This window comes from Beta vulgaris, chromosome 7, assembly GCF_026745355.1.
Source record: "Beta vulgaris subsp. vulgaris cultivar EL10 chromosome 7, EL10.2, whole genome shotgun sequence".
In the NCBI taxonomy this organism is placed as follows: Eukaryota; Viridiplantae; Streptophyta; class Magnoliopsida; order Caryophyllales; family Amaranthaceae; genus Beta; species Beta vulgaris.
In genome coordinates this window covers 10,092,127-10,164,215 of record NC_079208.1, presented here as the reverse complement: position 1 = coordinate 10,164,215, position 72,089 = coordinate 10,092,127, and the positions used below count along the sequence as shown (strand labels likewise).

The 72,089-nt window shown below is 35.7% G+C and overlaps 4 protein-coding genes and 1 non-coding gene across 6 annotated transcripts in view; 2 read left to right on the top strand and 3 right to left on the bottom strand.

Annotated features, from left to right (window-relative positions):
- Positions 1-3,962, top strand: part of LOC104898652 (thylakoid lumenal 15.0 kDa protein 2, chloroplastic) — a 4,181-nt gene extending 219 nt beyond the window's left edge. The window contains exons 1-6 of one of the 2 annotated variants that reach the window (XM_048648544.2): positions 1-98; positions 1,765-1,892; positions 3,062-3,152; positions 3,252-3,320; positions 3,403-3,512; positions 3,626-3,962. The exon at positions 1-98 is cut by the window's left edge and continues 219 nt beyond it. In XM_048648544.2, coding sequence (XP_048504501.1) covers positions 1-98; positions 1,765-1,892; positions 3,062-3,152; positions 3,252-3,320; positions 3,403-3,512; positions 3,626-3,718 — 589 coding nt within the window. In that variant the 3' untranslated portion in view covers positions 3,719-3,962. The remainder of the gene's footprint in view (positions 99-1,764; positions 1,893-3,061; positions 3,153-3,251; positions 3,321-3,402; positions 3,513-3,625) is intronic. The other variant, XM_010685750.4, reaches the window with a different exon arrangement.
- Positions 3,963-23,334: 19,372 nt separating this feature from the next.
- LOC104898650 (auxin-responsive protein SAUR32) lies at positions 23,335-24,058 on the bottom strand. The gene has a single exon (XM_010685748.3). It carries the CDS (start codon positions 23,961-23,963, stop codon positions 23,601-23,603), a length of 363 nt encoding a protein of 120 aa, XP_010684050.1. The 5' UTR covers positions 23,964-24,058; the 3' UTR covers positions 23,335-23,600.
- A 20,369-nt stretch (positions 24,059-44,427) lies between these two features.
- LOC125499559 (uncharacterized) lies at positions 44,428-47,643 on the top strand. The gene is made up of 4 exons (XM_057396350.1): positions 44,428-44,753; positions 45,092-45,487; positions 45,688-46,105; positions 46,859-47,643. Exons 1-4 carry the CDS (start codon positions 44,501-44,503, stop codon positions 47,052-47,054), a joined length of 1,263 nt encoding a protein of 420 aa, XP_057252333.1. The 5' UTR covers positions 44,428-44,500; the 3' UTR covers positions 47,055-47,643.
- A 962-nt stretch (positions 47,644-48,605) lies between these two features.
- On the bottom strand, positions 48,606-48,686 carry TRNAL-CAG (transfer RNA leucine (anticodon CAG)). The gene has a single exon. It is a non-coding gene; the product is annotated as a tRNA-Leu (tRNA).
- Positions 48,687-57,128: 8,442 nt separating this feature from the next.
- Positions 57,129-59,103, bottom strand: LOC104898648 (uncharacterized). Its single transcript, XM_010685746.4, has 2 exons — positions 58,528-59,103; positions 57,129-57,604 (listed from the first exon to the last, which is right to left on the bottom strand). The coding sequence occupies exons 1-2, from the start codon at positions 58,903-58,905 to the stop codon at positions 57,338-57,340; spliced, it is 645 nt and encodes a 214-aa protein (XP_010684048.2). The 5' UTR covers positions 58,906-59,103; the 3' UTR covers positions 57,129-57,337.
- Between the last annotated feature and the right edge of the window lie 12,986 nt (positions 59,104-72,089).

Genomic DNA, 72,089 nt, shown 5'->3' with positions numbered 1-72,089 from the left:
TCCTGCAATCCACTTTAGGAATTGGGTGTCTCAAGTTGGCTCCAATTCTGTGAAACTTGCTCTCTCTACTTCTCTTGCTCTTGCACTCTCTTTCACTGGTAAATTCTGTTTCTTCTCTAATTTCCAAACTAGTATTCTTTTAACTGTTCATTTCTTCTGTTCTCCTATTGATTATAGTGCATATTTAGTGGTTGTAAATCTTTTTGGTTGATTAACTTTTGGATAAGAATGCCAGCTTAAAACTTTAGATAATAGTGATGTTGAGAATAAGGAAATTTGTGATTTTCATTTTTGTTCTGCATTAAGGAATTCTGGGTATGGATTGGATTTTTGTTGTTGGGCTAAAATATATTGTGTAAAGGAAGTACATTGTGGAATTGTTTAGGATTCTATGATCAGTAGTTGCTACCTTGGTACGCTTGGTTAGAAAGTACTCTTTCTGTCCCCTTTTGTTTGCCCGATTCGAGCTAAGTTACTTTCTTAGCTTTCGGCAGATGTGAGTTAATGACAGACCAAATTTGTCGTATCAAATGTAGTGAATGTGAAAGTAAAGTGGCAGACAGTCTTTTTAGGGACGTCCCAAAAAAGAATATGGGGTTAACAAAAAGGGACAGAGGGAGTATAAATCATCCATATAGTATAAATCACGCACGTGCTAGAAGATTTATAGGATAAGTGTTGTAACGATTCATATATTAAGCATGTATGTGGATGTCAACTAGCTTAGTTGGTCAAAGTGTTGGAGAGCTCCTACTCAAGACCTAGGATCAAATTCTGTCTATATCATTTGTCCTTGTGACTCTTTCTAAAAGTTGAGCAATAATAGTAGAACGAATATACTGACATAGGAGGTCATGAATTTAAGTTCCCCTTTCCCTTTCTTGATTCACCCTAACCAATTGGCCCCTTAGAGGTTTCACAAAGTAAAACATGGGTTTTAAGGCGTCCACTCTGAGCTTGCATACTACAAAAAGAAATATATTTTGGAAGGTGAAAAGCTTAATTAACAAGGACCTGAACTACCTGTGGCCCTAACAATTCCTAATAATTGGTTGACCAATCTCTAGATAGAGACATGGTTTTCATGTAAAGGGATCCTATCGGAATCTAGTTCATTATAAGCCACTCTTACAGCTTTATATATCATACATAGTTCTAAGCATAACATAAGGAAGTGTGTATGAGCATATCATTATTTGTAAATACTGTTATTCTGAAGTGAAGCAAGATTGGCTGAGGTCGAATTTACAGTTATGGAAATGAGGGCGTGAAAGGTTTATATCTGTAGGGAGGCTTTCATTAAGTAGGTATCTCTTCATGTAATTCTTTGGTGAAGCTCCCTTGCATAGATTCTGGTCAATTTTTTGTTCCAAAAACTTCCTGCATCTGAGTTCACCCAGTGGGTTAGTGCTCTGCTGTTACGCGTTGGCTGAATCATTCTATTGCTTCTTGGTGGCTATAAAGTTACTTTCAACAGGATTTGGCTTCTCTTCTGTATGCATTCATTGTTTGACATCCCTTTATATGATATGAAGTATATCTGCAAGTAAAATTGGATATAAAAAATAGTTTTCAACTTTTCATATCAGGATGAAGAACGGACTTAATTTTTTATTAGTTTGTACAGAATCATAAGGGGTATTCCATTGGTGCTATAATTAGTAAGCAACATACATATTATTGATGCATGTACATATTACCAAAATTTGTAATCAATTAAGACATCTTTCAGAAACCTCTCTTTGTCTAAGTAGCTGAATTTAGGGAATGTATTGCACCTCGTAGGAGTTGAACATGCTGAAGCAGCCAAAATGGGCGTTAACAAGCCTGAACTGCTGCCAAAGGAATACACTACAGTAATCGATGTTGCTGGCTTCCTGTCTTCTGGTCAGGTCCGACTGCTCTTATCCTGTCCTCGTTAAGCTATACAATGAAGTTGAACAGTATTTGCCTACCAACATATTGAGCTGCTCTTCTGTAGAATGTTTATTTGCATAAGTTCTATTGGCATCATATAAATCACCTTTAGTTAATCTGAGCTCTTTGTGGTCAAAGGTGATGACATTGTGTTGCTAATGGATATAGATGATATCCATGACCATATTTATGTAGTGGAGATTTGGCCCAATAGGACATTTTCTTGTAGAGCTTCAAATTTATGCCTTTCTGGATATAGTTCTTATGGTAGGCAGTAATAAAGGCTGTAACCCCCAATAGGATTTGTATACCGTTATGCTTGTTTATCCCGAAGTGCCACTCAATGTTTATCCCAAAGTGCCACTCAATATAATCTCACTTTTAAAGTGGTATTGGAAATTTATGAAGAAAAAGAGGTACTTGGGGGTGGACAAACATTTCCATGGAGAATGGCATAAGACTTTTCTCTCAAAATTACCTATTAAATCATTACCATTGCTGCCATACATTACCCGCATGCATAATGTTCTGTTAGAAGTAGATGACATCATTTATCAAAAATAGAAGTCGATGACATTAGGATAGTTTTGGCCCAAAGAATTGCTTCAAAGAAATATGCTGATTTCTGCTTGAGAACTTCATATGCTTAGACACTTACGGCCCATTTGGTAGTCGTTAATAAATTGCGGTAATGGGAATGAATTTTAAGTATAATTTTATTAGGGAAGCATCCTTAAAATCTCCATGGGGAGGCATTTTTTCTCCATGGGCAAGCAATCTCACTTCTAAACTTGTGTTTTTGTCTCCAAGGGGAAGCAATTTTCATTACCACTCATTACCTACAAGGTGGTATTGGATGGGAATGAAAATTCAAGAAGGAAAGTGAACACTTTAGGATAAATTAGCATTACCATGGGAATGGACAATGATATTTTTCACAAGTTTACACACAAATTCATTCCCATTACCACCATTTATAACCAACTACCAAACGGGCCGTTAGTGCTGATAAGTGAGGCTATCTCTCCCTTGCAATTATAAATGAGATGCTATTTTGATAGATTGTGATAAGGTGTATTATTAATTAGCAACTAGATGTTCTTCCTGGAAGAGATATATTCATGCTGCAATGACAATTTCCCAGGAAAAGAGACTCGCAGAGGAGATTGCTGAACTTGAGAGAGATACAGGATTCAAATTGAGAATCTTAGCACAGAATTACCCTGATACACCCGGTAGCTAAGAGCTTTCTTTTCTCATTCTTTCTTTAAACTACCTCTTTAGAATCTTTTGGTATATCTTTTTACAAGATAAAATGCATGATCTCCTCATAGGGCTGGCAATTAAGGATTTTTGGCAAGTGGATGATAGAACAATTGTCTTTGTTGCTGATCCCACTTTTGGTAAAGAAATCCTCATTCTTGAACCCACCTTATATATATCTTGTTTCGGTAAATTTATCTGATTGATTCATCTGATTGATAGGGAATATATTGAATTTCAACGTGGGAGATCAAGTTGATCTGGATATACCACGTAGTTTCTGGAGCCGTTTGGCGGGGAAATATGGAAATATATTTTACTGGAAAGAGAAGGTGAATTAACCTTCAATTTCGAACTGATACCTTGTGTAGTATTTGTTTGCTAGGATGCAAGTTTTACTGTTTTGTGTAATGGAGATTTTCACTTGGTTTTATCTTTGTTGCAGGGGGAAGATGCATCTATTGAAGCTGCTGTTAATGCTATAACTTATTGCTTAAAAGAACCTGTTGGTCCAAGTAACTGCTCAGAGGTAAAATAAATAGAACATTGTTGAGGAGCAAGGAAGAAATGCCATGTATTGATATCTTGAGAAAGTAAAATTATTTATTGTTACAGCATTTCTATAGGAAGTAGCAAGTATACTCATAGAAGTTACTTTTTTTCATGTATCTTTATTATCAACTTAACCCTCTAAGAGAAACTTTGAAGTAGTAAACTGCAACATGGTTGTACATTTGTAATGAAGCACAATGTTTGAGTAACAACAGCCTTCTCTTATCTTACTGAAAGCTTCATTGTTTAACTTATGCCAAGAACTAGATGAAACGGAATCAAGTAGATCAAATCATTTGCCTTTGGGCTTTGTTCTGTTGCAACATTTTCCATTTATGAAACTCCACTAATTATAGTGACATTACAAAAAAAAAAAAAAGTTCAATAATGTACTGTCACATAATATTTGTCTTGTATTACAAACCAGAATTACATGTTTAACTCAGATAAAGTATTCGTATACGATGAGTTATCTTATAGCAATGGAGTTAAAACATTAACCATGACTTCACATGTGCACAAAAGAGCTAACCCAAACATTTCCTTCAATCCTGCAAAACAAATGGATCTACCCCACCAGAAAAGGTTCTAAGAACAAAACGGCCAGCTTACGTTGGTACACAAGTCCCACCAATTCCAAAATATTAAGGTGGCTGAAAATAGGATTTACTTAAACATAACATCATAACTGGTTTGTCAAATACTTTCACTTTATACAACCACAAAGATACTTTTCTTTCTTAAGCACTGCGAAAACAAAAATCATGTCATGAGTATATCGACTAATTTTCAATGAGAACTATCAACGAAATTTCGTGATATTACTCTCCACAATCATTTAAACACTTTTCATACTCATACCTAAGATAACTCAATTCTAGGAAGGAACACGAATGGAGGGATGAGCCACAACTATAGACCTTTGAGGGACGTCTCCCCACCTTTCTTATTTCTTGCTTGCAGGACTTTTTGGTCATCACCCTACATAACGTAGCAATACTCGCTTTAAACACATAATGTGCAACCCCGCTCTATACATGTTGTTCACTTCCCCTTATAAAACAAAACTTGTAATCATACAAAAATATTTATACTCAACACTTGTACTTAAATACTTGTTCTCAACACTTATACTCAAATACTTATACTGAAATACTTATACTTTTATAACTATACTCAAATAACTTAAATACTTATTCGTACTCACTCTTTCAAGTATCATAACAAACATTAACTTATCAAAACAAGTTTCGTAAATAAGCTTGTTATATATGTCAAGTTCCACTATTTTGGGAGGGTGACTTATTAGCAAGGTTTCGGAAAATAAACATTGTGGTTAACTAGAGTGGTTGATAAGGTGACCAACAAGATATGACAACATGAATAGGTCATCATAAAGAGGTTCCTAAATACTACCTCTGTTTTTTTTAGTTGCAACATTTGCTTTTTCACATTTGCCGAGACGATTCTTTGAACGCTAATATCTCTTATTGGGTGTAAGTAAAAATTATAAAATTTGATATTTGGAGTTGTCGCATTGAGACGAATCTAACAAGACCCCACTTGACTATGTTTTTTCTTATATAATAATGCGAGATAGTTCATCAAAGTTGGTTGATGAATAGTGCCACAAACCAAATGTTGCAACTAAAGAAATACGGAGGTAGTATATATGAAAAGACTACGCCACGCAAGTATACAAGACATGAATTCCACGATCTCTGTATTACATAAAAACAAGATGGTTTAGGTGCGAGATTACGTCATAACTTCTATACTTAGCTAAGGGTACGTAATGAACCAACGAAACAAGGGTTAATCAAGATGGAGAGCAACTGAATGAAGATCGAGTTTTAGGTATCACTAGTGAAAAAAAGTCTATCCGATGTGGTCAAAATCGGACTTTCTGATGCGATTTTGATCCACATCAGATAGGCTCGCAGAAGCCAACTAATTTTTTCTGATGCGGTCCAAAACCGCATCAGAAAACGATAATCTGATGCGGTTTTAAGGAAAAATCGCATCAGATTACCTTTTTCTGATGTGGTTTTACCATATAGCCGCATCAGTATGTAGTATTTGATGTCAAAAAAAGTTGCAGACCTGTAGCTGCAGGTCTGCACATTTAACGATGCTCAATTTTTCGTGCTAGGTATCATCTCAATTTTTTGGCACAATACTTTCCCACTATATTAGTTTAAAAATATACCAAACCAAACATATATATACAACAATATATAATAAATTATACGGAAACAAAATTATAAAAAATACATATAAATAAGAATTTATACATAGAAACTAAATAAATTCATAGAAATAACATTTTGATATAAATAAAGAAAATTACAGAAACATGCAAAAATAAAAATTTAACATATATACAGAATATTACAAACCTAAAAATTGAGACTATACGAAAATTAAGAACTAAATCCTAAAATAATCGACAATGATGAGAATTTATATATAAAACCGAAACGAAAATTAGATCTAAAAATTCATTATACGAAAATTGTAATATACTAATTATACGAAAAATTCAGTTTGTTTACGAAATAATTGCAACTATCCAGTCTTTATAAGAAATAATTGAAACGAAATCGAAAATTAGATCTAAAAACTAATATTAGTAAACGAAGGAACTAAAAACGTAAATTAGGAAAAAAATTAAGATACGAAAAAATAATGAAAATTAGAAAACGAAGAACTAAAAAATACTACCCAGATAAAACGAAAATTAAGAATCGAACAAAAAAATCAAATGAAAATGAAGCCTAAAAAAAACGAAACGAAAATGGATTATAAAACGTAATAAAAACCTAAACCAAAACCAGATCTAAAAACAAAATCCAAAATAAATGAAAAAAACACCTAAAACCAGATCCAAAAACTAAATCCCATAAAAACTCAAACGAACCAATTTCTTGTGTATCTTCGATTCTTCGTTTCGCTTGTCATTTTGTTCTTCATTTTCGATCTTCAATATTCGCTCTCTGACTTGTTCTTCATTTTCACCCTTCTTTTTCGATCTTCTTAATTGCAATTCATCCGTTCTTCGCTCTTAATTCGTTCTAATTTCTTCGCGATTCATTCGTTTTGTGAGGGAAGAGTAGAGAGGAGAGAGAGAGGTGAGTGAGAATTTGGTCTGGGACAAAAAGAGAGACAGGGAAGATAATGAGGGTTGCGTGTGAGGGAGGTGTAGAGAGGATGGAGTTAGGGTTTGAGGAGTAACGAAATGAATAGAGAAGAGAGAAGAGAATGAGGCATCCTTTTAGGACGAAATGAAATGAGGCGGAATTTGGGCCACGCTTTAGGTTTAAGTGAATGCTTCATTTGGGCCGCGCATGTTGTTTCATGGGTTATTTTATGGAGCAATTTTCGGATGCGGTCCCATGAACCGCATCAGGCTCATGAAAAACTGCATCAGATTTTGTTTGCCAAAATTTCTTCATTTTTTTTGATTTATTTTCGGATGCGGTTTTACAAAAATCGCATCTGTTACTAAGTGACATATAAGGTTTTTTCCACTAGTATATTCTTTTACTCAACGAATTGTGGTTGCGTATGGCATTTGATGAGGAAAATGAAGCAAAGTTTTATTTTACAATCAATTTATGAATGTTCCAGAAGTGTATCATGATAGTTTAGCAACAACCAAGTTCATTAATCAAGGTAAAATCGGGGTAATAGCAAGGTTTGATGGATTTTGTTTAGTAAAACTTGTTATGCATGACATAACTTTCTAGACAGCATAACGTTTAGTATATAATTCCAAATCGAGTGATTTTTGGGTCTAAATTCATCAAATTTTCAAGATCTACAACTTCCTATAGAAGGCACAAAGACCAAAATCTCGATGGAATAGGACGATATTGGGACTAGAAAAATACGGAAGCAGGATTAAGGAAGGTAACTCATTATTTTCTTACTTGGTTATCAAGAGGGTTTATCCATCTTAAGAAACTTGACATGCAAAAGGTTTTGACAAGATAGCACTCATAAGATCCACATGCAAATCAATCTTTTTAACATGAAGAACATAAAATTTTCATACAAATAATTCCATAACTAAACCCAGGAACCAAAGCTGAAAAATAGAGTTTTAAGGGGGAATCTTGTATACCAGCCTAAGCTGATCGTTTTGTTCTTTGTACCTGTCCTGGTGGGGAAGATCCATCTGTTTTGTAGGATTAGAGAAAATGTTCGGGTTAACTCTTGTGCGCAACTGTAAAGTCATAGTTAATGTGTTAACTCCGCTACTTAGGGATGGAAATGGATCGGATTCGGGGCGGGTAAACATGTAATTATGGTTTGTGATACAGGACAAACATTTTGTCACAATACATTGTAACAATTATCTACTATAATTTATTATTTTTGTGTTATGCTTGGATACTATGGGGTTTCCTAACCTTCTATAGTAGGGAAGGTGCGGAAGTCCTTTCTAAGAGTCCTTCTAATTAGCAGTTTGACTCTGTAGTTATTGGTATCTTAATTAAGCTATTGTTTGGAGTGGGCTGTTATAGGTGAATCTCTCATGTTACGTGAGTTCGTCTTTTCATCTCCTTTTCTAACTCTCTCCACTTTACGTGACTCATTACAAAATGTGTCCACCTTCAACGTTGAAGTAGAAAATATACAAATGAAGTGCAAAAAGGAAATGTTTTTCTTGTTAGATGCTCAAGTACGTTCTAAATCTGCGCTAAGCCTTAAATTCATCGTCACTAATAAGAGATATGCCTTGTGAGTTGGGATAAATATTGTATAACTATCACAATTTAGACAATAAGCTACAATTCTGAGAATAAAGATGAATTTCAGGAATAGTTTTTATCTTCTATTCCTTTTGGGTTCTATTTTCTCACAGAGATTTTCTCTATTATTTTGATTTCTACATTCTTGAGTTTTGTTACAGAGAATTTATCTATATTTGCTTACATTCACTTACCATCTCTCTAGACTCTATGAAGTATATATTGATAGAATATGAAATATTCTAGATATTCTATGAATATATATCTTTCTGTATTTATGTAAAGTAAGGATTCTCACAGCTTTAGGTTGTATACCTATTTATATTGATTAATGAGAATATCCCAAGATAGGGAGAATTACACAATTCTACATGGTATCAAGAGCTTCCTCTCTCTTCTAACCCTAATTTTTCCAGCCCTCCACCCCTTCATCCCTACCTTCTGCTTTTCTTCCCTACTCACCATGGGCGACACCTCTGAAAGCCCAAAAGCCGAACCCACCCCACCTTCTTCCACTTTTCATCCTGCTTTTGCGGTTACAAACATCAAGAACTCTATTCCTATGATTCTTGGTCAAGAAGAAAGCCATTATGCGGCTTGGGTCGAATACTTCAAGATCCACATTTGCGCCTACAACGTACATGATCATATTATTGATTCCACTGTCACTCACCTCTCCAACGTGGATGTTGTTACTTGGTCTCGGTTGGACGCCAATGTTAAACAATCGATAGATGGAACTATCTCCAAAGATCTTGCCCACACGATCATGAAATCGGGAGCCACCGCAAACGAATTATGGACCAGGTTAGAAGAACTTTTTTATGATAACAAACATACCTATGCTGTATATTGGGAGGAACAGTTCTCCGACACTCATCTTGAGAATTTTAACAATGCTTCTGATTACTGTAAACAACTCAAATTACTTGTTGATCAACTTGCCAATATTGATAACACTATTTATGAGAAAAAGATGGTGATGCAGATGATTTCTGTAAGGGCGAGTATGACACTCTTGCTACGCTCATCCAGCAATCTAATCATTTGCCTAACTTTAATCACGGCCGGTCTCAATTACAGTTAGAAGAGACTCGTCGTGCTAAGCAATATGAGCACACCGAAACAGCTTTGGTGGCTCAAGCTTCGGCATCAGTGGGTGGCTAACAGTTGGCGCCTCCGCCGTGTGGTGGTCAGAATCAGTGTGGTGGCCAGTCTGCTGGCCAAGGCCTCAATAACTGGCGCGGTAGTAAGGGGTGAGGTCGGGACAGTAGGACAACCAATTCCCATGCCAGGCATAATTCCACGTCCTCACATAACAACACCCAACAGTCCACTTCTTAAACCGGGCTCGAATGCCTCTTACTCCATGGCCCAACTCCTCCTAGTGGGCTCGCCCACCTACCTGGTACCCTGCACCTATGTGGTCCACACCCCCTGCCCCTACCATCTCAAGCTTCCTCTACTCGCCCACCCAACAACATACTTGGGCCTCCTCCACGTGGGCCTCCTCCTCCTCAACATGCTTATTCTATGCAGCAATATGACCATGGGCTTACTATGGCTCTCACTGATCTCGGGTCTGCCTTCAACACCATGACACTTCAACAACCCAATGATCAATGGTACATGGACACAGGAGCATCTTCTCACCTCACTAGTAATCCAGGTAATTTCGAGTAATTGTTCTTTTATATTCGTTTGTAATGGCACATACATTCCGATTAAGGGTACTGGCACAACTTCCATACCCCCACCCCATACTCCCTTCACACTACAAAATGTCTTATAAGCCCCTCACATCATCACCAATCTGATTTATGTTCGTAAGTTTGCTACTGTTAATGATGTCTCCATTGAGTTTGACCCTTTTGGTTTTTCTGTTAAGAATCTCAACACGGGGACACTTCTTACGGGATGCAATAGCGAGGGAGACCTCTATTCATTCTCTCGCACTCCTCCAGCCATCCCTTCGGTCTCTTTTTCCGCTGCCTCTCCGTCCACTTGGCACAACAAGCTTGGTCATCCGGGTGCTCCATTTTTTAGCTCTGTTAGGAATAATAATTACATTTCTTGTACTAAACAGTTTGATCTTACTTTACGTCCATCTTTTCTTTTAGGCAAACATGTTAGCGTACCTTTTAAACAATCATTGAATAATACTATTACTGATTTTGATATTATTCATGCTGATATATGGACATCTCCTGTTTTGAGCACATCTGGTCACAAATATCATCTCCTCTTGCTTGATGATTACACTCACTTTACTTGGGTCTTTCCACTTAAATACAAATCTCAAGCGTTCTCCACTTTTATTCACTTTCGCAACTATGTTAAAACTCAATTCGAAAGAGAAATCAAAGTTTTTCAGTGTGATAATGGGCGTGAATTTGATAATGCTCCTTTCCATCAGTTTAGTTACAATCATGGACTCATTTTTCGTTTCTCATGTCCATATACTTCCTCTCAAAATGGCAAAACAGAGCGGATGATTCGTACTACCAATAACATAGTTTGTACCCTTCTCATCCATGCGCATCTCCCCCTCTTCTTTTGGGACCATGTCCTCACTATGGTCGCCTACCTCCTCAATGTCCTTTCCACCTGCACTCTTCACAATCAAACACACCCATGGAAGCCCTCTTTTGCGAAGAACCCTCATATGATCACATACGTAATTTTGGGTGCCTTTGCTATATATCCTAACCTCTCCTCCCACTACAAGAAAATAGGTTTTGGGCGACAAAAATATTCGTCGCCCAATGGGACAATTTCGTTGAACAAAGGTTTGGGCAACGAGATTTTTGCGCGCCAATTTCGTCGTCTTAGGTTCGACGCCCATTGTATTTTGTGCGTCGAAAATTGTGATCGTCGCACAAACCACGTCTTGGGCGTCGAGTTACATTCGTTGCCCATAATAGTCTTTTGTGCTACGAGCCTCGTATCCGTTGCACATTTATGGAGACAGTTGGGCAACGAATTTCTTAAATCGTTGCCCATACTTGATTGACTTTTGGCAACTACTTAACTTTCGTCGCCAATATTACTGAACTTTGTGCAACATATACTGTTTTTTGTCGCCCATTATATCTTGTAGTCTTACATGACATGATGTCTTGGGCAACACTAGCTTCGTCGCCCAAAATACTTTAGGCTACGAATTGTTGTACGTACATATTTTCCAATCACGCGCTAAATTGAAATGACAATGTGGGAGCCCTATTTTGTTGCCCAAATTGGTATGGACTGCGAATTATTATTATCGTGTAATCTATAAGCTTTTTTCATGTTCATATATATTAGATGAACCTATTAAAAACAAAAGTATGAGATACTAGAAGAAGTATTTGTGGAATAACAAATTGTATATAATCGAAGTACAACAAAATAATCTTCAAATTTGACATTCGATGTAACTTGAATAATTCAAAGTAAATCTAAAAAAAAACTAATTAACAGTACCCATAATCTACGAAGAAGTTCACATAATCCAAGCCTTATCATAGCTTTCCTCTGCTAATTTCGGAAAATAGTCACGACCCATTGTTCCTGATAAAATAAAAAAATGTTATAATTAGATACCCATGTGATTAAAAAATGGGGGGATTAATGATCTTTTTACTCTTTCTCCCGAAAAAAATATATAGGTGCACCAATATAACAAGTATTAACTACAATAGCAACGATCTGGACGTACAATCATCCAAAAGAAATGCAGGTCCAAAAGCATTCATAACCACCATATTTTAAAGGTCAAAACAACATGATAACCAAAAGAATCATCCAAAAGAAATAAAAGCAGATAGTTCACATATATTACCAAATCAAACACAAAATATGAGCCGCATATCTAATTAATAAAGATGAAAGATTTGCTTTTAGTAAACATACTCAGGCCCTTTCAGAGGTTCATAGAAAAAAAAACATACTCAGGCCCTTTCAGAGGTTCATAGAAGACGAAGAGGATGTGAGATGAGCAGTTGAAGCCTTGGAGAAGTGAAATACAAAGAACGTGATTTCGTGGGAATATTAGAGCGGTTCTTTTCGCGATTTTCTTTCGGGTTTGTGCAACGAAATATAATTTGAATTGGCCAATTTACTAAACAAGGGCAACGAAATGTAAATTTCCATCGCCTAATTTTGGTAATGGGCAACCCAAAACTTATCTCGTTGCCCAAATATAAATTTGGGCAACAACAACGAATTTAGTCACCCATAATTTACACTAAGGGCTACAAATTCAGCTCGTCACCCTTGTTTTCAACTATGGGCCACAACATTTTGTTTTGTCGCCTTTAAGTTTCAATTTCGTCGCCCAAAACCAATTTTCTTGTAGTGTCCACCACAAAACATAAACTCTCCCCCCGCTCCACTCCCTGTATTTTTTTTGGGTTTTCCCGATAACCATCGCGGGTATAAATGCTTCGATCTTTCAACTCACAAGATTTTCATCTCTAGACATGTTAATTTTGTGGAGACCCATTTTCCCTTTGCCGATCTCACAAAATTCATCCCACATGCTTACACTTTCCTTGATTATGATCCACCTACCCCTTATATCATGGCCCAGCCCCACACTCCTCCGGTCCTTACCCCAGCCAACCTTCCTCCTTCTCCCCCGGGTCCCAAGCCCACTCCACTTCCACGGACACTCAGCCCATCTCCACGACTCTCCCACTCTCTGCTCCTCATCGCGTGCCACACCCCATCCCAGCTCTTTCTCCTAGCCCAGCTCATTCTCTTAGCCCAGCTACTGCCTCCCCCCCTTCTTCCCCTATGATTTGTTTTGGCACACTCCCGCCAAGCCCAGTTGCCTCCCTTGCCCCACAGCCCAACACGCATCACATAGCCACTCGCGCCAGCCATGGGATCTTTATGCCTAAACAAATCTTCACTCTCACAGCTCAAGCTCCCTCTTTGTCCGCTTCCCTACTTCCAAAAAATCTCCAATTAGCTTTGCTAGACCCTAATTAGAATGCGGCTATGACTGATGAATATAATGCTTTAATTACTCAAAATACTCGGGAGCTTGTTCCGCGCCCTCCTGCGGGGTGAATATTATTCGATGCATGTGGTTGTTTAAACATAAGTACATGGCCAATGGGTCTCTTGAACGTCATAAGGCACGACTTGTGGTTAATGGCAAGTCACAATAGGTGGGTGTTGACTGTGATGAAACCTTCATTCTGGTTGTTAAACCTGCCAATCCGCACTGTCCTTAGCATTGCCATGGGTAAGAACTGGCCTATTCACCAGTTGGATGTTAAAATGCTTTTCTTCATGGGGATCTCAAAGAAACTGTATATATGCACCAACCTCCTGGGTTTGTAAATCATTCCACTCCTGATTATGTTTGTCTCTTGCGCAAATCCCTCTATGGTCTCAAACAGGCTCCTCGTGCATGCTACAAGCGGTTTGCAGCCTATCTTCGGCATATTGGTTTTATGTGCTCCCAGAGTGACACTTCTTTATTCATCTATCATCATGGTCCTTATACTGCTTACTTGTTTCTCTATGTTGATGACATTGTTCTCACTACCTCCTCCGAGTATTTGAAATCTACTCTCATTGCTTTACTCAAATTCGAGTTCTCTATAACAGATCTGGGTCCTCTTAGCTATTTTTTGGGCATCTCCGTCACTCGTACTCCACCGAGTATGTTCTTATGTCAGAAAAAGTTTGCCGAAGAAATCATTTACAGGGCAAAAATGACAATTGCAAACCCGTTGCCATTCTTGTTTCACTAAGTCTAAGCTTAGTGCTACTGATGGGGCTCTTGTTCAAGACCCATCCTTATACCATAGCCTTGTTGGTGCTCTACAGTACCTTACCTTCACTAGACTAGAGATCGCTTATGTCATTAAGCAATGTTACCTATGCATGCATGCTCCACGAGTCGGCTACACCTCTATCCTTCCCCTCCGAGTCGGCTGATTACTTATACGGATGCTGATAAGTGTGGTTGTCCTGATACCCACCGTTCTACCTCTGGTTATTGTGTCTTTCTGGGTGATAATCTCATCTCTTGGTCCTCTAAACGGCAAGCTACGCTCTCCCGCTCTAGTGCTGAAGCAGAATACTGCGGTGTTGCTAACATTGTCGTTGAGACTTGCTGGCTACGTAACCTATTATCCGAGCTTCATTTTCCTTTACAAAAGGCCACTCTTGTCTACTGTGATAATGTCTCTGCTATCTACCTTTCTAGAAACCCCATCCAATATCAACGCACCAAACATGTTGAGTTCGACATTCACTTTGTTCGCGAGAAGGTAGCTCTCAGCCATGTCCGTGTCATTCATGTGCCTTCTGCCTACCAGTATGCCGACATTTTCACTAAAGGTCTTCCTCGACAACTCTTCTTAGATTTCAGATCTAGTCTGAGCATCCGCCCTCCTCCCGCTCTAACTGCAGGGGTGTGATAGATTATGAAATATTCTAGATATTATGTGAATATATATCTTTGTGTATTTATGTAAAGTAAGGATTCTTATAGCTTTAGGTTGTATACCTATTTATATTGGTTAGTGAGAATATCCCAATAGGGAGAATTACACAATTCTACATATGTATATGGTTGCTTTACAAAAAGGTCATTTCCTGTACACATAAAAAAATCACACACTTCCTAGTAGAGAATCTAGAAATTGACTTAGTGGGTTCAGAATTGTTCAAAGTGGGAAAATCTTAGACAAAATTGATAGAAATACAATATATTAGTCTGAGTTTCATATTGCAACCATTAACTTGTAAGTTATCCCATTATTACATTCAAAAAAATATCAAAATAAAAAAAGTTATCATTTATTTTGTATGAGCACAAATTATTATAATAGACGGTCTAATTTTAATATAAAATTAGACAACTCAAGCCTACATTCTCCTAACAAGCCCATTTCAATTCTCTCTAACCTAACACTATTTCTAGGTATCTTGCAGCCTTGCACCATCCTAGTCGTCCATTATCTTCTCCTTCCTTTGTTTCCCATTGAATCTCGAATTACAACAAATAATTTTTTTAAAATAGTCTGACAGTCATACGGAATGGATTAAACTAGTCACTAAATGGATTAAATCAGTCACTAAATGAATTAAATAATGTTAACACCGAATAGATTAAGCTGGTCACTAAATATATTAAAATGATTACTAAATAGATCTAAGTAGTCACTATATTAATAAAAATGGTTCATTCTCTTCTAAATATTGGGCTTGAGCCACGCCTACTTTTAAATTAATAATAGATCTCTTACAATACCAACTGTGCAATCTATGTCATGAATCCATCGATGATTTAAATTTTCGGTGTCCTTATGTTGCCTCCTTTTTAGCAAGTACTCGAATTGTTTATCTTGTCTTTAACAAATTAAGCGTACCCTTGTGACCTTAACCATAGCATTGACATACATATTGTTAGAGGACCTTACCGAAATTCTCCTTCCCCTAATGGAGCCTCTAGCCCTCTCTAAGGACCGAAATACATAAGATTTTCATGACGAAACCTTCAAAACCTTCAAGGTCATTGCTAGAGAAATTTGATACTTTATGGAATGGCTTCAATCCTTTATATTTTACTACTTACTCTTGTAATAAGAGAAATCATATTATCAGGGTCCATTGGTAACCTTTCCCTGTGTATAAACTCGAAATTAACTTCAATGGTTTTGACACCAAATTGTTGATGATCACGATTTCATAGTTTTTCAAGATCGTTTAATTAGGTATGTCGCTTGAGATCAAAACCTAAAAAATGAGCTTGTTTTCTGTGGTAATTGCTGAAGCAGTTTCCCTCCATATATTAAACTAACGTATCATGCTAATTGCTCAGGAGATTAATTAGGCGGGGATCTCCAAACTTGTTATTGAAGAATATAGATAATCTTGTGTTTTTTTTTACATCGATGGAAAATACAGAAAAAGATACAGAGAAGAAAACACGAAAAGGTAATAACGTAAATACTCGAACCCTTAACCAAAGTTCATCTGATGTTTTCGACACCATTGTGCTAGTAGATGCGCCTGCAGTACCTGTGTACGGGAGACCTTTAGAACCTGGCTTGTGGTGAAAGAGCAAGCTAGATACTGAATTTGCTCAATAGTCCATTTGACGGTTATATCCTTATGATTTTCCGAGCGCGTAGAATTTGGACTAGGTTATAGGAGTCCGTTAGGATTGTAATGTGCATGTGGCCTGCGTTACGAGCCCAGGTGATTGCTTTTACAGTTTGTTTGGTAGAAAGAATTTGGAAGGAAAAGAAAGGAAGTGGAAGAAAATTTGTTACTTTCCAATGTTTGGTTCATTAAAAAAAATTAAATGAAAGGAAATGGGAGGAATAGGAAGGAAAGACTCTGTAATAAAATTTCACTTTCCTTTCCTCCCAAAAGCGGGGGAATTTGGGGGGAAAGAGAAAATTTATAGCAAACATGGGAAGTTAAGGTTTTTTTCCTTTCTCTTCCATTCTTTTCTTTTCTCTTCCCTTCCTTTCTCTTGTCTTCCTTTCCTTTACTAAAAATGAACCAAACACACTGTTAGGCACGCCATACACTCTGCAAAAAGTGTCGATTAAGCATAGCAAAAACAGCCTTGTTGCCTATGGGTAGTATTTGTTGCAGAGAGGGTCACCCAGGCTAAACCACTTGAAGTTCTAACCTTATCCTACGAAGCATCAATCTGCACCAAAAGAGGGCTCTCTCCCTTAGTTTTTGACCTAAATGTGCACTATGGAAACCAAGCGGTATATTTGGGTCCCGTGGATTCCTAGATGGATCAAACATATATAGGATTGATAAAAATGTCATGCTGGTTGTCACTATCTTGAGTGTTATAACGGACGTGAGAGAGAAACAAATAACGAATGCAAAAACAATAAAATCAGACAACAGATTTACGTGGTTCACCAATTTGGCTACATCCACGGCAGAGAGAGGGAGAATATTTTATTATATGAGAAGAACATATTACAGAGAGAAAAGAATGTATTTTTGTAGTATAAAACCCTAGAATATAAACAGAGTATTTATATCCCGTCAGAAAAACGCGAAAACGCGTTAACCGGGCAACCGCCCGATCGGGTCGGGCGAACCCGCCCGATCGGGCGGTATTTTACTTCCCCAGAATTTAGTTGCGCGCCCGGTCGGGCGAAGTCGCCCGAGTCGTTGTTCGGTACTTCGCCCGATCGGGCGAACACGCCCAATGCCATCGGGCGAAGCTTCTTCACTTCAGTTTCTTCTCTCGTTGCAGGCCCGATCGGGCGGCCTCGCCCGACCCGATCGGGCGGTAGTCCAGATTGTCTTCGATGCATTTGACGCATTTCAACAAACACATTCAAGGCACAAACTTCTACAAATCTCCACCTTGACTTGAATCCTCTCATAATAACCCAAAAACAGATGCATTGATCACAACGCCCAGAATCTCCCAAACACCAGATTTGTCCCAAAAGACAACCAGACCAGATTAGTCCCTAAGGACCCCAGAATTGCCCAAGGAGGGCAATTAACAATCACGAACATTGAGTAAGTCCAAACAATGTTGAAACTTACTCTGCGGAACCGGCTTGGTGAACATATCAGCAGGATTATCAGCAGTTCCTACCTTTTTCACCTTAATCCTAGTCTCACTCCTTAGGAAATGGTATCTCACATCAATATGTTTAGTCCTCTCATGATGGACTTGATCCTTAGCTAAACATATTGCACTCAGACTATCACAGTAAACAGTAGCCTGATCATGATGCAACCCAAGATCACTAACTAGTCCCTTTAGCCATATTCCCTCTTTAGCAGCTGCTGTCAATGCCATGTACTCTGCTTCAGTAGTAGACAAAGTAACTGTAGCCTGCAAAGTTGCCTTCCAACTAACAACAGAACCACCAAGAGTAAATACATAACCAGTCATTGACCTCCTACTGTCAACATCTCCAGCATAATCAGAATCCGAATAACCAGTGACTAAACACTGGGTATCATTCCCATAAATGAGACCAACATCAGAAGTACCTCTTAGGTACCTAAAAATCCTCTTGACTGCCTGCCAATGCTCCTTACCAGGATCACCCATGAACCTACTAACTACACTGACTGCATGTGCAAGATCCGGCCTAGTGCAAACCATAGCGTACATCAAACTCCCTACTGCACTAGCATAAGGAACCCGACTCATGTACTCCTTCTCTCAGCAGTTTTGGGTGCAAAAGCCACAGACAAATGATTATTTGAAGCACTTGGAGTGTCTATAGGCTTTGCAGTTGTCATGCCAAACCTTGATAGAATCTTCTGAATATAACCTTTCTGAGATAGAAAAGTTTCTTCTGACTTCTTTCCCTATAGATCTCCATCCCCAAAATCTTCTTTGCAGCACCCAAATCTTTCATCTCAAACTCAGCACTGAGAAGACCCTTCAACCTCTGAATATCAGACTTAGCCTTAGCAGCTATAAGCATATCATCTACATACAGAACCAGATATATGAAAGAACCATCACTCAACTTGTTATGGTACACACAGCAATCATACTCACTCTGTTGTAGCCCAACTCAATCATGTAGCTGTCAAACCGCTTATACCACTGCCTAGGAGACTGCTTTAGCCCATACAAGGACTTCTTCAATCTGCAAACATAGTCTTCTTTTCCCGGAACTTGGAACCCATCTGGTTGTGTCATATAAATCTCTTCTTCCAACTCCCCATGTAGGAAAGCTGTTTTCACATCTAGTTGCTCAAGTTCAAGATCCTGATGTGCAACCATTGCTAGTAGCACCCTGATGGAAGTATGTCTGACTACTGGTGAGAAAATCTCTTATAATCTACCCCTTCCCTTTGTGTGAACCCTCTTGCAACAACCCGAGCTTTATACTTAACCCCCTCAGTAGGTGAAGACCCCTCTTTCTTCTTGAAGACCCATTTGCATGTCACAATCTTCCTTTCCTTAGGACGTTTGACTAACTCCCAAGTCTGATTTTTATCGAGAGACTCCATCTCATCTCCCATTGCAGCAAGCCATAAAGTAGACTCACTTCCAGAAACAGCTTCCTTATAGGTGGATGGCTCATGATTTTCAACCTCCACCTCCTCAGCAACCTGAAGTGCATAGGCCACCATATCTTCAAAACCATACCTCTTTGGAGGCCCCACACCAACTCTTCTAGCTCTATCAAGTGCTATGCTTGGTTGATGAATTTCAGATGGCTCTTCTTCATGTTGATCTTCTCCACCTTGGTGCTGTGATTCACTCTCAGCCTGAGTGACTTGCAGCTCCACCTGTTTATCAACATCTCCACTGACGGACTCCACAGTAGACTTTACAAAGGGTTAAGCATGGAATTTTCATCAAATATTACATTCCTACTAAGTATGACACGATTTTCAGAAGGTGACCATACTCTATAGCCCTTAACCCCAATCCCAAAACCAACAAATCTACCCTTCTTAGCTCTAGGTTCTAATTTTCCCTCATTTACATGATAATAGACAGTAGAACCAAAAATTCTCAACAAAGAGTAATCTGCAGGCTTACCAGACCACACCTCATAAGGTGTCTTGCAGTCAATACCTGTGTTGGGTCCCCGATTGATCAGATAGCAAGCTGTGCTTACAGCTTCTGCCCAAAACCTCCTAGCCATCCCAGCATTTGAGAGCATGCACCTTGCCCTCTCCAGAAGTGTCTGATTCATGCGTTCTGCAACTCCATTCTGTTGTGGCGTGTTTCTAACAGTATGATGGCGAGCAATCCCTTCATTTTTGCAGAACTCATCGAACTCAGACCAACAGAACTCCAGACCATTATCAGTTCGCAGCCTTTTGATCTTCCTTTCAACTTGATTTTCCACTAAAACCTTCCACTGTTTGAAATTCTTGAAAGCATCACTTTTATGCTTCATCATAATCACCCAAGTCATTCTTGAATAATCATCAATCATAGACACAAAATACCTGTGACCTCCAATAGATGCAACTCGGGAAGGTCCCCAACAATCAGAGTGAATATAATCAAGTGTACCTTTAGTTGTATGAACCGCCTTTGGAAACTTGCTGCGATGAAGCTTCCCAAACACACAGTGTTCACAAAACTCTAGGCTCTGCACCTTGTGCCCACATAGAAGATCCCTTTTTGACAGAATTTGCATCCCTCTTTCACCCATGTGCCCAAGTCTCATATGCCACAACTTGGTCAACTCCTCCTTGTGAATCTCAGATGATGCAACAGCAGCAGAATCTGTCATAGTAGACCCCTGAAGAATATATAAGGTACCAACTTTAATACCTTTCAGAACCACCTTTGAACCCTTGTAGACACTCATAGCTCCACCTTCACCTTGAAAACTGAACCCCTTACTATCTAGAAGACTCAGAGATATCAGATTCTTTGTCATTAATGGAACATGCCTAACTTCGTTCAAGGTACAGAGTGTACCATCATGAGTCCTCACCCTTATAGAGCCTATCCCAACTACTTTGCAGGCAGCACTGTTAGCCATAGAAACATTGCCTCCATCTATCTGCTTGTAAGTTGAAAACCACTCCCTGCATGGACTAATATGATACGATGCCCCAGAATCAAGAACCCACACATCCCTACAATGTGACTGGCTATTAACTACTAGGGCCAGATCTTCCTCAGAATCACCTCCAGTTTCTGCCAAAGCAGCAGAACCTTCACTTTTATCCTGCTGTTTCTTTTTCTTAGGACACTCATTCTTCCAATGCCCCTTTTCCTTATAGGACCCTTAGAATTCGAATTTTGAAAGTTCGTTTTCTTTTTACCAGATTTCTTTTGTCCCTTCCCTCCAGTAACTACTAATCCAGATGCCTTTTTCTGTACTAGACCCAGAAGCCTGGTGACGGACTTCTCTAGTATGCAAGCAGATCTTACTTCTTCTAACGACAGACTATCTTTACCAACAATAAATGAATCCAAAAATTCTCATATGACATAGGCAAAGATACCAACAGAATTAAAGCAGCATCCTCATCATCTACTTTAACATCAATATTTCGCAGATCTAGTAAGATGGTATTTAATTTATCTAAATGATCTCTTAAAGACGTACCTTCCTGCATACGCAGGCTGAACAGACGTTGCTTCAAAAGCAACTTGTTGGTTAGAGATTTCGTCATGTACAAGCTCTCTAACTGCAACCACAGACCAGCAGCAGTGTCCTGCTCCGCAACTTCAGTAATTATGTCGTCAGACAGACACAACATAATTGTTGAATGTGCTTTCTCCTCCAGAATTTCATCTCAGCGGTAACCGAATCCGTTGCCTTCTTGGCCAACGGTGCCCACAACCCCCGTTGCTTCAGTAAAGCCCGCATCTTGATTTGCCACAGACTAAAACTATTCCTCCCAGTAAATTTATCAATTTTGACATTCATCCCAGACATCTTTCTCACACAGATCGATCACCAAAGCTCTTGATACCAATTTGTTATAACGGACGTGAGAGAGAAACAAATAACGAATGCAAAAACAATAAAATCAGACAACAGATTTACGTGGTTCACCAATTTGGCTACATCCACGGTAGAGAGAGGGAGAATATTTTATTATATGAGAAGAACAGATTACAGAGAGAAAAGAATGTATTTTTGTAGTATAAAACCCTAGAATATAAACAGAGTATTTATATCCCGTCAGAAAAACGCGAAAACGCGTTAACCGGGCAGCCGCCCGATCGGATCGGGCGAACCCGCCCGATCGGGCGGTATTTTACTTCCCCAGAATTTAGTTGCGCGCCCGGTCGGGCGAAGTCGCCCGAGTCGTTGTTCGGTACTTCGCCCGATCGGGCTAACACGCCCAATGCCATCGGGCGAAGGCTTCTTTCACTTCAGTTTCTTCTCTCGTTGCGGGCCCGATCGGGCGGCCTCGCCCGACCCGATCGAGCGGTAGTCCAGATTTGTCTTCGATGCAATTTGACGCATTTCAACAAACACATTCAAGGCACAAACTTCTACATTGAGGTTGGAGACGAATCGACTGTATTGTTGGATGTCGATGTCTAAAGACTTGCTCATTCCGTGATCGCCAAATGGCCCAAAGGGTACCGACAAAGGTAGGTATACGCCACCCATGATAACCATCTTCTTGGTGAAAATAAATCATCCAATAGCTAAGCCATTCTCTAAATAAGGAGTGGTACACCTGTCAATGGAACCATGCCTATCTGTCGATGAGCCCAAGCCTCAATTGCTAATGGACACCAGCGGAACAAGTGTTGTGTGTCTTCAATGTCTTCCAAGCAAATTGGGCATTTGCTAGAGGTACCAATCCCACACTTGTAGAGATTAATCTTGGTAGCCAGACCGTTGTGTCACAATTTCCATAGAAAGAGCTTCCATTTAGGCTTGATGAGCAATCTCCATAGAATACGAAAGAATTTCATATCCAATGTAGATGTCATGCTACAAATTTCGTTTTGTTGTTTGGAGTAATATTGCATACCCCGATTTGGTAGTGTGAGAATCTTGTGTTACATCAATAAATATAATGCATTCAAGTCCTATATAGCCATTATGAACCATCTAACTCATATATAGTTGTCTAGGTTTGCTACTATATCTTTCATTTCGACTCAATCTCTTGACTCATGTCTTCTGGCAAGCTAATCAAGTGGTCGTCATTATAAGTTCAAAACTTGGTCATAATATTGCGAATACAGTGCAAGATATTGGTGTTTATTCAAATAGAAATATGTCTTTTCTTCTATTTTTTTTCACATAAGAGTCTTTTTATATTTAAAAATAATAATGATAATAATAATAATAATAATAATAATAATGATAATAATAATAATAATAATAATAATAATAAAATAAAGAATAGAAAAAAAGGCTATTTTGAAACAACATACACTAAGGACTATTATATATATAATACAATAATTTAATTAGAACAAACATCTGTGTATTTAATCCCAAGATAGCAGTATGCAAATCTAAAATATAATGCTTCATGCTTTAGATGGGTTCACCTACAAAGAATACAAAACTCTCCATGAAATATTTTTTAAAAAGAAAAAATTCATATGTGTTTGACAATTGATATCCAAAAGAAGTTAGTGTATATTTGGACAACCTAGCTAACTAATGATATTGATCTCCGAAATTTGTTGTCTCAGAAGTCATCCTCCAATATCTTCTGCAACTCTTCAGGCTTACAAGGCACAACCAATGCTCCTTCCTGTTGAAAACCATATTCTTCTTCTGCCTTCTTTAGCAAGTTCAATAATGCAGGGTTTCTTAGATACTTCAACTGCACCACAAACCGCCTCAATTCCTCCGCCTCGCCGCCACCCTTCCCTGCTAACACCGCAAAATGCCCTTTCGGCACCAATGCCGGCGGCCTCCTTCCTAGAATCTCCACCAATTCTTCGTTGCTCGGAATCGTCCGAATTGGTTGTACTTGTAAGACTTTCATGCACAACCTTAGCTTCACTATGAACCTCTTAAACCTTATCAAACTCTTATTTCCTGCCATTTTGTCTTCTTTTTCTTCTCTTTGTAATGTGAATACTTCCTCTTTTGTTTCCTTTGATGAATAATGATTGTTGGAATATTGTTTTAAGTGTATATATGTTTGCTGTTTTGGGTGTTAGTTTATTTTTGATGGGTTTTATAGCAAGAGATAAGAGACGTACACTTGACTATTTAGGTTGAATGAAGGTTCCATGATCCTCCTGTGGGATCATAGCATATGGGCCAATAATAATGGTTAAGCATTTAATGCAAAATAGTATATACTACTATATGTTAGTCTAATGTTTTTTTTTCTCGTCTTACTCGGAGAGTCTTCACAAAAAACGCGGTCTGCTGTAATCTATAACTCATGTTGTGCGCACCGCTCTTGCTAATTGTACTGCTGCTCTAGTGCAGCCCGGATTAGTTATAACTTATATATATGCTAAATCGTGAATTAAGAGAATGATAGTGGATTCTACAGTCTTTGTTCCATTTATTTCTTTAATGTATGCGTTGTCTTCATGTGAACATAGGTTAAATGGATAGATTTATCAACAATGATTATCAATTTATCATTAATGTCACACTACAACTCAGAAAGAAAAAGAAGACGTTATTAAATATAAAGGTGTAGCTAAAGAGCATGTCGATGTTAAATGGTTTGAGACTCGATACAAAATCCTGTTGATGTCATTGTATTGAACAATTTAGGTGGATTCAAGGGTATAAAAAAATGAAAAGAAAAGGTCGCGATTGATCATAGGGGGTAAGTAGATTGGACTGGATTGAACTTGATTAGAATTTGCCAAATTCAAATCCAGTTTAAAGTTTATTAGACTCGAGAAATTGAGTTCAAATTCAATACAAATTTTTCAAGTCCAATCCATTCTATTCAGAAACTTTTTTCTTGAGTCCCAAACCAGTCCGATCATTATTATAATATTTTTTTTCCGATCAAGATTCACAATATTTTCTTATGATAGAAATTTCAAAATTGTAATTAATTCATTACATGTATTCCATAAAATAATTTAGATACATCTTAAAGTCTATAATAAAACACAAATTGCAAATTACATGACCAACCCGAAATATTAAAGAGTCTTCTGAAAATTCTAAGTTTTTCACTTTGGACTTTGGAGGTATAAACAAACACATATATGCTATATTATTTTTGGATTGGATTGAACTTATTGGACTCCAAAAGGGTGAATCCAAATCCGGTCAAAAAATACTTGGACTCAAAAATTTTGAGTGCTGGTCCAATTTTAAAAAAAATCTAGTCCAGTTTATTTTTACGAGTTTGGACTGGATCGAATCGTCCTATGGACTTTTTGTAAACCACTTACACCCCTAATTGATAATAACTTTCTTCTTTTTTTACTGATCACCCAAGATAATAAATCAAAGTTACAATTGCTAATGAGAGTTTCCTATAAATCATATATACTTTAATTGAAGTTAGAATATTTTGATCCTATTTAGTAATTGCTATATATGAGAAAACATAGTTGCATTTTAGATTCTTTTGATGATATTAACTTTTTACAATTTTTATTAATAGCAAATATGTTAAAGACAGTGTTCTATTTTTATGTGTAATTTTTACATAGTTTTATTTAAGTTGGTGAAGAAGTTCTACACCAACTTGTTTGTTTCTCGTGGTATTGTGTAGACCAGAAGTTGGGTTGGCAATAATTTTGCATGTTTTTAATTTCATCAAGAGTTAAAGCCTGGTGCCTGATCCCAGAGTGATAAATTTAGTTGGGTAGACGGTAGTACAAATTATGTCTGACCACGTAAATTAATTTTTAAAGAGAAGTACCTTTAGGGCTCTCGTAGCTAACTATTGCGTGATTGCATGAAATATACTCCATATATTTCGACCCTAGTCTTAGTGGGGATTAGATATTGTTATTAAGTTATTTTAAAAATATAAAAGAATTTGTAAAATTATAATATAAAATACTTCATTTGTTTCAATTTAGTTGTGACACTTTCTATTTTAGCAAGTTTCAATTTAGTTGTGACATTTTTATTTTGGGTAATAATTTATTTTTATCTCTCTCCTATAACATGAGACCCTTTTATTTTCTTTCTCTACTTCTCTCCTCTCCAAAAATTACTTAGGAGTCCGTGATTTTAAAAGTATCACAATTAAATTGAAACGAAAGAAATAACTTAATTTAGTAAAATATCGGTAACAATTAGGTTGAAGAACCCTTTATAATAAATTCTCGTGGTATACAATAAGAATCTCTAGCTTAAGTGGCATAATCCTCTCCACCTTCCTTGTAGGAGATCCTGCAATCAATTGGTGGCAAGAGCATGTTGTTGCTCTTGAGATATTTGGGTTGGGGGCCAAGGAGGGGTGGGTTTGGGCGTCATATAGGCTAGGATATCATCTAGCAATGGGGCCCTAGCTCAAACCCACTACATCACAACGAAAGAAAATTTTCGAGCTATTATAAAAAATTGAAACATTTTCTTTTGTAAGGAATTTTGAGAAGGTTGAGGAAACAAATAAGACATAACTTGTCAAAGTGAGAATTAATTTCAAGATCTCCTGAAATTTTTAAGGAGGCACTAGCCAATGAGTTATCCTTCCATCTCCATCTTTGAAATATAATATCGTGAGGGCGTATCATATTGATGGCATGAATCTGATTTCAGATTATGTTTATGTGTTGAAACTTGTATGGGACTTGTAATGGTTAAATTTTTAGATAGGGATTACATGAATTGCGACCTTTTTATGACTAGAGAGATTTCCATGTGACAAATAAACTAGTCTTGCAACACCTTTTCAATATAGACTAACTAGTATTTAGGCCCGGGCGATGCTCCGGGGTTTCTATGTACTACAATTTAGTAGTAGTTAAATAAGTCATCTCATACTCATTTAAAAAAGTCATCTCATTTATTGTATGGATTTCAAAAAAAAAATCATTCATATATCATCATTACTTTTGATTAAATAAGCAATTATAGTATGGTGAAGTGATCGATGGTTGGATCTCTTTCTTTCATACTTAAGGTTATGGGTTCGAATCTTCACGTTTATAATGGTTCTTTTTTTTTACTATATGAGAAAGACGTGCATGATAGAATGTTATTGAATGAGAGATGGTGATACGTGGCACATATACGTTCTTAGGAACACTTTTGATATATTAGTGTAGATTAGTTGCTTGAGAGATATCCCAAAGTTGTTGTGTGTCCTATATTCAATAATCATTAAACATGTGTTATTAATAATTAATTAGGGACATGAACTTAGTAGGGAAAGATGATGTGCAATTCATTGTTGATAAAGTCATGAAAAAAAGTTGCCTTGTGAATATCAAATTATCTATCTAGAGCCGGCACATTAGTCATAATCAATTCTACTGTTAACTCAATCCCTGCCTAATATCTTCAATATCAAACTCTCCCCTCCTCGCTCCACTGTTACAGATCTTGATCGGACTTGTAATGACTTCTTATGGGGAGAAAAAGACTCAAAAGAAAAAAATTCATTGGGTAAGGACTCCACCTTCCTACCCAAAGACCAAGGGGGCTTGGGTATTAGAGCCCATGCAAATCTAAGCAACATCTACATGGCCTGTTTAGGTTGAAAAATGAGTCAAGGGTGCCTAACCACATGTTAGAGCACTTAATTTAGGTGCGTAGGCACTTTTTTTAAAAAAGTCGATATAATCCAATTTTGTGTATTAAAAGAATTATAAAATTTCATTAATATTAATAATGCAATAATGTGGCCGGAAAAGTTGCCGGAGTTATTGTTGCATGAGTTATTGTCGTCGGAAAGTTAGCCGGTAAAATTGCCGGAGTTCTTGATGGGAAAGTTAGCCGGAATAATTGACGGAGTTATTGTGGATGAAAGAGATGTAGGGAGGGAAATACAACCATGTATACAAATACAAAAATACAGGGCGTTAACTGGAAATTCTAGGACGACATTTAGCAAGACCCAAAATAGAAGAACCTGACCGATTACAAGAACATCAACGATTAAAAGAATATGACAATTGACAATTGAAAGACCGTGAACGATTAAAAGAACATGACGAAAATCTAAAATGAAAAACTACACAAATCGTACTAAATAAAATGAATTAACCAAAAGAAATTAAATCACTTGTACAACCGGTAGCGAAATCTTAAAACAATAGAAATATAAAAAATCTGGAACTCCTAAAAAGATCAAAATATAAAATCTTGGTATGCAATTTCTTCTCTTCCTCCACCAGATCTGGAAATTCAATAAATTTAATTTTAATTTATACCAGAAATTAAAATGAAAAAGTACTAGAAATTTCATTTTTGCAAAACAAAGAAATTCAAAATTATAGGAGAATTGAAAAGAACCTCAATAAGATGAATTGTTCAGCGAGATTTGAGAGAGTTGAAATCCTGTAACTTGCACCGACGATCCAGAATAAGATGAAGAAATTGTTCAGCGACAAATTCTTTAATGTTCGTTCCCTCCTTAAACGGTCAAACCAGTTCTTCTCCTCAAAAGTTTCTGATTTGCGCCGTCGAAATGCAATTCAGAGTCAACGGCTGCAGTCAATTCTCTCAAATCTATTCAATTTCTGAAATTGTTTTCGCAGCAATTGTATTGTTCCAACTTCCGCACTTCAGAATTGTGAAGAAGAAAGAGGAGAAGAAGCGCAGGTATAGTATGAGAAAGAGAGAGGAGAGTGGGAGAGAGAGGGGGGAGATGAGTGACGACGTGAAGGAAAGTGTTGGTATTAGGGTTGGCTTTGAAAATAAAAAGGGCAGTGGGCCTCATGGCCTATCTGCGTCCCATGTACAATAAGGTTCGATGCAAATCGAATCCAAATTATGGCCTTGATGCAATGTGCGTGTATATCTGAAACCTATTTGCGTCGGATTGGCTTAGAGCGAGATCCGACGCAAATCCTTGGATACAACTATTTGCATCGCATTTAACTTACCTTCGACGCAAAATTGGCTTTCATGATGCAATGTGCGTGTATATATGAAACCTATTTGTGTCGGATTGGCTTAGAGCGAGATCCGACGCAAATCCTTGGATACAACTATTTGCATCACATTTAACTTACCTTCGACGCAAAATTGGCTTTCATGATTTGCATCAAAGATTGACTAAGGTCCGACGCATATAATTCTCGCACCATTTGCTTTAAGTTTTTAAGTCGAATGTGTGCTACATCCGATGCATATAAATCATCATTTGCGTTGGACGTCGTGAATGTCCGGCGCAAATGATGCGCTCCTCTACTTCTGCATCGATTTACCTGTTGTAAGACGCAATTCAAGAGACGCAAATCAACATTCTTATACTAGTGTAATTAAGTAATTTTCAGATGTAACTAAATATTGCTCGATTTTACACTCAATTAAGATGTTGGTCGATTTCTAGATTTTTGAAATGTCAATAATCAAAAGCGGTCTAAACGTGATTCAATTCCAAATATTACATATCACTCCTATAGTCCTGCAAATTAAGGCTATGTTTAGTTGACCTGAAATTTTCTGATCTTAACTAATCTGATCTGATATGAACTTATTTTTTCTGATCTGATTCACAAGATCTTATCTTTTATAAAATATATTATTACTATTATATTATTACTTTGTAATTCATTATTATGCAATACATTATAAGATTTTACTTATAGTATTACTATTATTATCATTTTGTTTCTATCACAATTTTTACACAACTTTTATTAATAATAATTACTATTATTATCATTATTATAATAACAACAATAATAATAATCACAGTAATAATAATTATTACTAAAAATAATTCTATAACCCAATAAATTAATTATAAGAGCAGATTTAAAATGTTTCATACTTTCCCTTAAAAAAATGTTTCACATTTGAGAAGTCCGCAGACTCAACTCATTTTTTTCATATAAAATAAAATAAGATATACAAACAACTATGATACTTTACCTAAGTACTACTACTAATTTCTCTTTTACGTTGCACACCACGCAACCTCCCCTAGCCCCCTCATTTGAGCTATCATATTTCATATACTTTTGAATAAATGTACTAGTAAATAACAATATTAATAGTAATGATGAGTTTTTAAATATAAGCATGATATGATCTGAACATACTTCATCTGATCTGATTTGAACATACCTGATCTGATCTGAACTTATTTTTTCTGATCTGATCTGATCTGAAATAAGCAAAAATAAGGTGAACTGAACATAGCCTAAATTGATTGGAATTGACTAGGTTATGGTTTATACGTAGACAACCTTTTGCTTGTTTTATTATTTTTTTTATCAAGGGCATGTTCTCCCCATCTTATTTTCAATTTAATTTAGTTCAGTTCAATTCAGTTCAGTTCAGTTCAATTCAGTTTAGTTCAGTTAGCTCTGGACAATACTTTTACTCTCACATATCACTATTCAATTCAGTTCAGTTCAGTTCAATTCAATTCAGTTCAGTTCAATTCAATTCAATTCAGCTCAATTCAGTTCAATTTAGTTGTTTTATGTCGAAGAGAACATGCCTAAATCTTTTTAGGATAAGTTCGTTAGATGTACAAGGTTTTTCTTGCATGCCCCTAAACCGATGCTAGCTAGCAATCTAGCATATGAAGTAGAAAAAAATTGCACAACTGAAAGATGATGACTTGAGTTGAGGCATAAAAAATATTGATGTAAATGTGATTTTATGCCGCACGTTATCGGTTATGCATCATAATGTCATCCCAATTATTCTAAGACTTTGCAAACTAACCTAATCGACGTCTACTTCTATAGTTCTATTATATTTTGGTTAATTTTTAAATTTAGTTTTTTAGTTATCTCAATATTCTCTAGACATCTGATTTTTTTTGTAATATTGTCCATTCCTGAAATGCAAGAATATGTAACCAAACACAAGAGTAATGATTGCATCGGTGCACTAATGTATAATGATGACTAGCTCTATAGTATAGTCCTCTCTGTCTAGCTGGAATTTCCAGTGCTTTTATTGGGCATACCCCAAATGGGATCTTGGTTGGTTATCCCGTACAATGCTATTTATATTTAGATAATTACTATTTCAGCAACTATAAGGCGAATGTTATGAGCAACAATACTTTATTTTGAAATATGAGGATTGGTAGGATTGAATCGGTAGGATTGAGTCGGTAGAATTGAATCGATAAGACTGAATCGTAAAATCTTATAATATAGGATAAATTAGTGACAATTATACTATAAAGTAGTCAAAAGATACATGTTGGAACTTTACGCACATTAATAATGACATTTTTCAATACTCTAAGATTGAAGTAATATATGACCAAAAGCTAATAGGGAAAAAGATAAAAGTTGGAATTATTTTACCAAATTTTATGATATAATCGGATCGTAGAAATGCAGGATCATAGAATCGTGTTATGATCGATCCTACCATGTAAATTTTGGTATGGTTGGGTATAGGATCGAAAGATCCTATTCAATTAGGATTCTATGTATAGTAGAATCGAGATCGAAAAAGTCCTTCCGGATTGTAAAATCGTAGAATCATAAGATATGGACCGGGATTGCAACAATAACTAGTTATTAGGCCCGGAGTATGCCTCGGGTAAGAAAAAATTTCATTTATTAATATAATACTTTATGATAATTACACTAAATACACCTTAGCCTAGTGGTTAAGACTTTAGTATATGTACTTGAGGTCTCGGGATCAAACCCTATACTACCCAATTTAATAATATATTTGTATAGATGTATAAAGCACTCCCTAGTTTTTCCCTCCCTTTAATTTATAAATCACTAATACTTCTTCTAGGCTAGAATAATTACAATTGTTTGACTTTTACACTATTTACATATCAAATTTTAATAGTATATATTTATCAATATATGAACATAAAAATTACTAATTAAAATATGCTATGGGATTAATTTCAACGTTTTTTTAAAAAAAAATATCAACTTTTTATAAATTAAATTTATAAATGGTTTAATTTTTGTATCAGCAGACGAAATAGTCAAAATGGTGCAACTATGTTGAAGTGGAGAAATTATTTTGTAGAAAGCTTTTTTAATTAGACCGCCTATTAACCCAAAACTATGTAGGGAAATTCAAGGGGAACTGAATCAGAATAGATCTAATCACTCTATTATACTCTTTGATTTTCTTTTGAATAGTTGAGCTTTACCTTTCATTGATTTTCTTTTGAATAGTTGAGCTTTACCTTTCACGCTATCCAATATAAATGTTTAAACATTAATATCTCTAAATTTGCAATTATAAAAATTATAAAAAGTTGATATTTCAAAAGTACATATCGGGAAGAATCAAACAAGATATTACATGACTATTTTTTTCTTAACTATTAATCATAAATGATAGTCAAACGTAAATTTATACATAGTGTCAAAACTCAAAGTGTAACCATTGAAAAAATGGAGGAAATAGTCAATACACAAATTTTGTGCTATAACTAATGGGACTTTCCTGGATGTGGTGACTGGTGATTGACATGGTCATGAGCCATGGGCGGATCTAGAGGGGGTACAAGGGGTACAGCTGTACCCCCATTATTTATGGAAAATAATGAAAACAAATCAATAAGTTGAGGTTTGTCTTGTTGGTAGCAAAAGGGAAAAGAAAGATCCATGAATTTATGAAGAGGTCTCAAGTTCAAAACCCCACAAAGTTCTTTTTATGCTTTTAATTACTTACCCTTTGACTCATGTTTAATTTATCTTCAACACTTTTACTATATACTACTCTCTATGGGCCTATGGCTATTAGTGTGAAACTAAAAATTTATAAGTAAGCTTACTCTGCAACTACAAATTCATAAGCCCACAAAAATAAAAGCTCCGAAATAATAATTTTGTCTCTATTCTTTTTCCTTCAAAATTTCCTCAATTATATTGAACAACTTATTTTAAAGATCTGGTTATTTAAATTGAAACATTGAACACTTAAATAGTTAGCAATTATATCTAAGTTTTTACTTAAACTTAGGGAGAAAAAAATGTTAATAAAGCTTTATTTTGAAAAAAAAAATTAACGAGTCTAACTACTTACGTATTCGTACCCCCATGAGTAAATTCCTAGATACGCCACATGAGCTCATGACATAGATTCGCGGCAGTGACATGTTAATAGTTATTGATTTGGGTTAATAGTTTTGGTTTTGTTTTAATATTATTGTTTTGGGTTAATATTTATGGGATTTTACTCTTTTAGTTAATATTTATTGTGGTTCTGATTTAACAATTATGGAATATTTAACAATTATGGGATAATAGTTATTGAATTAGTTAATTGAAAACTAATGTAATAAAAATTAAAGTAAGTCTCCATTGTTTTTATCTTTCTATTTAAGCTCGCTCTATGTGACTATGTATAAGTAAATAAAAAGAGTTGTGGTATATGCATGTTATGAGACAATGAACTAAATAAGTTGAGCACTGAAGTTTTAGAATTGATGAGCACGATTTTTCCCTTTCTTGGTTACTTTGTCAATAATAGTTGTGGCATTGAAGTCAAATGCTCTATTTTATCAAACATGTGATTGTAGGTTCAAGTATTGATATTTACATTTGTTTGTTTTATCTTGTATGAAGAAACATTCCTTAATTCCCCCACGCATTTTTATAATATATATGTTAATATTGATTATAAGTTCATTTCTACGCTTCTAGTATAAGAAAGCCAACTCATATTGGATAATAGCTCAAAAATGGAAATTTTGTTAAAATGCAGCATGTCAAAAAAAATTATATAGGAAGTGTTGAGTCTGAAAGGTATCGACCAACCTAGGTCGAGGTTCTTTCAACAAAATTTTACTAAATTTAAATAAAACGAAAAATGTTGCACTTATTTAAAAATGAAGTTAGAATATCTCACATGTTTACCGTATTTTACTTGGAATACACAATCCACTTCCTTTTATACCCCTCAATCTCACCTCTGATGTACCTTATTCTCTTACTTTCCTTTTTTTTCTTATACGTCAACCGTCTTCCAATCACCGCTAAGTAAGGGTCTGGACTGGTCCAAGACCGAAGCAGACTGGAATCGACTGGACCGGTGGACTGGATACCAATCGAGATTCTTTTGGACCTCGACTGGGTCGGAAAATTTTCGATCTGGTCCGATTTTGGACCTGTTACTTGTTAGACCGGAATCTTTTTTTTTAAAAAAACAAATCTTATATACTTTAATTAAAAATATTAATAAATTATATATATTAAAAATTAATAATTTTAATAACAATAATCGTAGAGTATTAAACCATAGGTTTTTAATTTTCTATATTTTAAAACTTTTTTTAACATTACACTCTTTTTATTAAAATAATATAAATTCAGGTCCAACCGATCTGGGCTTGAGTTTTTCGAGTTTGGACCGAATCAGATCGAAAACCCGAAATCAGGATTTTTCTAGGACCGGGGACCAAACTGGAATTTTCGATCCGGGCCAAACTCCGGTCCGACCCTGGTTTTTGCACAGCCTTATCGCTAAGTATTTATAACAAAACTTGACCATAAAAATCTAATAATTTAGCTATATTTAGACCCATTATTTTGAAATATAAAATTAGTTTTGACCACTAAATTTGCACTGTCATATCTATCTAAAAATACTATAAAATTTTCAATAATATATTAGATTGATGAAGAATTAATAACGATTGTGTTGACTGTTGAACTTAATCATTAACTCATAGTCTTAGTTATGTGTGAATACATTTTACTACTGACGTGGAGATTAGAGGGAGGAATTTTCTGAATTGGAAGATTGACTTGTATTAGTACTTCAAATTTTTGAATAGGCACTATTCACTAATATAATTCTTCATAATTAGTCGCATAATAATTGAAATACTCATTTGTCATATCCTATGGTTATGGCACATTCAGCGCCAGATGGGAACGCGTACGGAGAAAGGACAGTTGCCGTAACATTTTCTTTCCTTTCCTTTAGCTTTCGGTAAAGGGGGGCCGTCCGGCCAGGGGACAATTGGGGTAATGCTTGCTCACTGCTCAGTTGCTTGTGACTTGGGTAGTGCACTAGTGTGTTGCTAAGGTCGTTATCATATGTTGACAAGTTTGTGCGAAAAATTTTCATCATAGATTTTATGTTTGGGATATCTTCCAATATGGATCTTAAAGTTTAATTTATTTATGATTTTTTTTTAAAAAGTTTTGGTGATATTACTATTTCATATGATCTTAAGTCATAATTTTATCAAATTAATAGGAAAAAATCAAAGTAACATGCAACCATGATTAGTTATTGTAGTCTTATAGATAAGGACTTAAAGGAGGGAGATAATAGGAATTTTTGATGTGAAATTGAAGGCTATACTTAAGTTCTTGATTAAAAGATAGGTTCTTTATGGTTTCTTTAATGAATCTTGAATGAAAGAATGTATTTTTTTTGTTTCTTGATTGATTCTTTAACCAAGAAAGTGAATCTTGAATGTTAATTCAAGACTTAGGTTCGAACTTCCTATGCATCACACACACGAAATTCAAGATATGGAATTATCAACTCCTAACCAAGGTTTGATAATAATTGGGGTTTGCATTCACTGCTTAAACTTTGGATTCACTCCTAAAACTTTAATTCCACAAGGAATAGATTAAACTCAAAAACAACACACTTCCTCTATTGTGATGGCCGAAATAGGCTATTTATATTACAAGCTTTCTAACTTAAAGATAACTAGTAAAGCTTAAGGATAACAAATAACAAACTTATCTATCTTTATCTTAAGGATAAAGACAAATAACAAACTAAAACCTAACTATATCACACGCCTAATATAATTAATAATTATTATTCAATGATAAGGAATTAGACTCCTAAGTATAATAGGATTCCTTTATCACTTAAACACTCAAATTATAGTAATAAAAAAACAATTAAACTACATAGTTTTCTAACAGAACTAGAATACTACATAGATCCTAACATAACTATTATTGTGCATTTTGATGCTACATACGCATCAATTTTGATCCAAGAAAAGAGCTATTTTTAACCCGTGAAATCGGTATTAGTGATCACCAGGGACTAATCTAGGAAAAAAGTGTCTTATGTGTGGTTTGGCCGGCCTCAGTATACTCCCACTGTTCCAAAATACTCTTGACATTTATCCGGGGACGTATTTTTAGATGATAAGTTGTTACTTGATTATCAATTGGTTTTCCAAATTTTAAGTGTGGTGTGAGAAATGTTCATTTAAATCTTGCCAAAATGTTGAGTATGGTGTGAGAAATGCTCATATAAAGTTGAGCCTTGTGTACAAATCTTTCCCTTGTGCATAAAATATTCCAAAACGTGATTTTTATCCTAATGAAATCTTTTATGCTCGATGTGTGGGACGATGATAACCTTGGAGGCAACACCTGAAACATAAAACACAAAAAGGTGCATTTCTAACTTCTATAAAGATAGCTAATTAAAATACTAATTAAATAAAAAGGGTTACTCTTATAAGCAAGTGGAGTTAATTACTCATCTAATTAAATGTGATTATTCTTACCGATTGTTACTCTTAACAATAAAGGAGTTTACTCTTGTAAATAAAAGAGATTTCTTTTAAAGTAAAAGGCATATAACTCATTAGTTTAATTATGTACTCTTGTGAACGAATGATCGAGGTTCCGATCCTCATATGAATAAACGAGGTTACTTTTGTGAGCTAAAGAGGTTACTCATATAATTAAATGGGATTGTCGTATAATTAAATGAGTTCTCATATAATTAAATGCGGTAACCATTAACGAATGAGGTTACTCTTAACAATAAAAGGGATTACTCTTATAAACAAATGAGGTTAATTTCATAACAAAAGAAAATACCAATCAGTTTACTATTATGAAAGAACGTGATACTAGTATGAATAGAAGCGGGTATTTTTTTTAACATTTAAAGTTACTCATTTGATTGATTTATGTTATTGGTATGATTAAACGAAATAACTACAAAAATTATTGAGATTTACCTATATAGTATTTTTATGGTTACCACATACTCCATGCGTTTCCTAAAGATCTTTCCTCTTTCCGTTTAAGGGTGTTTCCAAAAGATCTTCCCTCTTTTGCTTTATTCCTTATTTGGCAAAACAAATTTCCCTATTTACCCTCTCATGTCACTATCATATGGTCCACCATTACATTATTAATCAATTTTACCCCATTTCTCTCTCCTACTTTAACCCTTTTTTATTTGTTTATTTATCTTAACCCCTTTCTCTCTCCTACTTTACTCACACCATGCCCCACACAACTTGATTTTCCTTGGTATCTGTAGGAACAGTAAGTGGGAAGATCTTTAGGAAACGGAGGGAGTATGTTACAAAAGCAAGCCAGAAATCATGTTCATGGAGGTTTTGGAAAGTTCTTAAAGTTTCTTGGAAGTTCTTTAAACTTTCTTGATTTATCTTTAATGTTTTTAAGTAGTTTAATTTCTTGAATCAGTTTTGCTTGCATGGTTTACTTTTCACTTGGAGAGGTTTTATTTGATTTAGACATTAGGTTAAGTTAGTTAACGTAGTTATAATGTTTTAATTAATAAATCAGCATGTAAAGGTCCGAAATATGCTAAGGAATCGGAACATTGGGCTGTAATAGATGAGTTGTCATTAGGCAACGTAGAGAAATAATCTTTATTTTCCTATCATATCATATCATATATAATATTAAAGCAAGAAAAAATTATCCTATGTGGCATCTTCATATTCTTCAAAGCCTCTCATTGCTTCTTGGATTTTCGAACCATCTCATTCATTTGCCACGTGTCATTGACATAAATGATATCTTGCAAATCCTGGCCTGTTGATTTAAGCGTGATTGCCAATCATTTTTTCACAAATTGACATAGAAGGAAAGAAATCAATTATAACCAAATATGATCCGTGATTATAGCAAAGAGAATATTGACAATCAATCAAATAGTATCTCACACAATTGTGATTTGTAAATCAATTATATCAAAAAATGATTCCTTAATTTTAGCAAATTAAATATAAACCGTGGCATTATATACCGGCTATGTAAGTAGTACTTTTTATTTATATTACAATTTATATACTACTATTAAATAAGCAAAATATGTTTCTTATGTTCGGTGGATGACCCATTACTTTAGGCCTGGGGTTTCAAATATAGATTTTAGCCATCATCCATATATCAGCTTACATAATTAGAACAAAATATTAATCCTCACTTACATAATTAAGACAATATTCTTCTTCATAAATTGTCAAATGTAAGACATACTTACTCCGTAGCTAAATACTTTACCCACTTTTTTGTGCTTTTGCCAATGCACTTCTTGGACCTTGGATCAACAACTATAACATGAGGAGAGAAAAAAAAATTAAATTATGAAAAAAAATTAAATTAAATCGAAAGCTATTGAAAAGTGAAAAAATATAAACTTAAAAGGTAAAACTAAAGTCGGGAGGACTTCAATACCAAAAAAGAATTGGGAAACAAGAGGTTCGGGTACTCGAGGTACCCATTTATTGTATATATGTGGCTCATCACTCGACCCGGTTCACGAATTTTTACCCGACTCGACAAAAAACATCAGATTTGATACCCGGTTTTTTTTTGTTGCGGGTCATCAGATTTTTCGGGACGGATAATTCAGGGTGGGGTTTCCTAAACACCCCTAAATTATACCCATTTGCTAAGTTCATTGGTACAAGCTAAGTATATATGTGAACATTTAGTTTATTAAGTTTATCTCAAAAAATTTGATGATGGTAGTCATTATCCAAAATGGGTCACTTTTAAGTCAATATTGGTCACTTAATTAAGTAAATAAGTTGTCTTCATATAAGTATTGTACCTGGTGAACTGGTGATTATATATAAAAACATTATTTGACAATCAACATAAAAGAAAAATTAGGAGTCAATTGAAACGATTCAGTTAAGAAATGTTTGATATAAAAAACTATTTCAATGTTATAGCTTATGAAATTAATAATAAGAAATCTTATAGCTTATAGTTACTTGAAACATTTTTAAAAACTTGATAAAAATGTGTGGCAAAATAAGAGAGACATAGAATAACTGCATATATTGGACGAGTCTATCTAAATCTAAATTAGTAGTCCTAATTTTAATTAATTTACGTGCAACATATATTATAAAGCTTTATAACTAACTTAATATCCTTCTTTTCAAATTTCATAAACAAAATTCGTCGACGACTAGAACTCCATTAATTATGTAACCAGTTTCTAGACAATAAAAATAAAAAAAGACAATCATATAATAACATGTGTAGTCGTGCAAACCACTTTATATAAGCGTGTAAAAAGATAAAGTATATTATGCTTGGAATGGCGCAACAGAATCATACCAATATCACAAAGTACACGCTTTTACATGAAATGAGTAAGTTTTGTGCGCAAAAGTATAGTTAAATGCAATGATACAATTATATGATCAATTTTTTTAAAAAACATCCTTAAACCTTTTTAAAACATGGGGTTAATATTAAACATGGAACAAAACATTAGAGGTCAATTTATTCTAATCGAAATTTATGGGTCTAAATTGCACAACTGGTTTTCAAATTGGGAGAATTCGATTCGCAACATAAAGATGACCATGTATTTTGTTGGGTGAAAGTTAATATTAGGCCAAAGAAAAAAAAATGAAAAAGTATATCATATACTTTAAACGTCTAATTTCTTTTAAGAAGTAAATACATAGTTAGACAAAGGAGCAGTTAATGTCTTTAATAAGTCAATCACTTTATAAATTTATATAACATAATCTAAGGGGAAATAACATCGAATATACGATTCATTATCTTAATTTATCAACTTTTGACGCAAACATGAAATATATGCACGTATTCAGTATTGTTGGAATGTAAATATTCTTACAAAACAAAAAAATTTCGTGCATTTTGCACGGGCCAAAAGCTAGTTTTTCATTAGAAGTGGGCGACAAGCAACTAAAATCTTCCTTGCTTATTGCCACGTGGTTTTAATGAGATTTTTTTTTTTTGAAAATAATTTTAGACGGATTATTGGCTTGTTTCAAGAGGAAAGTTTCCTTCTTCCCCTCTCTTGTAAAATCGGTCATATTATTACTTGGTGAGTAAGGTTCTCTTGCTTACTAGTTACTCCTATAGATAATACTCCCTCCGCCCCGTTTTATTTGCTACAAGCACTTTTTCACAAAGACCAAGGAAAACTGTGGGGGCCACTGTGCAGAGAGGGAAATAAACAAAAGTAATGGTGCTTAATTATATTGTGAGAAAGGTGATTAAAAGCCAAAAAAGGGGACTTGGCCCACATGCTATTAAAAGAGGCGCCAGTTTTTATTGAAGGAGGGATTTCATTTCCCTCCAAAATTTTACAAGGAATAATTCATCAATTGAATTTCAGTTACAATTATACAACCAAAGGGAAATTAAATTTTCCCTCCAAAATTTTACAGCAAAATTACATAATAGGGGTTTGAAATTTTCCCCAAAAATTCGAAATTAAGGGGGAATTGAATTTTCCCCCAAAAAACTTGAAAAAAATTTCTAAGCAACAGGGGACTATATATACACAACCACTTTTGCACTTGCATTGAATTTTTTCAACACTGCCATCAACCAAACCAAATCTCCAAATATCTCAGCCACCACCATCAAAGACACCAACCAGCAGCCAGCCACCACCATCAAAGACACCAAACAGTAGCCATTTCCTTGGGGGGGTTGGGTAGATTAACTCCGGGTGAAGTAGAGCCATATAGAAGATGCAAAAGCAAGAGATTCATAGTCCAAATCATGTTCATAGCTGCACTAGCAAGGCCACACATAACAGTCAATGGAGAGGTCAGTTTTGATGGGAAGATAGGAATCTTCCCATTCATAGAAGAGGTGGCAGCAAGGAGGTCATGTTGTAACAAAGATGCAGGGGTGATTGAAACCAAACCTCAATTAAGCATCACAAAAGATGTCATAAGGGAGAAGCTGATAAAGCACATACTGCCATCTATAAGAGAGAAGTGGCCAGAGGATGGATGCAAGCAAATATGAATTGTCCAAGACAATGCAAGGCCACATATAGCAAGTAATGATGTGCAATTTAGTTTGGAGGCACAAAAAGATGGATTTGATATAAGATTAATCAATCAGCCAACACAATCTCTAGATATGAATGTGTTAGATCTTGGTTTTTTAATGCAATTTAAACATTAAAAGATCAACTAGCACCTAGAAGTGTGAAACAGTTGGTGAAGGTAGTGAACAAGGCATTTGACAACTATGATCCTAAGCTATGCAATCATATTTGGTTAACTCTACAACAAGTGATGAAGGAGACTCTAATAGTTAAAGGTAACAACAATTACCACATACCACATATGGGGAAGAAATCACTAGAGAGGAGGGGTGAGTTACCAACATGTATTGTCATTAGCCCACAATTAGTAGAAGAGAGCAGAAAATGGGCAGAGGAAGGTCATCTTGAAGATGAACAAGAAGAAGCAAACTATGGGGATGAAGATTCAGATGATGGTATTGGGATAATATAAAGAAAAAACAAGCAATGGGCAGTTGAAGGCCAATTTTTTGGGCATTATAGTGCAAGAAGAACAGAATTTTTTGTAAGTAAAATACAACATATATAGGTTGTTAAACATTTTGTATATGTAAATGCAAACATTTTGTATTAAACCTTTCCATTTATAATATGTAAACATTTTGGGTTATGTTAAGTTAAAAAAAAAACAGTTCATGTGAAGTTAAAAAAAAAACAGTTCATGTTAAGTTAAAAAAAACAGGGTATCATTGTATCAAACAAATGATTGAGAAAAAAAAATCAAATTAAACATTGTTACAAGAAAAATTCAATCAGATTTCATTTTTTTCTCAATCATATTTAAGACAAAATCCAATTTTTTAAAAACACAAGTTAGGCATGATTAAAGTTCCTCTCAGGGAGTCCTCACTCATCCATAATACTCAACACATGCTATTAAAACAGAGGAAAAATTGAAAAGAAGAGCACAAAAAATTGGTGGCAATATGAGTATACTGGTCTTAAAAGGCATAATGTCCAAAGTATAAATCATCAGACCTCATTCATCATTGAGGAACATAGTGCACCTCTCATGTAAACATTTTATATGTCATTAAAACTCTATTGGACAGCCAAACAAAAACCAAAATATAACACATATGCCTCATCAATTCTTTATACTACAATTCTAATCATTTTACCACTGATTAAATGCAAAATGGAGTAATAATTTGGATGTAACATCCCATTTCATCCTAGAGGATCACACCAACACACACACAAATCCTACAAAACATCAGCCCAAAACTATTAGCCCAACTAATACCCACCCAACCCATTTAATCCCCCAACTCCCCCATTTAATCCTTCCCTCCAAACCCTAACATATCAAACATGATCAAATCAAGTAAAAATAACATGTTTAAACAGATCAAATCAACCTAAACATATAAACATGATCAAATCAAGTAAAAATAACATGTTTAAAAGTAGCAAATAAATTGGGACGGAGGGAGTACCAGTCTAGCTTCATTAAAAAGCTATAATTGATTTTGTTTATAATTTTCTAGTGCTTGTGCATTGAAAACGGTTTGTCTATGCGAGATCGAGAACACATATATTGAGTTTTGTATACATTTCCTAATCGAGATTATACAAGTAGAAAACTATTCTATTGCGAGTTAAGGTTACAACAGGGTATTGAACTTTGCCCTTTGTTCCAGTTTGGGTACTCAACTTTGAAATGTTCCAGTTTGGGTACAAAATGGATGTCCGTTACTTTTAGGTACTGAAGTTTGCAAAGTACCGTTATCAGCCCCAAAAATAAAAGAAAAATGTGACGTGACATTAATTATAAAAATTCCAAACTTTTTTCTCTCTTCTCAAATTCCTCTCCTATCTATTCTCTCTCTCCCCTGTTTCAACTCCTATCATTCACAACCCAATGTTTGGCAATCGACTGTTGGCTTTTGGCTGGTTTAGTTAGCTTGTTTGACTGGCTGGAAGCATTAGTTGTATGTATTGGCTTTTTAAGTTGGTTGTTTAAGCCAGTTGTTTGCAAAAGTGTTTGGCAAAATTGATTGTGGTTGTTTGCTTTTTATTAGAGAGTTTGTGGACCAATAAGCCAAAAGCCAATTCAAAAAGCTGCTCCATGCATCTTTTTCATTTTGGCTTAAAAGCCAGCGTTTCAGCCAACCAAAAAGCCAATAACCAAACACTTCTTTTGGTTGTTTGACCAAATTGAAAAGTCAATAAAAAAGCCATCGATTTTTTCACCAAATACCCCTAACAAATCACAAAATTCACCATATACCTTCAATGTTTTAGATATTTATCATATACCCCTGAGTTTTCAAAATTGTGCACCATCTGCCCTTTCCCTAACGTCCGTTAACTCGCTGTTGCCATTATTAATCCCTTACCCCTAACCCCTTACCTCTTATCCCTTACCTTAATCCTAACCCTAACCCTAATCCTAACCACCCCCACATCCCCCACCACCCCTCCCCCTACCGCTACAACCCCCATGTAGCCCACCCACTTTACCCCTCCTCCTCCCCCAACCCACCCCTACCCCCACCTCCCCCTCCCTCCCGCAACCCACAGTCCCCAAACCCAAAGTACGAATCTTCAATTTGAAACCCAAAAATTCAGAGATAGGAGCAACGACTCGACGAGGACAGAAAGGGCAGGGGAGCAGCGACTCGACGGGGAGAGAAAAGGCAGGGGAGCAGCAACTCGACGGGGAGAGAAAGGGAAGAGGAGCAACGACTTGACGGGGAGAGAAAAGGCAGTGGAGCAGCGACTCATGGGGAGAAAAAAGGCAATGGAGCAACGACTCGAATGGGAGAGAAAGGGCAGGGGTGCAGCGACTCGACGGGGAGAGAAATAAAGAGCAGAGTAGCAATGAGTCGACGGGGAGAGAAAAGGTAGGGGAAATCGATGGGGAGGATGCAGGGGACTAGGCTGGCAAGGGGGGGTGAGGGGCTGCGGCGGTGGAGTGGAGGGGGAGGGGGTAGGGGCTGGTGGAGGAGGGGGGGGGGGAAGGGTGTGGGCTGGTGGAGGAGAGGGGGAGGGTTATGGTTTAGATTTTAGGATTAGGGTTTAGATTAGATTTTAGGGATTAGGGTTTATATTAGAGTTTAGATTTTAGAGTTAAGGCTTAATGATGACAAAATCGTAAATAAAGCTAACAGTGAGTTAGCGGCAGTTAGAAAAAAAGGCATATGGTGAACGTTTTCGAAAACTTAAGGGTATATAGTGAATATCTGAAACATTGAGTACATATGATGAAATTTTTAAGTTGTCGGAAATATTTAGTGAAAAAACCAAAAAGCCATTTACCAGGCCACTAACTCGGTGCATCATCCAGACGAAACACGAGTACAATTTTAAACCCAAAGCCTCAAACTCCCAACCGAACCCAACCCAACTGTGATTTTGTGCCGCCAACTAGAAGCCTAAACCCTGAAAGCCAAGGTAGAGAGTAAGACGGAAAAAAAAGACTGAACAAAAGAAGCCATGAGAAGAGCACTTCTGAGAAATGTTCCACTCTTCTCTCGCAATTTCTTACCATCTCCTTCAATTTCTTCCATACGAAATCCATCACCACACAATGTATTATCCCAGATTTCAAATTCCTATTCATTCAGGTTTTTCTCCTCTGAAAATGATTCTCCTGACCAAAACCCTAAACCTCCTCCATCTGAAGCCACTTTAGCGCAGCCTGAAATCAAAGATCCCACCAATGATGTTGAAGATGTCAGCAATAAAGGTAATCAAAAATCATTTCTTTTGGCTTTAATTTTATTGGATTCTTATGATGAATGGGTATTGTGATATATCATTGTTTATCCTAAATCTAATCCTATTTTCCTAAGAAGTTTATTATGTGTAAATAATTTATGGGTTTGTAATGATATGAATCAATGCTAAATTTGCTGCGAAATTTTTGTGGGGGATTGAGGTATTAGAAGTTACATTACATTTGTGGTTTGTATTGTGATGAGAATTGGATCGAAATAGATGGTAGAGAATCATGTTTGGATGTTTGCCTTGATTTTTTATTTGTGATACAAATGTAGCTGATTATGTAGTGTTGTTTGAATCTAGAGCTGAAAGTGAGGATAGAGAAGTACTTTGAGGGTGATGAGGAGGCACTTCCTTCGATTCTTGAGGCGATACTGTCGAGGAGGTTAGTGGGGAAGCATGAAGAAACCGATGATGAGTTGACAGAAGAACTCCGTTTCGTCCCATTGGATGATGTTGGTGGTGAAGAATTCGAGTCAGATTTTGAGGAAGGTCATAAAACGGATGACGATATTACTGACTTGTACAGTGCCAAGGATATAGTTGTCAAGAGGATGATGGAGGATGAATACTTTAACATGGATGACAAGAAGTGGGGTGAAATTGTTCAGGAAGCGACGGAGAAAGGATATGCAAGGGATATGAGGGAGTGTGAGGAGATTTTGGAGGATATGCGCGACTGGGATAAGCTCCTGCCAGGTACATTCATTAATTTTTCATGCTTTACAAGTTTCACTATCTGCCTTTGATCTAGTTCACTTTTCACTGATTAGCTAATTCTCTTTTATTGCAATGTTTAATGGTCGAGTATTGTAAAAGAGAGAATGATGTGTTTTCAATGCTTGAAAAGTCGAAAGTGTGGAGGTTCTTGCTAAGTGTTAAGTAACAGACTCTTTCAGATGACATGAAGAAGAAGGTCAAAGCAAAGTTTGATGAGTTAGGAGATAAATGTGAGAGAGAGGAACTTGAGCCAGAAGAAGCATATCAGCATTTTAAGGAGTTTGAGGATCAGATTGTGGCCGAGTATGTGAAAAAGGTGGAAAAAGAAGAGGCATCTCCAAAGTCGGATGAGGTGACCGATCTTGTGAAGAAAAACAAGTCTGATGATCCACCTGGTGTGGGTCCAGTTCTCAGATGGCAATCGCGGGTGGTATTTGCACCAGGAGGTGATGCGTGGCATCCTAAAAACAGGAAGGTGAAATTATCTGTGACAGTCAAGGATCTTGGACTCTCGAAATATCAGTTCCGCCGATTAAGAGAAATAGTGGGGAAACGGTATCATCCTGGAAAAGATGAGCTAACAATTATAAGTGAGAGGTAAGCTTGAGATATCTTTGCAGTTTATGGATTTTTTTGCTTGCAATTATCACAGAAAATGTGGTCATACAACAGCTATAGCTTGCTTATTTTACATTTTGTGCTTTTTCCAGAATTAAATGAATTTCTTTTTTGTTCTGGAATTCATTGGCTGCATATGATGAACTCATTTTAGGCAAATGAATTGAAATCAAGCACGGAGGACAATGTTGAATATAGTATGTACTCCTTGATTCTATGGAAATGCAAGATGCAACGTTAAGGGAGTATTTGATGTATATTTTAAGTATCATGGTATTGGTTTAGTTCTTCAAACACTATAAGAGGGTTTTGTTATTTGTCACTAGGACTTTTCTTGGATGGACAACTAATTTTGTTGCAAATCTTTTAACACTATAGGTTTTGTGGAGAAGTATGGATACCTGACTTAGATACTATGCATCGGAAATTTGATTGATTTTCTTTCTTGAAATGTCATTGCTTGTAGAAGTTACATTTTCTATGAGTTATGTGGTAAATTAAATTTATGGATGACTGTTCATTTAGATTCGCTGCTTAATGCTTATGCGTCTTTTATGCCTGTGGTTAAAGGCTTGCCTTTTTTGTCTACTGCTTAGTGCTTTATACCTGCTGCATTTCCTTTTTGAGAAGGAAGATCTGATAACTTGTTTTATGAATCAGATGATATCCAATCTTTTTATATGGCTTCTTGACCCGCTTGGGAAAATGTTTCTAAGACTGTTTTGCTTTCAGGTTTGAAGATCGTGAAGAGAATAGAAAGGATTGTCTGAGAACCCTGCTTAATATCATTGAGGATGCTGGTAAAGCTAATGAATTGGTAGATGAGGCCCGAACATCATATGTCAAACAAAGGCTTAAAGCAAATCCAGAATTCATGGCAAGATTGCTTGCTAAGCCGAACCAAGCCCCAGCTGCTGTTCCTGCATAAGTAGTCTTTACCGGTTTTCTTTCTTTATACTCCCTCCGTCTTTTATTAGTTTAACCCTTTTGACTTTTGACACTATTCACATACATGACTTTGACTATCTTTTGTAATTTGTATTTAAGGAAAAATATAGTCATGTGAGATCTTGTTGGATTCGTCTCGATGTGTATTATCCAAATATCAACTTTTTGTAATTTTTGCTTATCAAAAATTAGAGATATTAAGGTTCAAATTAGTATCTCGGCAAATGTGCCCCAAAGAAAGGGGTAAACTAATAAAAGACGGAGGGAGTATAATACAGTTATGTCGAAATACTCTTCATAGTCTTTTTGGTTACTCGATGCATCAAATTCTTTTGGTTTCCTCAGGTATCAGCTACTCATAGAAGAGGGGTGGGTGGGAAATGTATTAGTGTAGATTGCTTCAATGGACGCAATTTCCAATCCAATGTTGTGCAGACAAAGTTAAAGGAAACCGTGCTATGGGATCCTTTTAATGCTTGTATCATCGATCCATTGTGCTTAAAACAACTCAACTAAATAGATTTTAGGCTTGTATTATTTGTTTGATGAGATTGAGGTTTTGTTCTCCTCATCTTATTTTCAAATAAGCTAATATAAGTTCAATGGATGATTGCTCAAAGTCAAGAAGTCATATAAGGGTTGATTAGGACAAATGATTGTTGATAAGCTCAAAGCCTCCTATTATGGTTTAAACAAGTTTTAGTTAGTTTAGATTAGTAGTTTAGTGTTCAGCTTATAAGTTTGTACTAGATCTATAAAAGTGAAATTTAGATGAACAATAGCATATTTAGGGTCCGTTCGGTATTATTGTGGTTTTCTTTTTTTGGTTTTTTTATTTTCAAAGTCATATGATATATATTCTATAATAAATAATAAATTAGTCAAATTTATTGGGAACATGATGATTTTGAAAACTGACAACTAAAAAGTGAAATTCATTTTTTCCGGTTTCCTATTTTTGGTTTTTAGTTTTCAAAAAAAAAACTGAAAACTGAAAACAAAAAACGATAACGAACATATCCTTAAAGATGTGTTGTCACCAACTCAATTCTGTTTGTAGGATGTGATGTTTAATTGGAATGTACCTCCATGTTATTTGCTAACAGTTTTCATTCCAAAATCCTGTTTTTGCAACGACAAAACAGTAAAAATCCAATTTATTTCCAGATTTTTCATTGGCTTCTCAATTGTTGTTTGCATATGGTAACTCAAATTTCAAATTATTTATTGTGAAATAGGAATCATGATAATTTCACTGCTTAAAATGTTAAGTCTGATAACATTAATTTGTTACATTTGACCAAAGTATGAATCTTCTTCCCTAGTGAACTTGGATCAACATAGTATAACACCACCATTGATGTTTCGATGTTCTTATAATCTTATGCTTCATTAACTCCTGTCGTGGATATAAAAAAAGATGTTCAAATTATCAAAAATGCGGTCCATGTTGAGATTACAGCAACATAGGAAAGCCTTATATGGAGCAAGGTACAGTGCTGCACAAACAAGAAACAATCCAAAAAAAACCTGTCAAGAATGGGATTCGAACCCATGCCCTTTCGGACCAGTACCTGAAACTGGCGCCTTAGACCAACTCGGCCATCTTGACATACGCATGTTGCTGTTACACAAACACCAATGTCAAATATATTGCTGTCCGATGTAATTACTAGTTACTTTTTTTTTGTTTTTGTTTTTTCTTTTGATTAGCCTGATTACTTGATTACTCTTTAGACTATGCATTCGATACACTTAATATTTTACGGCCTGTTTGGTAGTTGGTCATAAATAGTGGTAATGGGAATGAATTTGTGTGTAAATTTGTGAAAAATATCATTGTTCATTACCATGGTAATGCCAATTTATCCTAAAGTGTCCACTTTCCTTCTTGAATTTTCATTCCCATCCAATACCACTTTGTAGGGTGGTAATGAGTGGTAATGAAAATTGCTTCCCCTTGGAGACAAAAACACAAGTTTAGGGGTGATTGCTTGTCCATGGAGAAAAAATGCCTCCCTATGGAGATTTTAAGGGTGCTTCCCTAATAAAATTACACTTAAAATTCATTCCCATTACCGCAATTTATTAACGACTACCAAACGTGCCGTTTGTGTTTTTGAGTGAGTTAGAAATTATCTTTATCTCAATTCTCATACATTTATGATTTATCAACCTACTTTAATTTTTTTGAAGGAAACTTCCTATGATTGTGTTTTTCAAGAAGTTCATGCATCTTTTTCCTCAAGTGAGGCTATATAATTCATGTAACGCTCAATAATAAGTATTCAACAAACCTAGGGAAAGAAATAACCTTGTACTCCCTCCGTCCCAAATATAGTTTCCATTTTCCTTTTTTCACGCTAATTTATACAAGTATTATATAAGAGAGATAATAAAAAAATTTGTTTATTTAAACAAATGTTGTATGGAAAAAGATGATTTTAGGAGAGAGAATGGAGAATAATTGGTGAAAGAGCATTAATTGTAACATTTTGGTTGAATAAACAAAGGAAAAAACAAATTTCAAGAAGAAAATAAATGATGGGACACAGTTTTTCTAGAAAAATTACGGGAAAATGTGGAACTAAATATGGAAATGGGAACTATATTTTGGGACACCCAAAATGGAAACGGGAACTATATTTTGGGATGGAGGGAGTAATATCTAATTATTTCTGGCCTAACAACCGAATACAACAGCTAACAACAGCTTCAAGAGCTTGACAATATCCAGAAATTGCAGACAACGAAAATTTTTAGAGCTTTATATCACCTTCAACAACACAACCAGAAAGGATAGCTATACATACTGGTAAGTGACTTGACCAAAACTTACAGACATAGAATAACTATAAATGACTGGATGAGTGCTCACATTTTTACTATTTGGCTTGTGGCAACAGTAGCATCAGCAAATTAAGCGCTCTCAAGACAAATCTTTCCCGCTTATGTGTACCTCGATGTGTAAAGCTCACTATGAGGCAAGAGACATTTTATTCAATTAGAATAAGTAAGCATGGACCCTTAAAGAAAACATCGACATCGCTTTGTGATAGACAGAAGAGGAATGTTCTGTTTCCTTAATGAATACTTATAATGTTGCCATGATATCAACTCCAGAGCTAACTGAAGAAAAATATTCATAAACTCCCAGTGCCTTACACTATTTAAGAGAAGTACCCAAATGAAAACAATCACATCACCAAGACTGAGACACTGTACCACACAAAGTTATTAAAATCGCGATTCAAATCTTAAAATCTTACAATTTTACCATTCAAAATATGGTAGACGATTCGATTCGCGATTCTAGACGATTCTATACATTTATGTTGACTAGCGAAAACCTCGCAAGTTTAAATCATGCTAACAAAGAAAATAAAAGATATATATTGTTCGTTATTGCCAATATAGTGGATAAACAACTATTTTTTCCAATTTTTAGGTCTTTTAACTTATAATTTTAGCATATTCAATGAAGATTGAGTGCAATATCTTGATTATACATGTTTGTAGAATCTTACGATTCTACGAGTCGATTTTACGATTCGATTCTAAAGGTTGTTTTCGATTCAAACTAGAATCTCGATTTTAACAACATTGGTAGTTGGTACCACATAAATTCTTCTAGTAAGGAAATATAAAGCTTCAGGGTCTGTCATTCAGTATATCACTCTTGCAATCTGTAGTAAGAGTAAGGAACCATTCTTACTAAAAAAGATAGGATTGTAATATAATGTGCTCCATCGCATGCATACAGCTATTCATAAATTTTCCATGATGTCCAATGGAACTAAGAGCTTACTCCCTCGTCCCTTAATGTTTGTTGAACCATGATAAGATGGTCCAGTTATCAGAGCAATAAATCAGTTACAAAACTGATCATAACTAACTGTCCACCTCAGCACAGTTAGTTACAACAAACTTTCTTTCTTGTTATTAGTTTTGTTGTTAGCTCAATATATACTAGATGTACAGTATATAAGATGTAGCTTCTGTATTGTAAAACAATTAATGCAATACAAACTAAACCCTCTATTCCTCTCTAAACATTCTCTCTATCTCTCTAAGTTTCTTACATCTAAATTCTCTCTCTCTAAAACTCATCAATGGAGGTTGTTCTAATCTTGAGCTGAATTAGTTCTAATCTTCATGTTTTAACATGGTATCAGAGCTACGAAATCATTGCAATCAAATTCTTGAAGATCAACTACTCACTGATGAATCCTAATTGATTGTAAGTTCTGAAATCGATCTTTTCTTCTAAAATTCTGCATTCTGAAAAAAAAAAAAATTTTCTGCTGAAATTCACAAATCCTCTTGAACTCAATTCCTTTGAATGCTGTTCTTCTATTCATAACATTCTAATCTGCTTACAAATTCTTCTACTCTTAATTCTAATCTTCTGAAAACTCTAAAATCTTGAAATCTAAAGCCAATATCATCATGCCTGAAATAGTAGCAGAAACTTCAAGTAGAACCTCTAATATTGATCCTGGACAAGACTATTCTAGTCCTTTTTATGTTCATCCTAGTGACAGCCTTAAAATGTGTTCAGTTCCTACTAAGTTTGATGGCAATGGTTATAGTGATTGGAAGAGAGCAATGCTTATAGGATTATCCGCTAAAAATAAACTAAGCTTTGTAGATGGAACACTTGAAATGCCAGCCATTAATGATCCTACCTATCATGCTTGGAAAAGATGCAATGACTTGGTTATTAGCTGGTTATTAAGTGCCTTAGAACCTACTATTGCTCGTAGTGTTCTTTATTTCTCCACTGCTAGAGAAATCTGGAGTAACCTTGAGGAAAGGTATGGTCAATCTTCTGGACCACAGTTGTTTTCTCTTGAACAACAACTATCTGATATATCACAAGGAGGTGAGAATATTGCTGAATATTTCACAAAAATGAAGATGATATGGGATGAATTGGATATTGTAAATCCTATTCCTACTTGCACTTGTAATGGCTGTAGTTGTAATCTCAACAAGAAACTGTTGACTGCTCGAGAAAATCAGAGACTTATTCAATTCTTGATGAAGTTGAATGAACATTATGCCATGGTGAGAGCAAACATATTGATGATGCAGCCACTAGTTGCTGTAAATCATGCTTATAGACTTCTTGTTCAAGAAGAAAGAAACAGAACTATTGCTCTTGATTTGCAAAATTCTAGCTCATCTTCTGCAGAAAATCATGCTTTGATTGCTGATAGAAGGACATACTATGATCATAGTAAGCCAAAGCCATTTCCAAATGCCTATCAACAGCCTTATAAACCACAAACTTATTATCCTTCTACTGATAATAAGAATAAAGGAAAAATGTCTTTCACCAACAGCAACAAGAGGAGTTTTCCATATTATTGTGATCACTGCAAGATCACAGGCCATTCTACTGAACGATGCTTCAAACTCAATGGATATCCTCAAGATTTCAAGCCTCACAACAAGAAATATGCTCATATATCTCAAGGTGTTAATGCTGACAATGAGGGCTATGATAATCAAGCTGGTTTTGGTTCTGAAACAGTTACTGCATCCTTTACTCTTGATCAGTACAATCAGATTATTGACATGATGCATAACAACTACACACCTGCAACAGACAATCTTGAAGAGGTTGCTACTGAAGATAACACTCATGGTTCTGCCTTCCTAGCAGGTAAAACATGTTTGTTTTCTTCTTTTAAATCTGATTGGGTACTGGATAGTGGTGCTACAGATCACATGAGTTGTGATATGTCTTTATTTGACAACTATACAACAGTCACATCTGGTGAACATAGTATTACAATACCTGATGGGAATAAGGTCCAAGTCACCCACATTGGTACTGCCACTGTAAATGGTGTTTCTCTTCAAGAAGTCTTATATGTTCCTGGCTTCAAATTTAATCTTATTTCTATTCCTAAATTATGCAAAGATCTCAATTGTGAAGTTATTTTCACTGCTAATGACTGTTTTCTTCAGGGCAATTCCATGAGAATGCCTCTTGGTAAGCTCAAGTGTGGCTTATATTGCACTGCTATCACTTCATGTTCTATTGCTGATGATGAATCTTCTGCTCATGGCTTATCTACCATCTCTACATCTACTCTTGAAGAAGTCAAGCTTCAACATCTTAGACTTGGCCACATGCCATTTCAAAATTTGAAGCATCTATTTCCTTCACTACCAGCAAATGCATCTGTAGAATGCATCTGTCAAGTGTGCCCTGCTGCTAGGCAACATAGACTTCCATTTCACTCAAGTTCCATATGTACTACTGCCCCTTTTCAGTTGATACATGTTGATCTTTGGGGACCCTACAGGGTGCCTACTTACAATAAATGCACCTTTTTCATGACTATAGTGGATGATTTTTCAAGGTGTACTTGGATTCATATGATGAAATTCAAATCTGATGCTGTGAATATATTGCAGAATTTTGTTTCTTATGTCTACACTCAATTTCATATACTTGTTCAATGCATAAGAACGGATAATGCTAAGGAGCTTTGTGAAGGGGATCTCAAACAGTTTTATGCTACAAAGGGTATCCATCATCAAAGAAGTTGTGTTGACTCTCCACAACAAAATGGAGTTGTGGAAAGAAAACATAAACACTTACTAGAGACAGCCAGAGCCCTTTTCTTTCAATCAAACCTACCTATCTCTTATTGGGGTGAATGTATTCTCACAGCAGCCTACATCATCAACAGAATGCCCTTAGCCTGTTTACAAAATACTTCTCCTTTTACCAAGCTTTACAATAAAGAAACCAATGTTTCACATCTTAGAGTCTTTGGGTGTTTATGTTTTGTTGCTACACTCAAACAAGGCAGGAGCAAGTTTCACCCAAGATCTCAACCTCATGTCTTTCTTGGTTACTCTTCCAACCAAAAAGGTTATAAGGTTTTAAATCTTGCCACTCATACCATCACTGTTTCCAGAGATGTGGTGTTTCATGAGAAACACTTCCCTTTTCACTACAATCCTTCTCCTACTTCTTTCAATACAACCAAATCTTTCCATATTTTTCTTCCCTCTACCACTTTATCTTCTTCTATTGAAGAACTTCCTGATGTTTTTCATTTTTCTACTTCTACACCTTCTACATCAGAATTAATCCCTACTTCTTCTACCTCACCTTCTCACTCTCCTTCTACTCCTTCTTCTCCCTCACCTCCACCTATTTCTCCCTCTTCTTCTCCACATATTTCACCTCCCATGCCCTCTCCTTCTACTCCTGTCAGAAAGTCTACCAGATCTACCAAACCACCTTCTTATCTCCAATCATATGTCTGCAATCTTGGCACCTCTACTCCTCCTTCTTCACACTGGTGTAATCTAGTCTCTCATACTTCTTTACCTTCTTCTCACCTTTCTCTCATTGCTACCATAGACTCCTTTTCTGAACCACATTCTTACAAAGAAGCCTCTCAATCATCTGTCTGGGTAGAAGCTATGAACAAAGAGCTTAAAGCTTTAGCTGACACTCACACTTGGGATCTTGTACCTTTACCTCCACAAAAAAAACCCATAGGCTGCAAATGGGTATACAAAACTAAGCTTAAAGCAGATGGTTCTTTAGAGAGGTGCAAAGCTAGACTTGTTGCCAAAGGTTTTACACAGCAATATGGTTTGGACTATGAAGAAACCTTCTCTCCAGTTGTCAAGATGTCTACAATTAGATGTATTTTGGCTATTGCTTCTAACAAATCCTGGCCCATTTATCAGTTAGATGTCAATAATGCATTTCTTCATGGTGATCTACATGAAGAAGTGTATATGAAGCCCCCTGATGGTCTCTCTTGCCCCTCTGGTTATGTGTGCAAGCTTAAAAAGTCCCTCTATGGACTTAAACAAGCAAGCAGACAGTGGTTTGCCAAGCTCCTATCTGCCTTACAAGCTCAGGGTTTCATTCAATCTAAGAATGACTATAGCCTTTTCATCAAGAAGACATCTCATCATATTACTATTGCAGCCATTTATGTGGATGATATATTACTTACTGGTACTGATATTACCAGCATCAACTCTCTCAAAGATCATCTCCATACCACCTTTAGCATAAAGGATTTGGGTTTACTTAGCTACTTTTTGGGCATTGAAATTACCAGAACAGCATCTGGGATTGTCATGACTCAAAAGAAGTTCACTAAGGAGCTTCTTTCTTCTGCAAACTTGGATCTCTCTCATCACACAGTCACTCCTCTCCCTCTACACCTCAAATTATCAGCTCTTGATGGTTCTCCTCTCTCTGATCCTGCTGCTTATAGATGTCTAGTTGGGAAACTTAATTTCCTCACTAACACTAGACCTGATCTTTCCTACACTGTTCAAGCCCTAAGTCAGTTCATGCATGCTCCCAGGTCTTCTCATATGGCTGCTCTTCATCATACCTTAAAGTATGTTGCTGGTACATCTGGTCAAGGCATCCTATTACATGCTAACTCTGAATTGAAGCTTCAGGCCTTCTCAGATTCAGATTGGGGTGCTTGCACTGATTCCAGAAGATCAATCTCAGGCTACATACTCCTTCTTGGTAACTCCCCTATTTCTTGGAAATCCAAGAAACAACCCACAGTTTCTAAAAGCTCTTCTGAAGCAGAATATAGAGCTATGGCAAGTGCTACTTCTGAAATTACTTGGCTTGTAAGACTTCTTCATGAACTGGGTGTCTCTGATTTGAAGCCTGTCACACTTCATTGTGACAATCAATCCTCTATCTACATTGCTAAAAATCCAGTCTTTCATGAAAGGACTAAGCACATAGACATTGATTGTCATTTTACTAGAGAAAAAGTTATGGAAGGTCTTCTACAACTCTCTTACTTGCCTACTCAACATCAGTTAGCAGATGCTTTTACTAAAACCTTACCATCTTCTCAGTTTAATACATTGTTGTCCAAGCTGGGAATGCTCCTCAGAGATTCCAGCTTGCGGGGGGATGTTGAACCATGATAAGATGGTCCAGTTATCAGAGCAATAAATCAGTTACAAAACTGATCATAACTAACTGTCCACCTCAGCACAGTTAGTTACAACAAACTTTCTTTCTTGTTATTAGTTTTGTTGTTAGCTCAATATATACTAGATGTACAGTATATAAGATGTAGCTTCTGTATTGTAAAACAATTAATGCAATACAAACTAAACCCTCTATTCCTCTCTCTAAACATTCTCTCTATCTCTCTAAGTTTCTTACATCTAAATTCTCTCTCTCTAAAACTCATCAATGGAGGTTGTTCTAATCTTGAGCTGAATTAGTTCTAATCTTCATGTTTTAACAATGTTCACCCGAAATTCCTTGTTGGTATTGTTCCTTTGAGTTTGCCCCATAGTACAAATGCTCATCTGGGACTGGGAGACCACATCTTCACTCTCACACGCACTGCAATTGGTCTCACCACTTTTCTCTATCATCAAGTTCTCTCAACCAAAAATAAAGAAGTGAATTCACTCCAATGGAAATCAAAGGGGGCAGAGGGATATTTCACAAAAATACATCAACATTCGTCTAAAAGTAAGGATAGTATAAACTCACAGTGACTCGTTTTAGATAGTCTAAGCATCCCTTTTTATGGAAATGCTAAGTGCTGACTGCTGAGAGGATAGCCGAGCATCAAATCCTCATAATCTCGTATGAACATGCTTCATGTCATAAATGTAATGTGAAGCAGTAACAAGATTCAGCCCAGAAACATATGAACCTTTCTAAAAATACTCCAATGCAAATTACTTGTCTTACTTAGATCAAATCTCAAGAAAAGGCTGAGAGAGAGAGGGAAACAACACAAGATGTACAAAAGGTTAAAGCATAATATAGAATTTGACTACTATTTCTAGCCATCCAAACCAAACATGTAAATGCAAATTAAAAGTACATATGACATCCACACTAAGAACCATCACTAATTCAGCCATATTTCGAAGAAGATAATCGAACAGGAATTAAATTGCGATTGCATTCCTATATATATCGAGTGATGTATAGCTGACTAATTCTTTCAAACCATTGCTTAAGACTCCAAAAAGCTAGATGATTGACTTCTTACACACATTTGACATGCCAACATCATAAGTTCATAACCATGTGTCCATGTTATTGGTAAAAGCTAGACAAGAGGTTTAACATGAGGATGGTAGTTTGCAAGTACAAGTATGGTATTATTTAATTAAACCAGCTCGCTACAAGTCTACAAGTAAGAGAGAAAATCACTCTCAACATTCTGCTATATAAAATGCAATCCATCAAAGTAGGTTGTAAGCTCATACAGTGTGTTTACGTTCAAAACCTACTCCAGGATCCTCATCTGAAGGATTCGCTTCAAGAGCAGTTACCATAGCCTCAGGTGGGCCACGACGACAACGTTGCAACATCTCATCCACGGCCACAGCCTTGCCAGAAAAAAGAGCTTCCACAGACCCATCTCGTCTATTTCTCACCCAACCCTTTAAACCCAACTGGGTCGCATTTTCAATGGTCCAGTTCCTGTAGAACACCCCTTGAACTCTCCCCTTGATCATACATCTTATCTGCCCACAAGTTTCAACCACAACAAAGCCCAAGTCTCAAGTTAGAGAAGGGTGTCAACTCTTTAAGAAGCTCTTGGAAATGTAATTTAACACATTCAATCAATTGCCATTTGCCAACAAGATATAATGCCCAAAAGCATTTCTATATGCAACACAGCTTGAAAGTATTACAAATTATTTCCGGGTACTAATAAGGGCGCATCCTCTCCACCTTATCAAAAAAGTTTCAAGGAATTGAGTTCAGATAATCAGATAAGTTACAATAAGTTCAAATTAGTTTCAATAAATTATACACCATATAATAACTTCAGATAACTTCTAGTAAGTTCGACAAAATTCAAGTGAAAAGAATGCACCCCATATTGGTAATGTAAAAAATTTTAGGTAATTATTGTTCAAACATTTCAATCACCCAGCATAAATTCATGATTTTATGACGATTATTGGCAAAGGGAAACTAATTTCAACTAGTTCCAATTGAGTAAATTTGATGACTACTTGTTTTTTTCCGTCTACATATCAAATAATTCTAGGTTTCTTCAACATAAATTCAACTTGGATTAACATAGTAGCACTATAAAACGAGCACCCCTCATTAAATAGTCATCAAAATTTATTTAAAACCACAAAAATTGCCACCCAAAAAACCCAGAAGCAATCTCATCAGAATTTCCATCTAAAGCAACCAATTATTCACCATATCATCTCCAACAAAACCCCAAAAAATGCCACCCAAAAAACCAAAATCACAATTAGATAACTACAGCAAAAAAAAAAAAAAAAAAAAAAAAAAAAAAAAAAAAAACCCACAAACTTTATACTATTAAGAATTCAAATTTCACTTAGAGCAACCAAATAAACACAAAATTAGCTGAAAACAAAAACTGGGTATTAAGAATAAATTGTTAGGAAATATTTCTGACCGTTTTAGTGGAATCTTGAACAATTGGAGCATGCTCATCAATGGAAGACATCACTGAAAACCAAAGAGAAGATGCACGAGATCTGCGCAGAGGAAATAAAGAAAGAGAAGAAAAACGAAAACAATCGCATTTCGAGCGAAGAGGTAGATGATTATAAGAAAGAGAAGGCAGTGAAGTAGCAGAAAAACTGGTGAGTCCTCTAATAATAATATATACATCATTCATATAATTACTTTTAGAATTACAGAATTTTGAGCTGGAATTTCGGGTCCATGACCAATTCGATGAAATAATTATGGGTTGGGTGCTAAAAAGGTGATTCAGATTCTGTGATTGTATGTGTGGAAGTGGCAATGTCAATGTAAGTGCTCTTGCCATAGACTATAGAGAAATAGACTGGGATGGTGAATTGGTGATTGGTAAGTCTAGTTTTCTACGTTTGGTTTTGACTTTGGAGAGTAATATATAGTCTTGAAGAATCGTGAAGTTACGCCAGATGTTCTAGGAGATCAAGATTATGCATTGCAGTAGGGATTTAAACAAAATAGCGGATTGTATGGCTCGTAGACGGGATGATGATCTATAATATTCTATATGGTTGTAACAATGTAACTAGGATTTTTCCCTATCCCCCTAGTTATTGTATGGATTTATATAATGTAGAATGTAATTCAGGGCCGGCTGTGGCCAGTTTGGATCAAAGTGGTATGTAACGTTTTAACTAAGTAATTTAATTCCTCTTTTCACCAAAAAAAAAAAAAAAGAATCGTGAAGTTATAATAGCACAAGTGCATTTGTGCATTTATTTTTATTATAATCTTGTCGTGTATTAACAATATTAGAAACGGAGCTTGGGTGTGTGAGAAGGTACGAAGACGGTCCAATTTCTTAGTATCTCCTCTATTATTATTAAAGGAGATAACTTTGTTGTCATCAATTATGTTAAGAGATGTCGGAAGGTTTCGTGAGAAAATTCTACTTTGATAAATGATTCGGCTGAAGACCTGAAGAGTCTTCCCGAGGCTCTTCATTCATTGTTTAAGGGAAGCAAACCAAGCGACGAACTTCATGACCAATAGCCGTTACGAGGCTTCGTCTTTATTGTATTGGTTTTCTTCTTCTAGTTTGATTTTTTCTTCCATCATCCAAAATATGGACCAAACCTAGTTTTTCTTTCATGTAACAAAACTATCAATAATTTAAGATTTTGGGAAATTTCACGTGTGTCATTTTAAAAAGTCAAATTTTGATAAGCCAAACATGTAATCTCTAAACTCGATTTCGAATTGACCATTTTTTTAATAATCTTAAATCAAAGATTATTTATCATCAATCCAAAAGCCTTCAATTAGGAAGCAAATTTCTTTAACTAAGACCTATTGAAAAATCCTAAACTTAATCACTAATTACAGTGATTATTTCAATTCTAATTTAATCACTAATTGGACTGATTACCTTAATCTTAATTTGGTATTAATAATGAAGGTGATTACCATAATCCTAAGTTTAATCACTAATTAGGGTGATTATCTTAATCTTTATTTATTATCACTAATTGAAGTAATGAATTGGATCTTGTGAAAACCACTATTAGGCTGAAAACTGAAAACAAAAGATCCACACCGTTGATTTTTGATAGCGTGGCCAGTATTCGTATTGTATTTTCTGGTTAAAAATCACACTCTTTCCTATCTCTTCCCTTCTTTCACAAAAAACCCATGAGTTCCTCTCTCCCTCTCTCCTCACCTGCTCCTCTCTCTCTCCTCACTCTTCTTCTTCAACTGGAGTACATAGTTCGCCATTGTTATCATAGTTCGCCATTGTTATCATCTCACTCTCAACTTCTTCTCAACTCTTCTTTCTCGTTTTACCTTCTTCAATCCTAAAAAAAAAAAATTTCTCTCTCCTAATCACAACAATGGTGATATTCTCAAATTACGAAGATGAAGAATGTCAACCACAACCAAAAGAGAAACAACATCCGAATAAATTTTCATCTACTTTCCATCCTTCGAATCTGCTAGGTTTTATTGTTGTTTTATTTTTTGCTATGAATTTCACAGAAATTTGAAGATTTAGGTATTTTAAAGCGCAACAGTTGGAGATCATCTACCAACCGTTACTTGTTCTGGTATAATTTTGAATTTATCTCTCTTCAATTTGACTTAATTAGTGCTTTCATTTGGATTGGAATTGTTGATTGAGGGAGAGAATAGTGAAAAATAGTTGATAACTCGGGGGATTGGAATGAGCGAAAATTTCTTAAAATGAGCAAAAATAATGTAAAATGAGCAAAATTCCTTAAAATAAACAAAAACTTAAAATGAGCAATAATTTGGAAAATGAGCAAGAATTTAAAAAATGAGCAAAAATTTGTAAAATGAGCAAAACTTTGTAAAATGAGCAAATTTTTTTTGTAAAATTAGCAAGTTTTCAGTTTTCAGTTTTCAGTTTAACATTGGTTTTTAGCAGATGCTACCTCTTGAAGTAATTACCCCAACCTTAATTCATTTAATCACTAATTAGAGTAATTATCTTAATATTTTTTAATCACTAATTAGGGTGATTTACCTTAACCTTCTAATTTAATTCCTAATTAGGGTGATTATTTTCAAACCCATTTTAATTACTAATTGGAGTAATTACCTCAATTCTAATGGATTTGTCTAATTTTAAAGTTGAGTTATTAATAAGCTACTTTCCCTTCTTTCCTTTTCATCCACAATGGAATTGGCCATTTAGGTGAGACATAAGATCGAACTACGATGGTTTTGATCCATCTGTATTCCAATCCCACAATGATTGGTACGTAGTGCAAGTTCAATGCTCAAATCTAGTAATCTACCATGTACAAATGATACATTGACCCTCTTAAGTAAGAATGATTGATGGGTATATGTGCAAATTATGTGTTTTTCTTTCTTTTGAATACCCATGGTTATTTAAAATTTGAAAAATAACGCATTTAGTAAAAGATTGTTTTTAGAACGCATGAGGAGACGAGTTCCAGACGTTCGCACCTCTTAACCTAAACCCTTAACACTATCTCATGGTATGAAAGACCAATTTCTCAATATTCTTATCCATATGAAGTCATCATCGTTTTAAATGACATTTCTTTAAACTAATTTTAAAATAATTTATTAAATAAGTTTGTCCCTATTCAAATATTAATAGGGTGGCGGCTTAAAGTTTCTAAAAAGCATAGTCCAATGAGAGACTTTTGTGCGATTCAGACCATTAATTAAGCCAGTAAAAGATCGGGTACCGCACACAGAAGTTCTACCCCTCATCTCAAATTGTTCAATCCTTTGATCCATCAAAAACTATAAAACACATATAATCCAAAACTATAATCTTCACTAGGGGTATATGTAATCCCCCATAATTTTAAAGGATTTTATAAATATATTTATATATTTATATTTAAACTCAAATGAGTTTGGAAAATGATTTGACTATTTAAAAAGGTTGACTATTTTAAAAGTCAAATGTAATTATTTTTCATGGCTTAATAAAATTAGAAATATTTTAATTAAGCATGTTTTAATAAAGGTTTTAAATATTAAAGTACATTGAAAAAGAAGTCTAATGGAATCGAAAATCCTAAAAGGATAAAAAGGAAAAGAGTTTTATTGATGATTAAAGTCTTAAGTTGATCATCTTATTAATCATCAATCTTCACTAGAATTTTATCTCTTTTCCTAAGCCTAAAAAAAAAGGAGGGGTCTTATTTTTTTTTTTTTTTTTTTTTTTTTTTTTAGCCAGAAAGAAAACTAGGGAGGAACCCAAGAGACGGGCCACCCTAAAGCATCCTTACGGATGATCGAGGAAAAAGAAAAATCCAAATTCGTAAAATAGTATTTGAGGGAGGGGGTAGAATGCCCTTCATGGGCCATCCAGTCAGCAGCACAATTTGCCTCCCTATAAACATGATGAATAACAACATCCTCAAACTTACTCAGATCAATAATAGCATCGTGAATTAAATTAAAAATGGACCAGGGAATTTTCCAAATCCTTTTTATAGCTTGAATAACCGAAAGATTATCCCCTTCTATATGAATCTTTTTAGTGCCCAAGAATAGGGCCCCCCGAATCCCTTCTCTCAAACCCCAAGCTTCAGCAACGAGAATTGAATTATTGCGAGGAATAGAGCTGGCTCCACTAAGAAGCACCTTCCCTTCTTCATTTCTAAGAACAAACCCATAAGCCACTGAACCACTCTCCAGAACAGAGCCATCAAAATTAAGTTTTACAAAAGAAGGGGGAGGACGAGCCCAAGCAACATCCTTCCTCCTAGCAATCCGACCTCGATCTGAGGGACCTGTGCTAACCACCCCACCACTGAAATCTAACCCCACCTTATTCCACTTACCAATAAACGATAAAATCATTTCCCCCAGTGCTCGAGGGGAACTAGACTCTTGTCTAAAAATAAGCTGATTCCTAGCATACCAGATAAACCACCAATATATAGCTATATGTTGAATTTGCTGCCTTGTACAAGCTAAATTAAGAAAACTAACATAACTTATAAAAGAGTAATGAGAAGTAAAATCGGGAAGAGAGATACTTACCCCCAAGAGACTAAGAGAATCCCTCACATCTTGGCCAAACGGACAATCGAGGAACAAATGTTGGTCAGACTCAGCATGAAAATTACAAAACGCACACTCTAACGGTAAATACACATGACTACACTCTAATCTTTTCTTTGTAGGAAGCCCATTCTGGCAAACTTTCCATAAAAAAAATTTAATTTTAGGAGGGATATCTGCCTGCCAAATCCACCTAAAAGGAGCCTGAGGAGGAGGTTGGAGACCATAACCTTGTAATAGAGCCACTCCAGACTTTACCGAGTACTCGCCATCAGCGGATAAAGCCCAAAACATCTTGTCTGGCATATCATTAGCCGGGATAAACAGCTTAGTAATAATTTCCACAATTGAATCAGGGACAAATTGAGCAAGTAAATTATGATTCCACTGACCATACTCTAAAAGAAAATGACTAACCACCATTGTCTCCGTGCCTGGCACGGGCGTAAAAATAGAAGAAATAGGGTAGCTAAACGCCCAGTTATCAAACCAAAAAGAGATATCTTTACCATTCCCTATGGTCCATCTAAGCCCTTGCTTAAAAGGGGAACGCAAATGCATCAATTTACGCAATTGCCACGAGACATTAGCCTTTACTTTATATGAAAACAAGTTCTCTTGTTTTAAATATTTATTTCGAACTAGCTTAACCCATAAATTGTCAGGCCGTCTAATAATCTTCCATAGAAGTTTCATTTGGAGAGCTTGATTATTAATACGCGCTTTACGGACACCCAAGCCACCAGAAATTTTAGGTTGACACACTTTATCCCACCCAATTAAATTAGGGGATTTAGCGTCAGAAGGCTTGTTCCATAGAAAATTCCGATATGATTTATCTAAGGAAGAAAGAATAGATGGGGGAAGAGAAAAACTCTGCATTTGAAAATTAGCCTTAGTGGCTAAATTAGACTGAATTAAAACTAACCTACCAGCTTGGGAAAGAGAATTAGCCCTCCATTTCGTGAGTTGATTTGTGACTTTCTCTTGAACCAAGCTAAATGTGGAATTTTTAACACGTTCACAAATAATTGGACAACCTAAATAGCTTCCTAGAGATAGAGAATTCTCCATTTGAAGAATCGTTTGAAATTCAATTAAAAGGGCTGGAGGAGTATTAGAAGTACATTGAAAAGCTGATTTATGAAAATTAACTAATTGACCTGACATTAAGCAATATTTATTTAGAATATCTTTTATAGCCTGACAGCTCTCAGTTCTAGCTTTAGCAAAAATCATTGTATCATCAGCAAATGTTAAGAACGGAATATTTACTCGAGAATGCCCCAAAGTAACCCCTACTAACCTCTCTTCAGCTGAGCTGGCTTGAAACAAAAGACGGGCAAGAATTTCAGCACACAATATAAATATATACGGAGATAGAGGATCTCCTTGCCGAATTCCCCTAGTAGGGGAGAACATTTCCCCTGGGATACCATTCACAAGAACCGAAAAAGAAACAGTTGTTATACATTGAGTCAACCAAGAAATCCATTGTTCGCAAAAACCTAATTTTCGAAATGTTTCAAAAATGAAATCCCATTCCAACCTATCATAAGCTTTTTCCATATCAAGTTTTATGGCTAGCCAACCTTCCCGGCCCATCTTATTTTTAAAAGAGTGAAAAACTTCATGAGCAATAAGAATATTATCTTGAATTAATCTTTCAGGGACAAAGGCTCCCTGTAAAGGGTGAATGATTTTGCCCAAAACCACTTTCAATCTATTAGCCATTATTTTTGAGATAATTTTGTATATAGTAGAGCAAAGGCTAATTGGCCGAAAATGGTTTGGATTTGAAGGGTTGTCATTTTTAGGGATTAACGTTATAAAGGTATGATTTATCTCTTTGAGGAGCTTTCCCGAATGAAAAAAAGCTTTAATTGCTCTAACTATCGAATTACCTACCAAGGACCAATATCTTTGGAAAACAAAAAGGTGTATACCCATCCGGGCCAGGAGCTTTATCGGGTGCTAAATCAAATAGTGCTTCTTTGATTTCTTCCCTTGTGACTTCCTCACATAGAGTAATATTATCCTGGTCTGAAATAATACGGTTGAGAAGTGAAAAATCCAATTCTGAGTTGAAATAACAATTTGGATTAGCCTGAAATCTTTTTTTAAAAGCAGAAGTAAAACATTCTTCTATCTTCTTCGGGTGAGATATGGCATTATTTGATGGATCTTGAATTGATGTAATAAGATTCCGATTACGTCGTATAGAGGCACACGCGTGATAATATTTTGTATTAGCATCACCAAGTTTTAAGTTGTTAGATTTTGCCCTTACCTTCCAATACTCATGTTGGAAATCCAACAGCTTATTATGTTTACATAATAACCTCTCTTGTTGCTTGCTAAGTAGTGATGACCCACCCCCTTCTACTATTTTATTTTGTATTAGATTTAATTTCTCTTCAACTATTTTAACTTGTCGACTAATATTACCAAATCGAGTATTAACCCACTTCTTGGCTTGAGATTTAAGAAGCTTACATTTCTTAACTAAACAATACATATTAGAACCTATAAAATGAGATGACCAAGATTTCTGCACTATAACTTCAAAGTCTTTTCGAGAACTCCATAATTTATCAAACTTAAAGGGGGGGGATTTAAGAGAACTAGGAATCTGCAATTGAATAGAAATTGGGCAATGATCGGAAGATGTAAACGGATGGTGTTTTATCTTAGCATTCGGGAACATATTTATCCAAGAAAGAGACGCCACTCCTTTGTCTAGCCTTTCAAAAAGATTGCTAGGACTATCCCTAGATCTACGCCAAGTGAATGGATTACCTTGGTAAGGAAGTTCTAAACATTCTACTGCAGCAAAAAAATTTGTCATATGCATGAGTCTAGAAAACGAAAATGGGGCTCCTCCTTTCTTATCTTGTTGTGAACTTAGTTCGTTAAAATCACCCATAACAACAAACGGACCATTAAGAGCATTAAGAAAGCTAATTAATTCTTCCCAAAAAGATTGTTTAAGATTATAATTCGGAGGTGCATAAATAAACACAAGAGTGAAATTAAGATCTAAGGCCATAATTTGTAAATTACATGCCCAAAAACGAGAGGATTTAATAATATTCGAAATTTTAAATGGATTACAAGGATCATCTTTCCACAAAATAACCATACCACCTGCTAGACCAATCGAGGAAATAAAATCATGATAGGTAAAACCACAATGTCGCACCCACCCTTCAGAAGGAGGAGTGGACATCTTAGTTTCACACAGCATCATAATGCTGCTCTTATTTAAATTACAAAAAGATTTTACTTCTTCCAAAATAAGAGGTCTCCTCGCACCTCTAACATTCCAACTACTTAAATTCATAAATAACAGATGATATGGAAAGAAACATGAACTTACGACCTGCTCCTCTTCAGCTCTGAACTGGCTGAATCTGCTTCAACCATCCCCTTCCTTCTTTTAGCAGAGCTAGAAGAAGAGAGATGCTCAGAAAGGCTAGCCCCTGCAACCCCCATACACTCAATGTGTTTCACAATTGAATGATCAGAATAAATAGAATGAAATGAGTTATCAGGCTGGGAGGAATAAGCCTCACACATAGCATCATCAACTGGCTCATCCATAATATAAGTGTCATCATCAATATCAGAAGACCCATGCACCTCCGCAAAGAGGTCGTTACCTTCCTCTTCTTCAAACGGGTCAGCAGGCAGCAGAGAGGAGGCAAACAGGTCCTCAGGATAAACAACTCTGAGGGGAATGGGACTACACAGAGCAGTAGAGGGGAGGGGCTTAGACTTGACCTCCCCTAGGGGCACTAAAGAGCGCTCAACCATAGGGGAGGGAGCATGCACCTTAATATCAGAAGGTAGAGGAGGGAGCACAGCACAGTTACTTGATTCATCATCAGAGGAGGAAACATCAACAATAAGATCCTCATTCAGCTTTTCCTTACCTTTATCAGTAGCTATAGGAAGTGATAGCATTGCTTTTTGAGCCACATTCTGCACTTTTTCATCAGAAATAACTACACCTTTGGCTCCAGGAGCCTTAGAAGCAGCAGTGAAGACTTTTCCAGGAAATTTTTTAATACCAGAACCAAACATAGAACCAGCATGACCTAAGCGAGGTCTTGAGACATGCCTAGGCCTAGCCTCCACCACATTCGCTTGCTCAGCTGTGGTGGAAGGCATGGCTTGCCTATTAGCAGTGCCCAAAAACTCAGCTAGCCACTTCTTCTTAGGATTTTGCAAAAGAAGAACCTTTCTTTCAACTTTAGGAGGAGATAGAACTGGACAATACTCTATAGTGTGTGCTTCACACCCACAAAAGGAACAACCCACAGAAAAATCCTCATACCAGATTAGATAACCACACTCAACACCACCAGCACGTTTAATCTCAGCATATTCAACAAGAGGAACTGTAATATCAACTCTAACACAAGCACGGGCAAAACATATTTTATGTCTTAACAGTGACCTTGAATCAAGTTTAATCAAAGACCCAACATAATTAGCAGCTAACAGATTGGCTACAGATTCAAAATTAAGAAGCTCAGTAGGAAAACGAGGTATTCTAACCCAATGGTCAACATACTTGATTTCCTCCACAAAGGGATCAAAATGAGCCCTCCAAGGATAGATGACAAATAACTCACCCATAACATGCCATGGCCTCTCAGACCAAACAAGAAATAAGTCACCAGGATTAGCAAATCTAATTAACACCCAATGATTACCCATATCTAAAAAATCCACATCACCTTTACAGAAATTCCAATCAGCTCTCGTGCGAGAGATAATAGTTCTAAGATCAACAGGCTCACCTAGCATCTTACCCACAAGACAAGATTGAGACAAATCAACAATATCACGTTGAACTTGTGGTAGGTCATCAAGAACAATTACCTCAGGGAATGAAGGGGGACCAGGAGGGTCAAGAGCAATATCATTAAGATCACTAGTACCAGCATCACCCATAGTAACATTGACAGTAGGGTTAAGACCACTATCAGCAGATTCAATACCAACAGAGGAATTTTTTAAGACAGCATCTTTAAAGGAAAGAGGAGAAGCCATGCATAGACTTAAAGAAAAAATAAGAAAGTAGAAGATTAGTTTTTTCAGAATTAGAGCACAGAACTTAACACAAATTGGGACTAAAAGTAGAGATGGAAGTGAATAACCAGTTACCTGAGAGAACCCAAATATATAGCGAAAATCAAACCTGGCTAGAAGCGGATAATCATCCTTCTCTGAATTAACTCCACTGAAGCATCTCATCGCATTAAATGCGAATGCTAACTTTATGAATAACCAGCCAAACTCAGCACGCCAAAGCGCAGCACCAAGAGAGAGAAAAAAACCCCAGAGAAACGAAATGATGAAGGGAAAACAAAAAAATTTATGAACACTCACACTCAATTGGGAAATTAAATGACCTTTCACATCCCCTACGAAAAGCTTAACCCTAACCCTAGCCCAAAATTTGTACTTGCAACCCAGAAACTGGGTCCACGTAACCACAAAAGAAATTCTGATTATCTCTTCAATACTCTTTAACAAATTAATTAAGCAACAACTGCAACCGTAGCTTCGCCTAGGCTTAGGGTGATAATTACCCAAGTAATTAATGTGTTCATCGCGATTAATACGCTGACAGAAAGAGAAAGCAGGAAAACCAAACTTTCGGATAATCTCAAATCTATAAACACTCCTAATTGCAGAGCTTGAGTGAGAAAATTGCATTTAGATCTTTGAATTAAGGCTTGAAGCAAGTAGAATTGATTTGGGGATTTTTTCTTGGGGGCTAGGGTTTTACGGGCAAAAGGGCTAGGGAGCTTGGAGACTCTCTCTCTTACTTTATCTCTCATCTTTTTTTTTCTCATTTTAAATGGGATAAAGGAGGGGTCTTATAAATACCTTACTTCTCAATTATTTTATCCCACACAAAAGAAAAATTTTCTCTCTCCTCCTCCTCCTCAATTCACACGGCCATCTCTCTCCTTTTCCTCTTTCACGTTTCTTTCGGTTCTCTCTCAAAACACTTTTCTTCTTCTTCAAGTAACGTTTCTTCTTCAACAAGAAACGTCACAAGTCTTCCAAAGTTCCGAAATTTCTATCGTCGTGACTGCTGCCGTGGGGGACTGTTGACCGGCGCCCACTTCTTCTCCTCTTTTGAGGTTGTTTTTCTTTTCTTCCTTCTTAAGATTCCATTAAAGACTAGATTTTTATGTTGTTTTATTATTAATAATCATGTTTATTAGTTAAATTACTGTTTTTAATAAGTAATTTCGTTATCTATAGTTTATATTATAAAGAAAAAATTCAGATTTATTATTATGATTATATTTTAGTTTTAATCATGAAAACATGAGTTTTTAGGGTTTTAAATTGCTAGAAAACTAAAGTAGTATATTATGTACTATGAGATTTACTTAGTACGTGATTTTAAATATGTTATACATGTTTTAAGGAGGGTTATTAAATTTTAAAGATGATGTAATTTCAGAAAAGGGTTATTTATAGAGTTTTTAAGAGTTTTTAATTGCTAGAATAGTAGTACTATGCTAGGAATTAAAACTAATTCAAGTTTGACACCAAAAATCGATTTTTAAACGTGTTTTAAGGGGGTTTTAAATTATTTAAAGCTGCTGTAATTTTTATTTTAAGTTATAAATTTTAGTTACCTTGTTTTCTAGGCGGAGAATATCTCGTAGGGAACTTTTAACGGATTAAAAGTGCCTTACAGGCTAGTATACACGAGGTACGTACATAATTACGTGCTATGTGGCTTAGTATCATGTTCTAATGAAGATTTAAATTTTAGTATCATGTATAGGAACCTACTTTGTTCATATATGTGATTTCTGGAAATTATTTTACATGTTTTATGCCTGTGTGCAACATGTGACTTGGAATTTATTATGAATATCGAATTATATGTTTGTATGGAATAATTGATGCAAGCATATCAAGAAAGTTTATTTATTAATTCGCATAAGAATTAGTATATGTTATAAAGTTGAATCATGTTATTCATGTATTCTTTGAGAAGTATTATTTTTATTATCTTATGAGGACCGTGAACCTTATTTGATAAGTTTACAAGTTATACCTATATAAAGGTAATATTATTGTTGGCTAGGTTCAACAAGTAAAGAAAGTTGAGGTTAAAAGGAATTAAAGTAGTCTTGGATTGTAAGTTGTGATCACTTGTTAAATCCAAAGATAAAAGAAGTCCAGTTGTGACTGTTTGATTATTATTTATGTGTTACTTATATGTGTGTGTCAACACAAGTGATAATATGTAAATAACGTAAAGTTTAATGAGAATAGTTATAGACTTTAGACTGGTGCACGTCTAGAGTTGGACATTAAGGGTTGGGATTATGGCGAGCGTGCCATAGCTTTTCTAGGAATGGATTGATCACCATCCCTCTTTTATTTCAAAGGTTCCTCGATATCGCAGGTCACTCTGAAATGCGGAGTCGAACCCGTATTTCACATTAGTAGGCAAGACAACTCGTTCCAATAACTATTCCATTTAAATAATAAAAAGATGTTTTGAGTTTAGTTCAGTAAAAGTTGCCTGCAGTTTATTATATGATTATTTATTATTTATTCCTACACGTTATTATTCAGTATCATGTTTAGGAATGTGTATGTTTGATATGTAGTACTCAGCTTTGCTGATTACGTGCTTTATTTGTGTGTGTGATCATGGCTTTGCTTATTGATCCTGTGATGATCCTTCTAGTGAGCAGAGTCGATATTGCATTGACATTACAGGTTCGCAGATGTGCATCGCATTGGGAATCTGGAGTGGAGAGACTGTATTTCTAGCGTAGTTTAATTTCTGTTTTCGTAGGAACATTTTTATTTCAGATGGTTGTTTAATTAAGTTGGTTTGTTTAGATCCTCAACATTTGTCACTTATTTAGTGAGTTTTAATAAAATTGGTTTTAGTAAATTGATTTTCCGCTGCAAAATTCTGAATAAGCCGATACGTTATCACACGGGCGATAATGCCTGGGTAATTCTCTAAGTTTCATATTATAAAGGTATTCCTAAAAAGAGAGAATTATCGGGGTGTTACAGTATAAGTGGACTGCGAAAAGTACAGAGTCCAATCCGATCCAATCTAAACTTGTTGCACTAGACTCAAACTCAAAATTTTGACTCCAAATACTTTCGGAATAGATTTTGCTTTACCCCTATGGAGTCTAATAAGTCCAATCCAGTCCAAAAAAAATTTTAGTATACAATATATAATATATTCAATCCAAGAAATTGGATTCAAAAAGTATTCTTCAACAGTTTTTTAATTCTGGACTTTTTAACATTTACGCTCTAATATTTTTTTTACCTTGTGCTAAAATTTCACTTACCCTCCAAAATGAAAAGTGAAAATTGAACAAGCAAAAGTTACTTTAACCTTTTTTGTGCCTTTATGTATTATGCGATTTGCATTTTATTAGACTCTAAAGATGTATATAACTTACTTTATGGAATGTATGTAAGTCCAATTTTTCAAATTTCAATAATTCAATCATAAGAAAATATTGTGAACCTAAATCGACAATATATATATATATATATATATATACTCAAGAAGAAAAAAATCGGACTAGACTGGATTGGAATGCACTAAAAAAAAGTTTGGATTGGATTTTAGACTCAATTTCTCGAGTCCAAAAAACTTTGGACTGGATTTGAATTTGGCAAAGTCCAATCCAGTCCAATCTAGTTACACCCTAATCTTTACCTTGGCCCATCCAATTAAAACTTGAATCTTTTCAACCCCTATATCAATCCTAACTCTTTCTTCAAGGTATGTCCAAGCTCGCTAGATCCAAAACCCGAAAGGGTAACCTACTCAAAAGTTAGGGCACAAAAAAAATACATATACATAACTATGAATGGTCTGATTTCGCAAGAGTACATAGGAATCATCATATCAAGATTCGACTGCTTCAA

Excerpts from the sequence above, each read along its gene's own strand:
- LOC104898650 (XM_010685748.3), bottom strand. The coding sequence starts at position 23,963 with ATGGCAGGAAATAAGAGTTTGATAAGGTTTAAGAGGTTCATAGTGAAG.
- LOC125499559 (XM_057396350.1), top strand. The coding sequence starts at position 44,501 with ATGAGAAGAGCACTTCTGAGAAATGTTCCACTCTTCTCTCGCAATTTC. Across the intron at positions 44,754-45,091 it reads TGAAGATGTCAGCAATAAAG|AGCTGAAAGTGAGGATAGAG; the intron begins GTAATCAAAAAT and ends GTTTGAATCTAG. Across the intron at positions 45,488-45,687 it reads CTGGGATAAGCTCCTGCCAG|ATGACATGAAGAAGAAGGTC; the intron begins GTACATTCATTA and ends AGACTCTTTCAG.
- LOC104898648 (XM_010685746.4), bottom strand. The coding sequence starts at position 58,905 with ATGGCAAGAGCACTTACATTGACATTGCCACTTCCACACATACAATCA. Across the intron at positions 57,605-58,527 it reads TTCAAGATTCCACTAAAACG|ATAAGATGTATGATCAAGGG; the intron begins GTCAGAAATATT and ends ACTTGTGGGCAG.